Raw genomic sequence first — 72,089 nt, forward strand, 5'->3', positions numbered from 1 at the left:
CAAATGAGGGACAATGTGACTTAGAAGAAACTCGAAGTTAAAATGTCGTAGTCATTCCTGGTGCACTACATCTTGAACACCCTCCCGCATCAATATGGACCCTTCAAAATCTCATATAACACACATAAGGATAAATGGTCAATTAATGAACTCATGATCATGTGTGTTCAAGAGGAAAATAGACTGATGATGGAACATGATGAAAGTGCAATACTGGCAACACGTGGAAATGACAAATCTCAAGCCAATCAGAAAGATAAAGGCAAAATACACCCCAAGCTGGTCTCAAAAAAGATTCCAGGTGTTTCTTCTGTAAAAAGAAGGGACACATGATGAAGGAATGCACTAAATTTCAGAAATAGCTTACAGACAAATGTAATCCAACCCCACTTGTTTGTTATGAATCTAATATGGTTAATGTCAATATTAACACATGGTGGATTGATTCTGGATTAACAATCCACATTTCAAATTCTTTGCAGGGTTTGCAAAACCTAAGAAAGCCAGAGAGAAGTGAGTAAAACATATTATCAGGAAACAAGATGGGCTCGCATGTGGAAGCTATAGGAACTTGCTATCTAATTTTAACTAGTGGTTTTGTTTTAAAGTTGGAAAAGACCTTTTATGTTCCAAGTTTCTCTAGAAACTTGATTTCAGTTTCAAGACTTATACATTTTGAATATTCCTTTAATTTTTTAAATTCATCATTCAGTTTATTTTATAAATCTAATTGTGTTGGGAATGATACTTTGTCTGATGGTCTTTACTGCATTAATTTACAAAATAATGCCACTTATGATTCAATGCATGTTCACATTGGCACTAAAAGATGTGTTATTAATGATGATTCCTCTAAATTATGGCACCGAAGATTAGGTCATATCTCCGATAGATAAAATTAAAAGATTAGTAAATGAATAGGATACTTAATACTCTGAATTTTACTGATTTTGAGACTTGTGTGGACTGCATAAAGGGAAAGTAGACCAACAAGTCAAAGAAATGTGCCAATAGGAGTTCAGACATATTGGAGATCGTACATACTGATATATGTAGTCCAGACATGGACTCACATAGTCAGAAATACTTCATTTCTTTTATAGATGATTATTCACTATATATGTATCTCTACATGCTTCATAACAAGAACGAAACATTAAATACTTTTAAGATCTTTAAGGTTGAAGTAGAGAAACAATGCGGTAAGCAAATTAAGATCGTGAGATAAGATAGATGTGGAGAATATTATGGTAGATACACAGATGATGGACAAGCACTTGGGCCATTTGCAAAGTTTCTTCAAGAGCATGTGATTGTTGCCCAATACACCATGCTTGGTTCATCGGACCAAAATGGTGTAGCAGAAAGACGAAACTGAACATTATTGGACATGGTGCGGAGTATGCTTAGCAGCTCCAATCTTCTTAAATCCTTGTGGGCTGAAACACTTAAGACGACAATGTATATATTAAACCGAGTTTCAACCAAGGTTATTCCTAAAAAGCCATTTGAATTATGGAAAGGTTGGAAACCGAGTTTGTGACATATACGCATTTGGGGATGCCCGTCTGAGGTGAGAATTTATAATCCACAAGAGAAGAAACTAGACCCAATGACTATTAGTGGGTATTTCATTGGATATGCTGAAAGGTCTAAAGGTTATAGATTTTATTGTCCATCTTACAGTACTAAGATTGTGGAATCAAGAAATATAAAATTTCTTGAAAATGACTTTATCAGTGGGAGCGATCAAACCAGGAACATAGTTTCTGAGAATGATCATTCAGAATCTCAACCTTCCACCTCAAATGATAGATTGGTTATTGTTTACAGCACCCCTCAAGTACAAACTGGTGTTGAACAACCAATCATTGAAGTTCCACAAGCCGCTGACAACATTCCAGTAGATCAAGTAGTTCAAGAGTTGCAAAGAACTTTTGAACAATGAGTTGAACCACATACTTCTCAGGAAGATGATGGTACAATATTAAGAAGATCTATTAGAGCAAAGAGATCAACAATTCCTAATGATTATGTTGTGTATCTGCAAGAATCTGACTATAACATTGGATTCGAAAATGACCCCAAGTTCTTGTTACAAGCCATGAGTTGTAAAAAATCTGAATTATGGTACAATGCTATGAAGGAAGAGATGAATTCTATGAAGAGTAACAGAGTCTGAGATCTTGTTGAGTTGTCTAATGGTGTAAAAACCATTGGATGTAAATGAGTCTTTAAGACAAAGAAAGACTCATTGGGCAATATTGAGAAATACAAGCAAGACTCATTGCTAAGAGATTCACTTAGAAAGAAGGAATCAATTACATGGAGACTTTCTCTCCTGTACCTAAGAAAGATTCATTGCGCATTATTTTGACATTAGTAGCCCATTTTGACATAGAGTTGCAACAAATAGATGTGAAAATAGCATTTCTCAATAGAGATCTAGAGGATGAGGTTTACATGAAATAGCTTGAAGGATTCCCCTCTAGTGATGGTGATCAATTAGTTTGCAAGCTCAAGAAATCTATATACGATTTAAAACAAGCATCCCGCCAATGGTATTTGAAATTCCATAATGTAATTTCTTCATTCAGTTTTGTAGAAAACATTATGGATCAATGTATATACCAGAAGGTCAATAGGAGTAAAATCTGTTTTCTTGTTTTATATGTGGATGACATTTTGCTAGCAACCAATGATAAGGGTTTACTGCATGAGGTGAAACAATTCATCTCTAAAATTTTTTGATATGAAGGATATGGGTGAGGCATCTTTTGTCATTGGCATTAAGATCCATAGAGACAGATTTCGAGGTATCTTGGGTCTGTCTCAGGAAACCTATATTAATAAAGTTTTAGAGAGATTTCGGATAAAGGATTGTTCACCAAGTGTAGCCCCCATTGTGAAGGGTGATAGGTTCAATTTGAACCAATGCCCGAAGAATGACCTTGAAAGGGAACAAATGAAGAACATTACATATGCTTCTATTGTCGGAAGCCTAATGTATGCTCAGGTCTGTACAATACCTGATATTACATTTACTGTGGGAATGTTGGGACGATATCAAAGTGATCCAGGTTTAGACCACTAGAGAGCTGAAAAGAAAGTAATGAAGTACATTCGAGGAACCAAAGACTACATGCTTATGTATAGACGGATGAATAATATGGAAGTAATTGGCTACTCAGATTCTGACTTTGCTGGTTGTATTGATTCACGCAAATCAACATTAGGATACATTGTTTTGATGGCCAGTGGAGTTGTATCATGGAGGAGTGCCAAGCAGACTTTGACTGCCATTTCCACTATGGAAGCTGAGTTCGTCTCTTGTTTTGAGGTTACTTCACATGGTGTATGGCTTAAGAGTTTCATTTATGGGCTTAAAATTATGGATTCTATCTCTAGGCCATTGAGAATGTATTGCGATAATTCAGCTGCTATTTTTATGGCTAAAAACAACAAGAGTGGGAGTCGAAGTAAACACACATTAAGTATTTAGCCATAAGGGAAGGTGTTAAAGAAAAAAAAGTGGTCATTGAGCATGTCAGCACTGAGCTAATGATCACTGATCCTTTGACTAAGGGCATTCCACCGTTGAAATTCAATGATCATGTAGTGAATATGAGACTTGGTTCCATTATGTAATTTTTCATTGTATGAACAATGTTATTTTAATGAAATTCTTAATTATTCTGGTGTTTTTCTCATATTGATGTGCACTTTAATTTAATTTTGAGAAAATTCATTTGTGTTGGACCAAGAATAAACATAGGGTTTATTCATTAAGAAATTGTTGCCACATAAATTGTAATGTTTAAAAAATAAATACATAGTAATACATGGAAGGTAATACTCGTCACTAGAGGACTTATCGTCATGATTCATGTATTTATTACTTAAATACAAATTATCGATAAGTTTAAGATGAAACATTAGATTAGAAGTGTAAACCAAGTGGGAGAATGTTGATCGTTTCTCAAGGAGGCCGTTCGTAAGAACGAGTCTCTAGTTTTCCTTAAGTTTAGGAGCTCTTGAAGTGGTCCATTCTTATTATTCATCATGTTCGTAGAATGTTGGAATTGCCCCATGATAAACTGAACACATGGGACACGTAGCCACCAAAACTTTATGGAAGTTTCGGCTATAAATACTACGTTTGGTCCTCAGACTCATTCACTTAATCCCCTTCAGTCTTACACTATCTAAATAGAGTGGAGTAGAGTTTGGAAGTGCCAAACATCAATGAGAAAGCACAGCAAAACAGTGAGGAACATCAATAGCTAGAGGTACTGTTTCTTTGGCATTAAACTTGTCGATTCTGTTTTAAAGTATTTATTCCGCATTATAGAATCGCCATTTTAGCTAACAAGAGAGAGAGAGAGAGAGAGAGAGAGAGAGAGAGAGAGAGAGAGAGAGAGAGAGAGAGTTCGGTGTCGTTAACCTGACGACCACGACGGAAAAGGAGCACGCCTAGAGAGTAAGTCTTTGTGGGCTTATCGTGATGGTGCGCCGATGAGGAGGAATGGTCTGTCGACTATTTCTATGGCTCTCCAAAGGCGTCCAACTCCCCTATGGCGGTTGACAACAGAACGTGAATGGAGAGAGAGAGAGAGAGAGAGAGAGAGAGAGAGAGAGAGAGAGAGAGAGAGAGAGAGAGAGAGAGAGAGAGAGAGAGAGAGAGAGAAAGAGAGAGAGAGAGAGAGAGAGTTATGTCTGATGGGGCAGCAACGAGGTGTGCCTAGTCTGGGCAGTGGAGTCACCGTGGTGGTTACAACGTAGGTTAGCGGCATTTTCTGTGGATATTGGCTGGTTCACGGAAACCGTAGGCATGGTGGGTGGGTGTGTGTGTGGTGGTGGCTAGGCCTCGGTATGGTGTTCGTCGGCATCATCTCGGGGGCGTTGGTGGAAGTTCTCCTAACAGTTGTTGGTCCCTCATGGTGATGCAGCCTTTCGTGGTCGGAATGCTCTATTTTGACGATAAAAACTAGAGAACTTAATCGAGGGGTTCACGGTGGTCTATAGGCAGACCTTGTAGCGGCACGGGTCTTCACATCCATGGGGAGAGGCTGGCATGACGCTTTGTGAGGACCATGGGCTGTGGCCTTGGGTGGAGAAACCGTGGCTTTGTAATGAAGGCCTTGGGTAGTGGCTAGCGGCAGTAACACTAAGTTGAAAGTGATCAACATACATTGCATGATATATATCTATATTATTAACTGTAGAAATTTTAATTAATATAATTAGTTAATAGTAGAGGAGTTAGTTAGCTAGTTAGTTATTTTTTGTATTTCTTACTTTCCCGCCTCTATTCAAAGTGTGTATAAAAATAGAGTCTCGTGTATTAAGTTTAATACAACAATACAGTACTGAAACCTTTTTTTCTCTATGTTCTTAAGTTTTTCTTTTATTGTGGTATCAAATTAACCTTTAAATGGTGGATTCTTCCTCTCATTCCACCACTGCTTCTCCCGCTCCCGCTGTTCTCCACACAGAGAACATTTCCAGTGCTTATTTTCTTCACCACGGTGATAATCCCAGTTCCATTCTCGTTACACAGCCTCTTACAGGAGAAAATTATCATACCTGGAGTCGCTCAATGATGATGGCGTTAACAACTAAGAACAAGGTTGGATTTGTCAATGGTACTATTTCTCCACCCTCTGATTCTGCTGATCCTTTATTCACTGCTTGGAATCGTTGCAATAGCATGATTCTTTCTTGGATCTTGAACTCCATCTCCAAAGAAATTGCTTCTGGTATAATCTATGCCAGTTCTGCATTTGAGATGTGGCATGACTTGAAAGAAAGTTTCAGTAAACGTAATGGCCCACGTATTTTTCATCTACAACAAGCTATTTCTTCCCTATGTCAAGATAGCTTGTCTGTGAGTGTTTATTACACTCGTCTAAAGGCACTTTGGGATGAACTCCAGAACTAATATTGTCCATTTCTTAATTGTACTTGTGGTGCTTTAAGCACTTGATTTCATATCAACAACAACAATGTGTCCTTCAATTCTTGATGGGATTAAATGATAATTTCTCGCATGTCTGTGGCCAAATTCTATTGATTGATCCACTACTACCTATCAACAAAGTTTTTTCTCTTGTGGTGCAAGAAGAAGGTCAAAGAACAATAGGATCTTCAAATTTCTCTTTTGTTGGACCCACGGCTCTCCTAGCAAAGCCTGATCCACCGCGTTTTACTAAGCCATATGTAAAGAAGGACATGCCTCTTTGTTCTCACTATGGAATTCTTGGTCATGTTGTTGACAGATGCTATAAACTCCATGGCTATCCTCCTGGTTTTCGCACCAAACAGAAAGTTGCAGTTGCCAACCATGTCTTATCTTCCAATGTTGATCCAGCACCATATGAACCAATGTCTCAGTTGCCATTTACATCAGAACAATGTACTCAGCTCCTTGCTTTTCTTAACTCAAAATCAAATTCTGATTCACTTACTTCCACATCTCAAACTCCTCAAGTTGCTATTGTTATTTCTAATCCTTCTTCTTCTCAACATATGTCAGGTAACATTTCTAATATTCTATCAGTTTCAGTTCAGTTTTTTAATTCTAGTTACTGGATTCTTGATATCGGGGCTACAGATCATATTGTTTCATCCACTTCATATTTTACTTCCATGGTTTCAGTCACCAACACTTATGTTCATTTGCCATATGGTATGAATGTTTTGGTTTCACACAAGGGCACTATAAATCTCACTCAATCCCTTGTTCTTCATGATGTCCTTTGTGTCCCAAATTTCAACTTCAATCTTATTTCTGTGCGCAAGCTCACTTCTACACTTTCTTGTATATTTTTTTTTTCTCATCTAATTTCTACTATATCCAGGACCCCACTTGCTAGAAGACGATTGGCACAGCTAAGAAACAAGATGGCCTCTACATCTTACAACAAGTCATTGTAAGACCAAAATCTTTTTATAGAACATATGCTACAGCTTTTCCTGTAATAAATTCCTCTCTTCATTTGCCTATTATCAATAATAATGTTGAACTGTGATATTTTCGTTTAGGTCATCCTACTTTCCAGAATTTAACTTTTTTATAGATTGTTCAAATTGTACCAACTATCACTTCTACACGTAATACAAATCATCCTTGTATTTTATCATATATATATATATATATATATATATATATATATGCAGTGGCTATAGCGGGATAGTTTAAGGGGAGGCCGTGCATGCTAAGGGCTAACGTGTGGTAGTGGAGAGATTGTGATGTGGGGCTAGCTAAACTACCGTGAGTGGCTGGCAGCCGTGTAATAATAAAAAGATTAAAAACGAAGAGCTTATTAAAGACTTAAAACTTGACGATAGTAATATATTAATAATAAAATATTTTTGATACTATTTTAAAATATAATTAAATAAATAAAATTTATTATGCGGTCTAATTTGGATTTCACATTATAAAACCTCAATAAATAATAGCCTATAAATTAATTCGAAATGGCCTATTAAATATAATCTTGATCCAATAAGATTATCTATATCAAGACCTTAAAAATATTGGGCCGGATTGTTACATGTTTATACTTATAGGTGTAATAAAATTCATAAAGTATTAATGCCATTAATGGTCACATGGTCAAGAAAAAAACCAAAATTTATCATGCATGCATGCAAGTTTGGCCAAGCTAGCTAGTGATTAGGATTAGCATTTGTTTCTTTCCATTTGAATTAACTGCTCACACGCACGTCTAAATAAATAGACTTCTTCTATTCAACAATTTTACACTATATATCTATTGACATGATTTTTTTTTTTCCCCGAAAAGTATATAATAAACAGCTTGATTAATCTGATTGAATCGGCCAGACTGTGGGCCCAAATTATGTGCCACAATCAAAATCGCTAGACTATGGTAGATTTGAAAATGAAAAAGAGCCACACATGTACGTATATAATGGAGGGGCCCGGGTTGGTTGCATTCTACGTCCCATCATGTCCCCCGACTCATGCTGCATTTTGTGGTTCATTCCTTTGAATGGACTTGAGCATCAATAAAAACTGTGTGACAAAAGGATACTTTCAATAATTTTGTTGGGATTCGACGAATTTCTTTGATTTGAACGAGTGGTGTTAATTAGGGTCACCGATTAGTCTATTGAAGTTTTATATCGATTAGTGTAATTTTGTTTTTCAAATATTTTTTCAAATAAAAAAAAAATTCACAAACTTATTAAAAAATGTTTTCTCAATTATTAAGTAAAAAATATAAAAATAAAAAGAAAAATAAAAAACAAATCGATACAAAAATTCGGTAGATATTCTTAGTGGGAGTAGAGTTTTTCGATTTGAATAATACATCATTAATTTTTTATGTAGACGTCGGAAGAGTTTATATTGTACTATTGATCACAATATACAATATTATTTCAACATTTTTAAATGTGAATGAAACTAAAATAAAATACAGTTTTCATTATATGTTTTAATAGAAAAATGCTATAAAGAAGTTTTACACCATATATTTCTACCTAATTAATATGTATTTTGTCATTTTTATCATTCAATCTAAACACACACATATTTATGTATTAAGATAGATGGATAAAAATTTCAAATCACATGTTAGATTAGTTAGAAGTTTGTGGTGTAAGACTTCCGATCCAGATAAAATCTCTCTTTTTAATATACATATTCAATGATGTCATGTTTTTTTTTTTTTAATCTAAGTACACATTTATCAAATGCAATAGGTAATAAAATTATAAGATCCGGGACAGAATTCGAAATTACAAAGAAAAAATGATTTTAAACTTTAGACAAAAAAGTGAAACCCATCTAAAAAAAAAATTCAACTTTTGATAATATTTCGTTATGTTTTTCAAAAAATTGTACAAAATTTATACAAGTAGCCTTGTACCTATATCCATGATTGAGTAATGCTACATATAGTCGTGGAGTGTGCAAGTACTGTGTAGTTGATTTGAAAAAAAGGAGGATCTACTATTAAAAAATTAATTTTTTTTTCATGTGAATCCTATTTTTATTTATTTTTTTCAAAGTGATTACACAACACTTACACACTCACAACTACAACTATCATTTCTTCCTATGATTAGTTAGGAATAGTTTCCACGGGAAGAGTTGATTATGATCCTTCTAGCTCGTGCCAAAAACAAACACTAGCATGACTTTTGGCTACATGAATTCCATTTAGAAACCATTCAACCCAACGATCGATCGATATATCTTTAATGGAAATTAAGGGTTTATGTTAGCAATAAGATAGGGGTGGGCTCTGACTCCGACAGAGTCGAAGTGCCCACTTTCGACCTCCAACTCTGACTAGGGTCGGAGGTCAAAAGCTACTCCGATTCCAATTGGAGTCGAAGTTCGACTCCAATCAGAGTTCAGAGCTTGGAGCTCCGATTGGAGTGAAGTGGGCTTCCCAGCTACTGGGCCCTAATTGCCCTACTCAGATTGGGCCTGGGGCCGTGGGCCCAACATCCAAGGCCCAATCTGAAATTCAGCTTGGCCCATCCCTATTTAAAAATATTAAAAAATAATAATAATGTAAAAAAAATAATTAAAAGTTCTAAAATAGTGTAAAAAATAATTTAAAAATCTAAAATTTAAATACAATAACTAAATCAAACTACAAATCGCAAATGATAAATTAAATTTAAAACTACAAATCGCAATAAATTTAAATTTACAGTACCAAAATAAATTTAAATATGAAATAGCCACAATCCCCCGCATCAGTTTTGACAGTCCATGCATTTGCGTCGATGACTTAATATTGATTTTCAATTTTCCTGCAAAGGATTTTATTGATCAAATACACTATCTTTTATTTAGTTATTTAACTATAGACTTTTAAACCATCAGCCAAGTGATATATTATGAACTCACCTCCACCTTTAACTCTAATGATTTTTGCATGATGGTAATCATGGTATGGAGTTTCTCACCAATAAAGAGGTCATCCCACGGTACGTCCGTCTCAGTCATCCACAATTAGTCCGGGGTTCACAGCTAGGTTTATAAAATTATATAAATTATAAATTAAATAATGAAAACATTAAAACTATGTAAAAGATCATTTAAAATCATAAAATTACATGATTCAAGCCTATAGCTCTCGACATCAACGGTATCTACTCTAATGGGTGTTGAACTTAACCAGTTCTGTATGCAAACGAGGGCCTTGACAGTAGTCGGAGACAATGAACTTCGATAAGCATCCAAGACACGACCTCTGGTGCTAAATGTCAACTCAGAGGCAACCGTAGTGATAGGAATGACTAGTACATCCCTGAAAATTCGGGAAAGGACTGAAAACTTGCCAGAATTCACCTTCCACCAAGTTAATATAATATGGAATGTATCACTATGTGCCTCGACATTTTCCATAAAGTAACACTCAACCCCAGACTTACATGATACCTCAATGCACGATTTTGATGATACTGTCGTAGTAGTAATAAATTTGAACTTCGTGCATGTATGTCATTCCAGGAAAATGTCGAGTCGGTCGGACATGAGGCACTACCACTTTCGGTTGAAGACTTACCATTACTATTGTAATGGCTATACAAATCATCCATATCACATTTAAGTAATCTAATAAACTGATCAGCGTCCTCATCACCGAGGACATCTCTAATTCAATCTTCTACAATCGCCAACTTATATCGGGGGTCAAGGATCGCAGCTACAAATAATAATTTATTTATCTTCTCCACATCTCCCCGATATTTATTATATTTATATTTCATTCTCATAACCATTGCATTCAACAAATCCACATTGTCAGCATAACTCTCTTTCAAATTTTGGACCTACGTTTAGTTACACTTACCTGACCAAAACTCCCCTGTTGAGCAAAACGACATCACTCCTCTTGAAGTGATCATGTTTTTTTTTTAAACGTCCCCTGTTCAACAAATTGATCATGTCATTTTGATCATGTTTTATATTTCCTTCCCCTACAATAAGACCCGTTACTCAGAAGTTAAGAGCCGAGAGACGCGACGACGTACATGCATGTAATTAATTCTTCGCATAATGGACAGCAAAGAATTAGCTAGGCCGGCCGTTGGATAGGAACCCACTCCATAATGAAGACCTTGATGATCTACAGCTAGCATGTAACGTAACGTGCAGGATATCCTTGAAAATCATTTACATGCAACCAAAGTTAGGTAGTCCCCGCGTGCATGCAGGTGCGGTCCCAGAGTTAAGCCAAGCAAAGCCAGAGGCCGTCTGAGCCCACGAGCGATACCGCATATAAGTGCGAATTAATTAAGCTCCGGCGCAACCCCCTCCGGGATTCATGATCAACACGTTTTTTGTTGCCTGTTGGGCGTACCCATGGCGCATCCAGAGCTCACACTTTCGTACTCCACTTTTTGTTTACAGTTTACCTACGTACCATGGCCCCATGATTTGGTAATTGGCACTTTTTGAAAACAAAAATGTACGTTGTTTTGATTTCTATTCTCACGATCAATGAGAAATAAGGCTTCCAAATTAATATCCAGCCTAACCATCGATCACTTTGTTACATATTTCGTATACGAACATTCGGATCTTAATCATTGAGTGAAAATATACATGGAAAGTACCATGAAAATTAAGTTTTTGCGACTGAAAGTAAAGTGGTCATCATTTATTTGAAAAGAAAAACAGAAATGAAACCAAGTTAACGACGTAGAAGACAGTACGCGCGTAATATCCTTTAGTACTACTCCTCAGCAAGTACAATCTCTAGAACTTGGCAAACTGGACATCAGAAGCACATCTGCGTTTTGGAAGCACCGGACACTCAATGATTTCAGACCCTGAAGTGTCCACACACAGGTAAACTTGGTAAAGTTGGCTATGGCCTGCTGAATCCTTGTTGCACTCAATACCAGGGGCGTGTCCAACGGCCTTTGTAATGGCTTCTTCAATGCTGTCTAAGCTGTAAAATCCATCATCTGGTTCAATTTCAGCATTCTTCAGGATTTCTAGGAGGTTTACTTTCTCCTTCAGTTTGAGAGCTGCTTCAAAGTACTCTATCTGGTCGAGTTCAGACTCTGAACAGGTCCCATGTTTTTCCCATTCATGTGACCAGAACCTAAAGCCATTGCTACTCGGGCAGCTAAGTGATGGCCAATTCTTTTGCAAACTGCTCATGATTTCTGAGAGCTACAGTAGCCATTATGCGAAGAAAACGAACCAGACAAGAAAGTTGAACGTACGTTAGACAAATTAAGCAGCGCCATATAAACTTGAGCATGAGGATCATGTGCTGTAAGAGGCATGATAGGATTCAATTCCGGTTTAAAACATTTTTTACGGTTATATGTTTCATCCGTTTGGGTTCTTCAAATTGATTTATAAAAAACTGGAATGCGTGTTGGTATTAGCTATATATGCCCTTTGGGCAGGGATTTTGCATTTTACTATTTTTTCCTGTCTTGTTTCGTATTGTCTTGCCCAGTACTACTTTCGTGGAGCATTGAGCAAGAAATATCAAATCTAGATTTTTTTAATCTCAGTTATCGATCAATGGAAACCTTGCTACACTAGCCCCAAAAGAAAAAAAGAAAAAAAAAAAGATGAATGGAAAATCTCAAATGTTGGAGATTTGTTTGATTGAGACCTAGATCTGCATTTCTCAATTTTTGATGATCTAATTCCCTGGATGTGCGTGGTATTTAATGAAATTTGCGAGAACGTCTAAATAACAAGCTTTCAGCTACTTGTGTCTTCATGATACATAACCCTAAAACCTATTATAATCTGCCTCGTATTGAACAGCTTTTTGTTGTATTTAATTATTAGATTCAACTTCAACCGTTTAATCATTTGTAACATGAGGCTTATAAACATATACATATATATGCAACTACCTGAGATTTATCAAAGACGCTGTCTGGATCGCAGTTGGACGGATATGAGCCATCCTTGTAGTTAGGCCAAAGTCCATGGATGCCGAAATCTGCCGTAGGCTTTCCTGTCTTAGGATAGCAACAACTTTGCTTTGTGTCGCAGTATGCTCCTGGCCACTGTAATGATGGTTGAAACGAAAGAACAACTTAATCATCCGCAGAAAGAACCTTAAAGTTTACATATTAAATTGGAAATAAGACGCAACTAACCTGTTGAACGAAGTAAAAGAAATCAAACTCCTGTGAAACACAAACAACTGAGAGATATTGTACTATCAAAAGCTTGATCAAGATTGACCATTTGAGTTCCATATTGTCTCTAACTCAATCTTTTCTCTAGCTAGCTAGCTTTACAACAACTTTGCGGGGTTTTCTTTTTCTGAGAGAAAACAAGAATAACGAAAAAGAGCTTTGCGGGATTGATCAGCTTGGGTCGCTGAAGCTTTATATAAAGGCCAAGGGGCCGGGAAGGGTAGGTTATATACAAACAGAATATCCGGGACAGTATATGCTTAAGGGTTTACAGATCTCCATTAATTTATTTCTTCGGTCGTTTGCGTAAACATCGTCCCCACGTCTGTAGTTACTTAGCTTGCCTTTTTGAATTTCCTTTGATCTTATTTAAAAGCATTAATTGTTTTCCTTCATATTCAATGCTGCATGCATAAATAAATTACAGGGACGTACGATCGATGGGATCAGTACTAGTCCTCATCAGATCCAGGCAACCAAAAACTCGGTTGATCGATGATATCAGTACTAGTCCTCATAAATAATTATTTTTCGCTCACTAGAGTTGAAAAATATATATTCCTTGACGTTTTTCATTTCCTAGCTTCCAGTACCGGATAAGCTTAGTAATTTGTTTGGTAGCAAGTTAATTACTAATTTCCTAGCTTCCACTCTTTTAAATTTCTTCTTTTCCCATTTTCATATAAGAACTTTTCAAAGTTCCACCCGCCATTGGCCTTTCCAATATTTAGGATTATGCATCCCTTTCAAGACCTTAATGATAAACAAAATGTACGTAGGTCGACAGAGAATATATATATATATATATATATATATCTCTTTTATTAGTACTGATCATGATCAAAATTTATTACAATATTAAGCTAGTTATGATCCTTAATTCGAAAACGTTACGCGTACAGTTTTGAACAGTTCGTGTAATTATATAATAATAGTACTCTAGTTAGTAATTTAATTAGGATTTTCTTTGTTTTTAAAGTTATATATGAAATTATATATATCAGCTAGTATAGCTAACTAATTAAGTTCATGTACGTGTTCGATCGTGTAGTACTGATAATCTGCTTAAAATTCGATTATTTAAAGCTTGCAAAGCAGCTTGTCATCATCATCTATGGCCAGATTCCACACGAAATCTAGCTAATTTCCATTAGAATGCTTTTATTTGTCGGGACGTTCCAGAATGGGTTAAGTTTGCGTGCATTGTGGCCGGGGTGGCGTGCAAGTCAAATTTTCGTTAATCTGGCGGTACTGTACACGTTAAAGTTGTAGTGCTTGGAATGTATAGCCTTGGCTTGATCATGATCTCCTCCAATATTGCCTTCACCCAACATGCAATATTGCAGCATCTCTTCATGAAATATTGCATATATTAATTATTCTTTTAATTATACGTGCTTACGTATGAAAGGCTACTGACCTGCAATTAAGATTCGTTTTGGTGTCTCGAAGGAAACCTTGGTCTCGAAGATTGTAATTTACTCCCGAGACCTTAATTACCTCCCAATCTATTATACACAAAATTAAGAAATATTAATTGGAAAAACATGTGCAAAACCAGACACTTCCTGGAGTATAGCTAGGCGGTCTGTCTTTTTAGGCGTTTTGTGGTCCAACAATATCATGTTTTGGATAAGTATCATCGATCGTATTGTCAAAAAGCTTCTTTTATTGCAACGAAAAGTTAGAACTCTGTGAATACTGCTGGCTGCGCCCTACGATGAATATATATTGCAAACTTATCAATTCACGATGATCTCCTAGAAAGTAGACCATAAATTGGAGAAAATATTGGATATTTTCATCATGATACATGTACAAATATGTGTGTATATATATATAAGAATTATATGTATTGGTCACTATTCAATTTCACACGACTCTATATCTATAGTTTTTTTTTTTCAGAGGGCGTGGGATGTGGGGTAGTGAATAATAGTTGATGAGAAGAATTTTTCATATATATATATATTGTGAAATCACCACTTATCCCAAAAGATTAAACTGATGAAAAGAGATAGATTTTGTTATTTATTTTATATCTTAACATTTCTCCTCACTTGTGGGTTAGGCTTTCCGTCAATGAGTAGGCCCAATAAGTGAAATATTTAATTAAATGGGGTAGAGTATAGAATTATGGTTCTAATTCAAGACTTATGCTCTGATACTATGTGAAACTATCACTTTTTTGAAAAATTTAAGCTGATGGAAAGAGCTAGATTTTATTATTTATTTTATATTTTCATATATATAATATATATACATATATATATATATATATATATATATATACACACACATTGACCATCATGTTCGAATCTCTTAAATATTATGGCTCGATCTCAATCGATGAAAAACTCTCTAGTCATGTTCACATGCATGTTGATCTGGATTTATAATACGTGTATTTAATTGATTGACTAATTATTAAGTACGAAATTATAGTTATATATATATAATATATATAATATTCATGAACTATACATGACATGATCTCCATGCTTCTTTTGATCTGTTAATCGGTGGTGGTATTATTCTTTGATTGCTGCCCATGCACCACACGGAACATGAGAACCATTGCCTTCCTTAATTCATGATCAGTTTAATTTGTAAAGTTATTTCAAATGCGGAAAAACGTGAAGTTCTGAGTTAATCTGAACTGATGCATGCTTATCGAAAGCAACTATATATAATCTTTGCAGAAAAAAGATGCTGAGAATAGAAGAAATTGGTTTTCGCGATAGATCATATGCATGCAGATCTAAAAAGGAATCACTGTCTAAATTGTTTGAATTTTGTGGGTCCATATATATATATATATATATATTTATTGGAAGTAACGCCACATGCATGTTAAAGCAAATAGGAGGCATATAGATCATGATATGCATGATGATCATGCTCTTTAACAAACAAGTTGACTTGCACGCAATAGTAGTAGTACTAGTACTTATCTCCCACCTACCTACCAGCCTGGTGATCATGATCCATATCCTACACATTTACACAGGCGCAGATCATGATCTATATATCCATGTGATATATACAATTGCATGCCACAATATTAATTAGACTTGCGTTCGTATTGCACCTCTCATGATATCTATCTCTATTATATAAGAGCCTATCTCAAATGAACAGGAATGAACAGTGCATTTTCTTATTTTTCCGTGTGACATCCGTGTGGCACGTTTAAGTTTACAATTCCGTTTGACATCCGTAAACGTTTACTGCAAATTAGCTGTAATTTTTTTATTTTATTTTAGCTGCAAATTAGCAGTAAACGTTTGACATCCGTGTGACATCCGTGTCTAAATTAGCTGTCGATCACATCATATTATATAATATACCAGTACTGGTCCACCATAAGTAATTAATGGGGCAGGTTGCAGCTTTCTATATATGAATATTCTATACTAATCTCTAGCAAAGGGCACTACCAAACCAGTTTTGTTTATGAACAAATCATCAACGAATGGTGATGTTCTGCATTTACTGACATTTTATACTGATACAAGCATTTACTCACATGATGAACCCACCAAAACCACCGCAACCATTGTCCATTGAAATTTTAGTGCTTTTCATTTCCCCACCCTGACATCAACAAGTTTTGAGTACAGAATATCATTACTACTTTCTCTCTGTTTGGCCGTCTGCTAAGAAAAAGACTGTGCTTTGAATATAGATCATATCAAACAAAGAACAGACGGCACCAACATAAGGTTTCCTCAGATCTTTTTGCTTGTGTCAGCAGAAAGAAATTGCTTGTGTCAGTAGGTTGAATCATCACATGAATATAGATAATTATACCTATTTACATATTTAAATAATTAAAAATGATAATAAAAAAGAAAAAATCACCACAAAGAAAGAAACATCAAAAAAATATTATAAAACAATTGGTCAAAATCTTCTCCAAATTGAGCTTCCCTACAAAATAAAATAAAATAAAATATATGTCAAATAAAATATACTTGTCTCATACTTCATTTCATGACTTTTTCTCCCTATCTGATTTGGAAGATTTTCTTTTTAATACACGACAGTGATGCAGGCAGATCAGTTAAATATTTATGGTGCAGAATGTGGTGAGGTAGCTAAGAATGTCATTGGTTTTACAGCTTTTACTTACTTTACAGCAGTCTGATGGGTGATATGATGGGTGATATGGGTGATAGATAAGAGGTCTGGAAAGAGGACGCCTAGAAAGAGAAGGAACATACTTTAAAAGAGATGTGTTCATCTTTAGGAGAGTTCCTATTTTCATAGTGTTCTTTGTTTGGTTCCAGATATTGTTCCTCATTACAGGTAATTTTCTGAAAAATCTTGTATTTTTTACTTCTTCTCTAATACTCCATTTTTCCTTTTACGTACTGATCATCTTTTCAGCTTCTTTGTTGTCTCTTCTCTTATCCTCTATTTTTTTCCTTTTACTGATTTTTAATATTTACTGCTGATTTTTACTGATGATTTCTTACCAGCAGATTTCAAAAACTAGAATTTTCTAGTGTTTGATCATTGTAAGTGCATGATTGTTTAGTGTAATATTTTCTGTTACTTATTTAGAGTAAATATTTTTTTACTTTCATGTTTTTTGTTCATTGGTTACTGCCATGCTTAGTATTCTCTTTGGGTTACTGATTTGTTTTGTTTATTTTGTATTCATCTTTGGCTGTATTCAGTGTTCAACCTATTTTGTGTTTTTGACTTCTCATCTATTCTCATCTTTTCTATTTTTTTCTCTTGCTGGTTGTTAATGTTTACTACTAATTTTTTTACAGCTGCTTTCCCAGTTGTCTAAGTGTTCTTGGCTAGAGATTTCTCAAGCTAGAACTTTCTGGCGTTTCATCATTGTGAGTGCATGGTTATTTAGTGTGGTGTTTTCTAATGGTACATGCAGTGCTTTTTCTGTTTCCTATTTCCTATAAGCCTCAGCAGATGTTTAGATGGTGTGCATATATCACATAATCTATTTGCCATTCTACTCAATTGATAAAATAAATATTAGTAAATTGCACTCTCAATCTACATTAAAACCAAAGTGCTAACCTGAAACTGAAAACGAAAAAAAAACATTGAAAACTCATGCAACCGTCAAAACTCACTACCCATTTTTCATTTTTTTTTTGTTTACTGTGTCACCAGATTTGTAGAAGTTTTGAATTTTTTTTGCTAAATTTCGGTTGGTTTTTTTTTCCCCTTTATAGGTCTCAACACATATCTTCACAAAAAAAAAAATGAGGATATAAACAACCAACACATATCTTCACCAAAAAAAATGAGGATATAAACAACCAACACATATCTTCACCAAAAAAAATGACAATATTATATTGTAGCATTAAAACATCTATAACTTAGAAAATAAGTCCTGATCTCAAAAACGAATAAATTGAATGAGAAGGAATTTCTTTAGATGATGGAGGAAAGTTATAATAATAACTTTCTCTTATTTAAAGCTTATTATAGTAAAAATTGTGCTAAAAACATCCATCAACTTATGAAAACCTCCATCAACTTAGAACAAATAGAATATTCAATATTTTTTTTGTTTTTGTTTTGGTGTTACAATATATCACACAATAATCACAACATGCAAAAAAATAAAAAGATCATACACATCATCCAACTTCATATTCATACAAACCTCAGACCAAATAACCCAAAGCTCAAAGCAAACAACCCAAGGGTGTTTGCCCAAAAAAACAAATTGCTCAAAAGAAGAGAGAACACACAATGGATCTATTTAATCATAAATATGACAATTACAAAACCAAAAATAGCTATTACCCAGATGATCAACACAAAATAAGAAAAAATTCGATGAGATGAAAGAAAAAAACGACACTGCATGAAAAAAAAATTCTATTTTGTCACAAATCCAAAAATCACACAACCAAAAAAAAAACTTCAACTCAGTTGATATATTTATCCACAAATCTGTAAATCATGCAATCAAAAAAAGCTACAAGCCAATTGATAGAAAGGAAAAAAAAAACATCAAACAACCCAAATAACAAAGGGGATCTACTAAAAGTTCAATCATCCACTTAAATCACAGTTTGATCCTTGGGAAAATGGAACCTATGACATGGGTGGGGCTCATGGACACAAGTTCACCCATACCACTTGGGCTACCCACGGGTGGGTGTCACACAAACATAATTTGTTGCTTCATTTCATGGAAGAAATACTAAATGATCAAATAACAAACATCATACCCTCAAATTAATATGGAAAGCAAAACAAGCAACAACACCAACACTAAAAAATCACAGCTAATTTGATAACCACGCTCAGCATTTCTCTACATTTTAACAAACATCGTAAATCATAAGCACAAAAAGAATACTAGGTTCTTCGGAATGAAGAACACAACGTAGAGTTCTAAAACCACAATTACCTAGATCATTATCCAATAAATCATTTCATAGACAATCGACTCATAGGTGAGATTCAAGAATATACCTCATTGATAGCAAGCATTTGCCCATTGCTCTTCGTCACCTTCTTCAACTTCCTCAGACAATACCTAATCCAGACCAAACAAAATATATTAAACCAAAACTAAGCAAAGAAAGAATAAGAGACCCACATATCGATAACACAACAATAAAAAAACAACTTTGACCAAAACTACAATATTGTAACTTGGACCGAGAACACACTGCCATTAAAGTAGCTCTAAGAAACATAGGAAAAAGATGGAAACATGTTAACAACCATCCAATCTAATGACAACCAGAATTATATTTGTGAGTTTGAACCACAAAACTGAAGAAAATAACATTAAAAAATATTCAGAAATCAAATTATATTCTCTGCCAAGATCATCTTCCTATCATATGTAAAGAGAAAAACTACACGATAAACCAAACAAATCTGTTATAAGAAACTGGGTTCAACATCATCTAAAACTAATGCCCACGATCCAGATCTAAAATCTTATTAGGAGACTCTATGGTTATGGATTTTTCACTCTTTTCCCTTCTAGGTCTCCCAAATCCAGATTACTCCATTCAAACATTCACATCACAATAAACCCAAAATCAACGGAGAGAACAAAAACTCAGTTGCAAAAAACAAGCCAAGACCAGAAAAAACAACAGATCAGAAGAAGAAAAAAAAAAACTCAGATCAGAAGAAGAAAAAAAAAAAACTCCACCTTTCCCATGAAGAACAACCGTGTTCTTCGTTGGTTGACCTAGGCTGCAGTTTTCTTCATTTTCTTTGAGACCAAACACGGGAAACATCTGTAGAGAGAGAGAGAGCAGAAAGTGAGTGGGCATATTTTTCCATTCTCAATCTACATTAAAACCAAAGTACTAATCTAAAACTAGAAAAGAAAAAAAAAATTGAAAAACTCATGCTTTTACCCGTCAAAACTCACTACACGTTTTTCATTTTTTTTTTGTTTGCTGTGTCATCAGATTTATTGTTTTTTTATTTTTCCATGTTTCATGTTTACTTTGTTTTTTCTATTGTGGATCTGTATTTGAAGAGATGGTGTTTACTTTCAATCTACATTAAAACCAAAGTGCTAGAAAGGAAAAAAAAATAGAAAAACTGATGTTTTACCCGTCAAAACTCACTACCCATTTTTCATTTGGAGCCCCATAAATTCATAAAACTCAAGCACCTTAGATGGTCCAACCAACATCTCAGCAGCAAACAAAAACTCGATGTATATTTTCTACATTCTCACATCCGTTATATATTTTTTTACAAAACTCGATCTTAACAGTTCAAATCATCCAATTTTGTCGTGGGAATTAGTTCTAACGCAATCTAAACAACCACCAGTAAATCAACGAAAAAAGAAACAACAATATTCAACCAACAACCCAAACTCATCTATATGCTTATATTGATAAAGATACCATGACTTGAAGTGTCTTTTATTCACGGTTCTTAACCAATATTTTGATATTGAACATGCTTTTGACATTGGGAAATAATTTTTAATGCTATAGTAGTTCTTTGGCAACAATAGATAAATATAATGTTATTTATATTGAAACAACGAATAACCAAAAAATAAGGCAACACAAAAAATCTCTTCACATATTTGAGAAAAATAAAAGGCAAGATACAGCAAACAAAAATACAGAGAAAGAAAGAAGAATAAAGCTCAACAGATGTTTATATTTTTGAAGATATTGTCTCCAGATTTATTTATTTTTCTGTTTGATCTTTACTTTGTTTTTTCTATAGTGAATCTGTAGAGAAATTAATGGACGTAGTTCGGATCTATGGGTTTTTTTCCCGTTTGTGAATCTCCGCATATTTGAGATTTGAGATTTCAAAGTAATTTCAACAGCACTAGCCTAAACACAAAACCTAACAACACAAACACAACCACAAAAATCCTAAATTTCGGATTCAAAAATCCTAATTAAACAATTACATAATATCATCAAGCAAATTTGAGATTTCAAAGTAATTTTAAAAACACAAAAAAAAAACTTACAATGGGGAAACGAAGACAGAGGGTGAGGTGAGGCCTTGGTCCGTGCGTGGTATCACTTGTAGGCTGCGGCTAGGTTGTGAGCGACGGAGAGTGGGGCTGAGGGACCACAGAGTAAGGCTGAGGAAGAGAGACGAGGGACGAGAGAGTGAGGTAGAGACGAGATAGTGAAGCGGCAGAGACGGGAGAGTGAGGCGAGAGAGTTGAAGAAAAGCAGAGAGAGGCCATGGTGGTGGGTGAAACAGAGAGACACGGAAACGAGGGTGGGTTAGTTCGGGGAGATGGGTATGGCGGCGCAAGGTTTAGCAAGAAGAAGAAGAATAAGAGAGAACAGAGGAGAAGAAATGGGAGCGGGGGAGACGGTTTGTGCGGCGCGATACGATGGGCAAGACAAAAAAGCATGAAACCCTTAGGGTTTCATTTCAGCAGCGCCAAAACGGCTGCGTTTCCGAAGGGCTGGGCTTCCCTTTTCTCTTATACGGGCTGGGCCCGAAGTCACCCACACAAAACCCAACTAAAATAAATCACTATAAAACCACTTTAAAAATTCCAGACTCAAAGAAAAAGAATAGAGATAATATATAAAAATTCACACACACACTCCGGCCCAATAATAATAAAAATTCATCCAAACACTTCACATAACCTCCCAACAAAGAAAGCCCAATCCGAAAAATAATACACAATACAAAATACAAAACACTTTAATACAATAATAAAATAATATAATGAAAGCGATCATTAATAATAAAAAAATGAAATTAAAAAGCCAATAATAATATACAATATTATTAGAAAATTGAAGAAAATACCTTAACACAAAATGCACAACAACTTTTGCAATAGTAAAATAAAATAATGAAAACTATCATAATAATAAAATAAAAATTTAAAATTAAATAATAATATAAAATACTATTAGAAAATTAAAATTTATATCGCATATTATTGTAATCCAGAAGGCCCAATCTGAAAAATGAAAATAATATATAAGAAAACACATTAACACAAAATACACAATAGCTTTTGCAATAATAAAATAAAATAATAAAGGCAAAAAATTTGAAATTAAAGAGGCAATAATAATATAAAATATTATTAGAAAACTAAAGTTTATCTAATATATTAAGAAAACACCAGAATACACAATAACTTTTGTAATAGTAAAATAAAATAATAAAAATAATCATAATAATAATAATAATAATAATAATATGAAATTAAAGAGCCAATAATAATATAAAATATTATTAGAAAATGAAAGTTTATCTAATATATTATTGTGACGCAGGAGGCCGAATCTGAAAAATGAAAATAATATATAAAAAAACACATTAACACAAAATACACAACAACTTTTGTATTAGTAAAATAAAATAATGAAGACGATCACAATAATAATAAAAAAATGAAATTGAAGAGCCAATACACAAAATGAACAACAACTTTTGTAATAGTAAAATAAAATAATGAAAACTATCATAATAACAAAATAAAAAATTAAAATTAAATAATAATATAAAATACTATTAGAAAATTGGAATTTATATCGTATATTATTGTGATCCAGAAGTCCCAATCTGAAAAATGAAAATAATATATAAAAAAACACATTAACACAAAATACACAATAGCTTTTGCAATAATAAAATAAAATAATAAAGGCAAAAAATTTGAAATTAAATAGGCAATAATAATATAAAATTTTATTATAAAACTAAAGTTTATCTAATATATTAAGAAAACACCTCAATACAGAATACACAATAACTTTTGTAATCGTAAAATAAAATAATGAAAATTATAATAATAATAATAATAATAATATAAAATTAAAGAGCTAATAATAATATAAAATATTATTAGAAAATGAAAGTTTATCTAATATATTATTGTTACGCAGGAGGCCGAATCTGAAAAATGAAAATAATATATAAGAAAACGTCAGCTCGGTCAAGGTGACCATCTTTTCGATTACTCTCTTGATCATCTTTTAGAGATAGAGGCAATTCGATATCTATTTACCGGTGTTAAAACGGAAATTTATGAAAATAATAATTATATTTAAAGGTCTTCATATAACTTAAATGCATATTCATGTTTTGGTTAGGTATGAGTAAAATATTTTACATTAGATTAGAAAAACTACTGTTCAATTAGAAAGCATATCCGATACTTTTAGCTCGGATTGCAGGCCTACTACATATGTCATCTCAAAATCAACTAACGAAACGAACACAACTTAGTGAAAATATGAAAATAAAAAAATACAATAATACAACAAAAAAAATCATAACATTTTTGCTAATATTATAATTTTCTTTCTAATAATAGGTTTTACACATCCAAAAATTAAATGAAAAAAATTGCAAGAAAATGAAAAAATGCGAGTAAAACCTTTAGATCCAAATATAGATCAAAAAATGAATAATAAAAATACAAAAACAGCACTTCGAAGACCAATGAAAAAATATATCGCATCTAGATCCTAATTCATATGCAAAAATGAACAATGAAAATACAACAAAATGAAAATATATCACAAATCCAAATGGAAATGCCAAACGAATAAAGATACCAAAAAACCTTCAAATCCAGATCGAAATGCAAAAATGGACATGAAAAATACAACAAGATGGGAAAAAATGTCGAATAAATAGGAACCGAAACCACATAAATCTCGAATAAATAGGAACCTAAATGACATACACAAATGACACTTCAAAGACCAACGATGTTATGTGTGTGTGTGTGTGTGTGTGTGTGTGTTTGTGTGTATACAATGCAATCAAAACTTACAATGTCTTGTGTCTAAACAGGAATTATCCTCCTTATCAAGAGATCTAAATATATAAAAGACTCTCCACTGTTCATTTCAAGACCTGTAAGTGCCTTTATATATATATATATATATATTATTATATATGTCACTATCTTGGAGACGTTTATTTCGCATTAAGTACTTATTAATTATTCATTTAGTTTGGGTTGTGTGGAACAGTATTATCCAACGTTTAGAAGAATTGTTTGCTTCGTTAACATAATGAGAAGTGGTAAGATTGTGTTAATGAGTTATGTAGCATTTGTTTTCAAATAGTAATATTAGTTTTATAAAAGTTAAGCTTTGAAACTATTTTTTGAAGATCATGGAAAACAACCGGCGAAGAAAATCTCGTATAAAGATTTACCTGAAGAGAAAAAAGAAGAACTCCGTACAAAACAGAGAGAAAGATATGCTAAAAAAAAAGCATCTAGAAGCAATTCCATCCAATTAAAAGATTCAGCTTCATTTGGGGGTGATCAAATGACTATGTCAATTGATGAACCTTCAAATAATGATGTCCAACATATAAACATCATTCAGGATTTCACTGTTCTACAAAAAGTGTCAAAGAGACAACGAATTTTCCGCGTTGGTGTTGATATCGATGAATTGGTTTCGTCTCATGAAGTATGTGTTCCTCCTGGTGTTAATGTCTATATAGTTGATTCAGAGGCAACTTCATCATTAAACAATGTGGCGAATCGTTCTGATTGTCCGAGTGATTCTATGGATTTCCTGACACGTAAATCAGGAAACACAAACATAGATGAAACGACGGTCTCTAATCAGTTTTTGATTCAACAGGTTTTCTTGAAATTATTTTTTCATATTTCTTATTCAATCAGCCTTATATTCTTTTTTATTGAAATTTGAGAACATCCTATTCAAATAGGCTCCATGTGTTGTTCGGGAAGAGTCAAGTTTTGAAACAAGTATACCATCACCTCGTAGGGGTAAGAAACAAGTATAATTATATTATTCGTTCTTATTCCATTGTCAACTCTTGACACTCTTCCAGCAGTGTCCTTAGCCAGATCATTCAAACAATTCGATGGGTTTACGCCTATTGTCTTCTGTTCATTTTTAAACTCAATAGGTGGGGGACATCGTCGCTTTGTTGGACGTAGACAACTATTGCAAGTTGTGCCATCTGAAGCATATTCCTTGCCGTATGTGCCTTGTTGCAGATATTGTAAAGCAAAACGATTCTATCATGAAACAAACGGATTTTGCTGTGCAGATGGGACAATTTCTTTGGCCACAAATGATGTCCCTGATCAGCTTTATGATCTTTTTACCTCCGATGCAAATGAAGCCGCGCATTTTAAGACCTATGTTCGGACTTATAATAACAAGTTCGCGTTTACATCTTTTGGAGTTAAATTCGATAGAGATCTTTGCAGACGAAATAAAGGGATTTATACCTTCCGAACTCAGGGACAGATCTATCACTATATTGACGATTTAGTCCCTTTAAATGGTCGTCCTTCTTCTCTCCAATTGTATTTCTATGATACTAAGCACGAATTAGAAAATCTTATTTCTGATTCAGACAGAATGAACCCATCAATTATAGTTCAACTCATCGATATTCTTCGCATAAATCCATATTCTGTGTTTTTCCGATCTCTTGGTGATTTGCCAAATTTGGAAAATCAAGTAATCCATATAAGATCAGATGCTGGCCTAGATCAGCGTGTGTCCAATGCCCCGACATCTTCACAAGTTGCAGCAATATGGGTTGAAAATGAAGATGCAGATCAGTTGGGAGGACGGGACATTTGTGTCTTTAGTCATTCTGGTGGAAGTCATATAGTTCAGTATTATTTTGGCTGCTATGATCCACTTCAGTATCCGCTGTTATTTCCTTTTGGGGATACTGGTTGGCACCAAGGCATTAAAAGGATCAATAGAGGAAGCACAGTAATATGTAATGAAACAACCCGATCAATAGATCCTCACTAATCAATGTCAGCAGAAGAATTACTTACAAGAGAACAACGAGGTTAGAGTATAATCTTAATCTTTCCATTTTGTACTTAGAGCATTAGCATTGGTCTATACATATGCATATGCAAAATCGCCTCTTTTACATATCCACTTTGTCATTCAAGCAAAATTCTCACATTGGTTTATGCATATTTGACACAAAATAATAATTATTATTATTGTTTTGCTAAAATCAATTTTTTTTATATATATTTTGCAATTAGCATCCACTACATACATTTGACATTAATAATATAAATTCAATAATAAAAAATATACTTTTTTTTATATATTATATTAAAAATATAATAAAATGAAAAAAATATATATAATATATTATAATAATAAAATGAATGTGCAAGTGAAGATTTGTTATGTTGTTGAAAAATGGAGAAAATGAAATGATTGTGAGAGAGAGAGTGGGAGGAGAGATAAATAATGATTACAATAATATTTGTGGGGTGAATAGTGGTTATCCAAATTTGGATAAGCACTGTTCATAGGTAGCTAAATATTTGGATATGCATAAGCCAATGTGGAGGATTTTATGGTCATATTATGCAAATATGACTTTGCATATGCATATGCATAGACCAATGCTAATGCTCAGTTTGTACACGTCCAATTTTGTAATATTGCATTCCCCTTCAACTTTTGTAGCATTAAACAGAAAAATGAAGGATCCAATTGTTTCGTGTCGTGAGTATTATTGCTACAAATTACAAATCAGAGAAAATTTCAGATCAATTTTGTTGCTGTCTGGTCGTCTATTGCAACAATTCGTTGTTGATATGTATGTTAAGATCGAGACGTCAAGATTAGACTATTTTCGTAGCAAACAACAACATATTCGATCTGAGTTATATCAAGGTATTGTTGATACCATTACACTAGGGGAAACTAACGCTTCTAATGTTGGAAAACGGATTATTCTGCCTTCGTCATTTATTGGGGGTCCAAGAGACATGCGAAAAAGATATATGGAAGCAATGGCTTTAGTTCAGCGTTATGGTAAACCAGACATTTTTTTAACAATGACATGCAATCCAAATTGGCAAGAAATTTCAAATGAATTACGCCTACATGAGGAGAGTCAAAATCGGCCTGATTTAGTTGCTCGGGTCTTTCGTGCAAAATTAGAAGAATTAAAGGATCGATTATTCAAGCAACAGATATTTGGAAAAGTTTCAGCATATGTTTATGTTATTGAGCACCAAAAAAGAGGCCTTCCACATGCTCATTTTCTAATTATATTACAAAGAGATTGGAAACTCTATGCGCCTGAATCTTTTGATGACATTGTATCGGCAGAAATACCTGATAAAAATACGAATTTGCATTTGCATAACGCCGTTGTCAAGCATATGATACATGGACCATGTGGAGTGTTGAATCCAACAAATGTTTGCATGAAAAAAAATGGTTATTGCAAAAGCCATTATCCAAAAAATTTTGCATCAAGTACGACTGTTGGAAATGATTGCTTCCCAATATATAGGCGTTCTGACAATGGAATAACTGTCAAAGTGAGAGGTCATAATTTGGATAACCGTTGGGTCGTTCCATATAATCCGTATTTGCTTGCAACATTTGACTGTCACATTAACGTCGAGATTTGTTCTACTATAACAGCAGTCAAATATCTTTATAAGTACATTTACAAAGGGCATGATCGTGTTGCTTTCAATTTGGTTTCTGAACAAAATAATCAACAAATTGATGAAATCCAACAATTCCAATCAGCCCGATGGATTGCTCCGCCTGAAGCTATGTGGAGAATATATGGCTTTGTTGTTAATGAAATGTACCCAGCAGTGTATAGCTTACATTTACATCTTGAGGATCAACACCAAGTAACTTTTCGAGCAAATGAAGACTTAATCAATGTTCTCAACTCTGATCGGTCTGCAAAATCGATGTTAACAGAATTCTTTGCATTAAATCGAGTGGATGAGAATGCCAGGACATTGTTGTACAAAGAATTTCCAGAATTCTATGTTTGGAGCCAACAATACAAAGAGTGGACTTGTCGAAAAAAGAAAACTGTTATAGGTCGAATTATTACAGCAAATCCATTTGAAGGTGAGAGGTATTATCTGCGGATATTGCTAAATCATGTAAGAGGACCTTTGTCATTTGAAGATCTTAGGACAGTTGATGGTGTTGTGGCTCCAACTTTTCGTGAGGCAGCAACTATGCATGGTTTGCTACAGAGAGACAGTGGTTTAGAAGATTGTTTACATGAAGCATCTCTATATCAAATGCCGTCCAGTTTGAGACGGCTATTTGCAACTATATTGGTTTATTGTAATCCAACCAATCCGAGAGAGCTTTGGGAACGTTTTGAGCAAGATATGTCAATTGATTTTAGGTCAACTGAAGATTCTATGTTGACTGTAAGAATGCAAGTTTTGCGCTCAATCTCTTTTACACTTGAATCAATGGGGAAACACATTAATTCATTTCATCTTCTTGATGACGACATTTGTTTTGATGAAGACCAATTCGAATCTAGGGAAATCGATGATGAATTGGCTGTTGAAATTCCAGAAGAAGATACTGCTGCATCAGAAATCCTTAATAGTGAACAGCGACATGTCTATAATTCAGTTTTGGAAAATGTTTTTTCAAACAAAACTGCTACATTCTTTGTTGATGGCCCTGGTGGGACAGGGAAGACATTCCTGTACAAGGCACTTCTCGCTGCAGTAAGATCAAGAAAATTAGTGGCACTTGCAACTGCTTCATCTGGTGTTGCTGCATCTATCCTTCCTGGAGGTCGAACAGCACACTCGCGCTTTAAGATTCCATTAGATACTGATGAACATAGCATGTGTTGTGTCAGTAAACAAAGTGCCATTGCAAAGCTACTACGTGTAGCAAGGTTAATTATATGGGATGAGGCCCCTATGTCAAGAAAACAACACATCGAAGCTTTAGATAAAATGTTACGAGACATTAATGATTCAGAGTTAACATTCGGTGGAAAAGTTGTCGTTTTTTGTGGAGATTTTCGCCAGGTTTTACCTGTGGTTCGTAAAGGAACAAGACAAGAACATGTTGACGCCAGTTTGGTTTCTTCTTATTTGTGGCCTACATTGATCAAACTTCGTTTAACTGAAAATATGAGAGCAAGATTGGATCCAGTTTTTTCAGAATATGTGTTAGAATTAAGCAACGGAATGACACCAATCACAATTGACGAAACTGTAAAAATTCCTAATGGCATGCTTGTTCCCTATGAAGATGACTGTACTTCTTTGGATCATTTAATAGATGTTGTTTTCCAAGATATTCATGAATATTCAATAAATATTTCAGCTATGATGAATCGGGCCATATTAACACCAAAGAACAGTTATGTTGATGAAATAAATACATTACTGATTCATAGGTTTCCTGGTGAGCTTAGGCGATATTATAGCTTTGATGAAGCAATAGATGCATCTGAACAATCAGTTATGGAGGATTTTTTAAATACTCTAACCCCAAATGGACTTCCTCCTCATGAATTGTTACTAAAGATAAACTGTCCCATCATGTTGTATATGCTTGCATTAATCACGATCTCTATTTCTAATGAAGGATTGTCTCTTTCATCACGTCCGAAAAGTAAATTTATGATCAATCCTGTTCTTCCTGAGGCAACTTCATTGCAAGAGTGGTAATCGTCAGAAATAAGTCATTATTTGTTTCGTCCTACTTGAATATTAAAATCTTCATATTTTTATTTCTTATGTTGCATTTGTTTTTATGAATTTTAAGGGCGGTAATTAATGATTCATTACTTGAGAGTATTATTGCAAGATGCTTGACATACCCGTCTACATCGCTGTCTTCTGTTGGTATACGAGAAATAATCAAGAATTGTGATGTTGCTGAGTTGATCAAAAGTTTACAACCCATGGCGGTAAAATCCTATTATTCGTAACAAATTCAAATATTTATACAATCAATTCATCTAAAAAATTATTTTTGATGTAATGTAGAAAGCAAAATTTTGGATAAAGGCGAAGATAATAGTGGTTGACTTGCGCCAGATATTTTTTTACATATCATGTATTGGTTGTTATAAAGGAACTGGGTATGATTACAATGATAGCTTCCTTTGTTACCATTGCAAACACCAAAGTATTTCCCAACCACGGTATGTATCATTCAAATTTTTTGTTCTGTTTGATAATTTATGTGATAAATTTAATGTATAGCTTTTATTGATTCTAATTTAAAATGATATTTCCATCAATTTTATAGTTGTCGAGCATATGTTCAACTCGACGATGGTACAGGAAGACTATCTGCTGTTATGTTTGGTGAAGTTGTAGAGGAAGCATTCGGTTGTTCGGCAGTTGAGCTGATGAAGCATACTGGTGATGTATGTTTTCTTATTTTCTATTACCTTTATTGTTGTGAGTAAAAACGTCCGTCTTATAATTTTTGACATATTTACTACATTAATTTCCAGCATATATATTCTTTAAATTTTTATTAATCATGCAAGGTTATTAAAAATTTCTTTTGCAGGAACATTTGCCTTATATAGAAAATCTTGTAGCACAAGTTTCACAGAAAGAGTGGATGATTGAACTTTTAGTAGATCCCAATCGACTCAACCAACAACAGCACAAGAATTTCAATGTCATTTCTATTGATGCAGTACAAGAAGACACAAAATGATGGATCATAGTAAAAACATCAAAGGACTCATATTTTGAACTGATGTTTTTGTCGAGTTTGTTGCTAAAACTATCGATGTTATAAATATGTGTTGGACTATGTTATATTTTGAACTAATGTTTTTGTTCGGTTTGTATTAAACTTATCGCAAGTAACTTTGCTAAAACTATCAATGTTATAAATATGTGTTGGAGTATGTTATATTTTAAACTAATGTTTTTATCTTCTAATCTATGCAAGCATGTAATTATTATACTCTGCTTAACTATCATTACCCTTAAATATTTATTAGATTTCACATTTTTTCCTATATGTCTTAATTTATTGATTGAAATAAACTTTTTTTATAGAATATATATTATTTTTTTAAAATAATTATTTCACCCAACTAGGCAAACGTGCTTTGCACGTTATTTTGACCTAGTATATATATATATATATATATATATATATATATATATGTGTGTGTGTGTGTGTGTGTGTGTGTGTATGAATATCTTATATATACCAGCAGCTTGGAGATTAAGTTGGGTTTCTTAATTATTTGCCAGCTTATATTATATTATTTAAACAGCGCGCATGGGGAACATATGATCTCTAGATATAAAAGCCACAAAAATCACATCGGTATTGATATGATGTTCATGGGTGAGTAGAGAAACAGAAAATATATCAGTATTTTATAACTAATGATCTACTCATGGCTACTCCATGAGTGGAAGACCTAATTATTAATAATGTTAATAATAATATATTACCAGAAAATAATAGTACTGATGATAATAATAATTAATGATAATATTATATGTTGCATGCAGAGTAATGGGAAGTACGTGTACTTGCCGCGTATATATATCACCATGCACACGTCATCATGAATTATATATCAGTTGTAAGAAAAATAAATGAGAAATAATAATTACAGTCACGCCGCATAATCACTTTAAAAGAAGTGAATAAATACGAGATTCATATGAAAAAAATTAATTTTTTAATAATAGACTCTATTTTTTTTTCAATTTTTCAAAATAATTGCACGATACTTATATACTCTATTACTGTACGACGTTTATGCACTCTATAACTGCATGTAGTATTATCAAAATAAATTATTTACGATGAAAATGAGTATTTTTAATAAAAAATAGACTCATTTTAATTTAAGAAAATGATATTTTCAAAAAAAATAGCTAATGACAAATAAATATTTTTCTTAATATATATATATATGTTCTTTACCCTAATTAATCAGTTGGTTTGATCTCATGCAATGGACCAAGTTTGAGTTCTACAATAAAAAAAAAAGGGTACAATCAGCACTGACTGCAACATGAGTCATATATTAAGGAGACGAAAAATAACAATTAACATGTGTAAAGCCCGGGGGCACATTGAAAAATAACAATTAATATATTTACATGTGTATATATATATATACAATACAATTGAGTTTTTGTGACGATTTTGAAATTTTGACAATCCTAAAACTGTAACCAAAAATCATTTTTGTGACGGTTTCAAAAAACCGTCACTAAAGGCATACGAGAAATTGTTATACGTTTGAATTATAATACTATTTCGTTCGTACGTCACTCAGAGATGTCGTTTTGGAATGATTACATTCAAATGTATAAACTGTTACATTCAAACAGCTCATGTATGTTCAAACATTAAGCTCACTTACGTGCGAACGTGTAAGTTATTCGTTCAAACGTTCGAACAAGAAATGTTTAAAAATTAAAAATTGAATATTAAATTAAAAAAGATTGATAATTGAAATATAAAAACACTAGATATATTAAATGATATTATTCATTACATAAAGTATAGAAAAATAAATATATTAAAATATAAATATAAAATATGATAAAAGTGTAAAACAATCCGAACGTGTTGTTTACAAATGTATAAAACTTCTCAGTTAATATGTTAACATTTTTGTTTAGGATATCTAAACGATGGCCAACTTTGGTGACACTCTGTTGTACATACTCGATCTGTTGGTCGATGTGAGCAGTAATATTTGAGATCATCGCATCAACCCAAGCAGGGCGTGCATTCCCTGCAGGTATATCCATTGGTTGCTGACTAGTACTCCCACTATGAGGAGCAATACCAGCCCCAAACTGGGTCGGAGGAATAAGATCTGGTGTAAGATTAGGCTCAAGCCGAGCACGCCCCTTTCGTTGTCTAATGCTCCGACGATGTGAGGTCATGTTTAGGGGATTCATCTGCTTAGCCAACCACTCCGCTTGGGGTGGCACTCTCCAGCCTAGTAATAGCCAAGTAATGGTCAAAAGAGATTATGATTGCCTCGTAATGAATCCTCTCAAATATCAACAATGGAAAGTCGATGGGCTCTCCACGTACCACTCGTATGAGGAACTGTGCTCGAGTCCGATTGAAGGTATACATATATATAAAGGGGAACAAATTAAATCTGCTTCTGAAATACATTCGAACATATAACTTAACGTTTGAACATAAAAAAATAACATTTGAACGTTGGGAGTAAAAAAAACAGCGAAACGTTATATTCAAACGTTTCATGTAAATAAGTTCGAATGTATTTAACTTAATGTTCGAACCTATGCAGGTATATGCTCGAACATTAGAACTAAAATGTCCCATGACCTTATATTCGAACGTTTATGTTTATGTTCAAATGTTTGATGTATTACTTCGAATGTAAATATAAATGTTCAAACTATAGAAATGTTACATTCGAACGTTAAGATTCAAACGGCTAGGAAAACGTTACATTTGAATTCTTTATTGTATAAACTTCGAACATAACAGTACATTCGAATGTAGACTAACATATGTTTGGAGTACAGATGATCATTCGAATGTTGACTATGGGACTTTCGAACGTTTAAACCCAGAAATGGCTGAGTTGATCTTGTAATGGCTACCGTAAAAATGAGGTATACGCTGAATGTAAACTATCTACGGTGGCCATTTGGCCATTGGCCTCTCAAATTTGTTTTGATTCATACCGAAACCCCCTATATATATGTTAAAAAAAACAAAAAATGGAAAGTCTTTAATATATATAGTAATATATATATATATATATTATTTTAATATAATAATATATCGTAATACAATATATAGTAATATATTGTATTACAATTAAAAAGACATGCATTATTATTACAATCTAGTACACAAAACTCTAGCTTACAAACTCCTAAACAAATTAATTGAAATCAAATTACTCTTCCTAATAAATGGCAATTAGAGAATATTACTCCATTACCTAAGATAGAAAATAATTCTAAAGATGCTCTTGAATATATAGATAAAAAAACAGACGGAGTAGTCCAAATTGCTTTTCAATCTTTTAAAATATCTTTGTCACATAAATTTTACTCCAACACATTCTAGTTATCATACACCCAGATATGTTCTTACATCCATTTCTCGGAATAGATCTCAAAATTTTGACACCAGATCCTAGAATCTATACACACATATTTGGAAAATTATTTTCGAAAATATTATTGATATACAAGTATATACTGTTAATCATCCTGATAAGACATCCACCTCTCATAATCCTGAAAATGAACATTCTTCTCCAACATATTCACAAGTAGTTGTAGATGAGTCCCAAATATACACATTGAATAAAGAATAATTTAAAATTAATAAAGAATATCTCAAACAAGATTATATGAAAAAAGAAAATAGTAAAAAAAGATTAGTATTTTTCTCGAGTTTTACAAAAATAGAAAGATATTATATTCAAAAAAATATTATGAGTATCTAGAAAGATAACAAATTAATATACCTTTTTTTATATGGTTTGAAATCTATAAATCAAACCAATTATCAACCATAAACAGGATTACAAATCAATGGATTAAAGAAGAAAATAACCAAATAGTTTATGAGAAATACCTCCATTTTGAAGCCATCAAGTTCAATCAAAGAAATACTCAAATATTGATTTCACCAATAAAAAAAAAATATAATAATACATTAGAAAGAAAAATCACTGATAATATAATTCAACAAATCAATTATACCAATTTATATCTAAAAACCATGAGTAAACAATTAGAAAGAATTGAAACCCAAATATATCATATTAATCCTACTATTAAAGAAGCAAACGAAACCCCTTTATTTGTTTCTCATGAAATCTTATCTCATTTAAAAACTATATTTTTCTAAAAACAAAAATGATTTATTAAAACAAATCTCTAATAAATTAGAAAAATTAAATATTACTAATACCGCATCTACCTCAAAACAACCTCATATTAATGTCTTAATTAAAACAGACTCACATGTATTATCTAATTCTGAAATTAGTAATATGGAAAACCAATTTAAAATTTTAGATTTACAAATAAATAAAATTAGAAGAGATTATGTTAATAGTTTTTCAGCTAGAGATTCTAAACATCATGTTTCTATTACTCGTAATTGGTATCCGAGGCCTACTCCACCGGATATGCAATTTGAGGAAAGAGAACATATAGTAAGATCTGATTTTGTACCATATGTATTATATGAATGGAATATAGATGGATTATCTGATTATGAAATATTAAATCATTTCCAATAAATGATTATGGTTGCTAACATTTATAAAAGTAATAGAAACAGTGATCACCAAATATCATTTATTATTATTACAGGTTTTACTGGCCAATTAAAATGTTAGTGAGATCATAATCTTTCACATGAACAAAGAATAAAAATATTAACTGCATATAAACATGATGAAAATATGCAAATAATTAAAATAGAAGATAGTTTACCATTAGAAGATGTTGTAAATACTTTAATATATCTATTAATCAAACACTTCGTTGGTGATCCTGTTTAATTCAAAGAAAGAACCAATGATTTGTTAATTAATTTAAGATGTCCTCAATTATCTAATTTTCATTGGAATAAAGATGTATTTCTAACTAAAGTTATGATAAAAAATGATTGTCAACAACAATATTGGAAGGAAAAGTTCATAGTCGGACCTTCATATTACTTTGTCTAAAAGGTACAAGAATCATTAATAAAATCATATGGTACTATTGATTTTATTAATCTCACATATGATGATATAATAACTAATATTAATAGAAATGGTTTAATTATGTGTAATGATATAAGATTAAAAAGCAGAGGTATAAAGAAAATAAATTTGCTAAAAATTAATTAGGTACCTTTTGTGAATAATTTGGTTATACTCTATTATTAACTCCTTCAAGAAGACACAAAAAATGGAAAAAGAATTTATAAGAATTATTCTAATAAAAAATGAAAATATAAAAAACCTTATAAAAAGATAAAAAATAAACTGATATATAATAAACCAATAAAAAATCCAAAAAAGTCTAATAAAAAATAAATAAATTGTTTGATATAAATGTGGAAAAGTTGAACATTATAAATCAAATTGAAAGTCAAACAACAGATTAATGAATTAGATATATCTGAAACATTAAAAGAAAAATTATTAAACATTTTTATAATGCATTCAAGTGAAGAGGAGGAAAGTTCTTCAGAAGAAAAAAAAATCTATCAATTAAAAGAATCAAACTTTTCTGAGCAATCTTCTGATAGTGAATCTGAAGAAAATGAGGTACATGTATGAAATTGTTTTGATAAAAATAATTGTATTTTTAATAAAATCATTAATGTACTTTCAAAATAATAAGATATTGTATTAGAATTAATAGACAAAAATAATGATCCACATGAAAGAAAAGATTGCTTAGAAAAACTAAAAGATACTTTTAATACTCAAACCACTTCAGCAACCTTTTCCGCACCTTATAATTTCTCAGAGATAGTAGGAGGATTTAAAACAAACAAATAATAAATTACAATGCAAGATCTACAACAAGAAATTAATGAAATAAAACAAGATGTTAGAAATTTGAAAACATCTAATGTTAAACTATAAGTTTCAAATGAACAATTACTATAAGAGAATATATTATTAAAAATAGATCAAGACATAAATAATTCTCATAGTATCCTTGATATGATAAATTGTCAGAAATGGTATACTGAAGTAAAAGTCTCTATTAATCAAGAATTTTCTTTTACTACAATTGTCCTATTAGACATAAGAGCATATTTAAATTGTATATAAGATGGATTAATACTTTTTAAATATTTTGAAAAAACAAAAGAGATATTATCCCAAGCTAATGGAACAAGATTAAACATAAATTATAAATTATCTAATACAAATATTTGTAATAATGGAATTTGTTTTAAAATAACATTTATTTTAGTAAAAAATATTAACACCAAAGTAATATTAGGAAATCCATTCCTTGCCTTGCTTTATCCTTTTTCTGTAACAGGAGAATGAATTTCTAATAAAATACTTGGATAATAAATTCAATTTAAATTCTTATTTTCTCCTGTATCAAAAGAAATTAACTCCTTAAAGGAAGTTTCATTAACTAGAAAAATTGATTTTTAACAAAGAATATGAGATTTTGAAGGCTGAGATAGTAATAGAGAATTAAAAATTTGAGAAGGGGAAAAGGAAGAAGGTGAAACAGTTTTGGAGTATGTTGGTGATTTTGGAGAAGTTAATAATGAAAATGAATTGTAAGGTGATCTAATATTTTGAGGTAATGTACGTCCCAAATACCGTATATGATCTTGGAGTTGCAGAAGGGCAATGTGAAGAAGATGGAGGAGATGGTGGCAGAGCATAAGAAGATTTAGACTTTACTTTTGATTTTGAGGATGACATGATTTTCATTGTAAGAATTCTCATGATAGAAAATATGGAAGAAAATTAGATTCTCCTTTAATATGTTCAATATCAAAATATACATAATATAGCTTGTCATCTAGCAAATATTTGTTTAGCAACAAGATTTTTCACATCTTTAATCAAAACTTCTTTGACTGATTTACAATATATTATAACTAAAAACTTTTGAATCAACAAAACATCTTGAAATTTAGAAATACATAATACAATAGCTGAAATTTCATTTTAAATAGTACTATAATTCTTTTGGACAGGATTCTAACATCCTGAATAGAATCGAACAATCTATTTCGAATCAGTTGATAATTTTTGTTTCATAATTCCTCCATAACCAAGATCAGATGCATTTGTTTCAACAATTTTAAAAGTACGAGAAGTTGAGAGTCCTAAGCATGGTAATTTCTTAACGTGATCAGCTTTAATTTGTTTTATAATATTTGTATGTTTTTATGTCCATAAAGGTGGATTCTTTTTTAATTTTTTAAATAATGGCTTACATAATGTCATGAGAAATTGATAAAAATCTGCAATATAATTGAGACTTCCCAAACCAAAAATCTTTGTAGTTGTTGCTTATATTTTATTTCATCCAAAAATTTATCAACAAATTATATTACTCTACTAATTGGTGTAATAGTTAATTGATAGATATCATGTCCAAGGAATCTAATTTTGTTTTGAAATAATTTTATTTTTTGTGATAAAAAAAAAATCCATTTTGTTTAATAATTTGAACAAAAATATTTAAACGTTTCCAATGTTGCTCAATAGATGAGAAAAATATTAATACATCATCTATATAAATTAAAAAAAAATAAGTGAAATGAGTAAATATTTCATTCATAATATTTTGAAATTCACTAGGAGCATTTTTTAACCTAAATGACATAACATTTCATTCATAATGTCCAAATGGAACTGTGAATGTTGATTTATTACTGTCTTTTTTCAGCAACTTATATTTGTCAAAATCCACTCTTCATATCAAATTTTGAAAACACTGTAGCGTTATAAAATTGAGATAATAAGTCTTTTTTATTAGGAATTAGGTATCTAATCCATTGTAATACTTTATTTAACGGTTTATAATTGATAACTAGCTGAGGGATTCCTATTTCTAATTTTGCTTGTTTTTGAACGTAAAAGGCAACACAACTCCATGATGATTTACTTTCCCTAATGAGCAATGCTACACACAGTCCCCATTTGGGGACTGTAGTGCTAGCCTAGGTAATTTTATTTTTAAAATTTTTTGAAATTACAAAAATATCACTCATAAAATGATGTTTTTTCTCATTTAATAAATGGCCTGCACATACAGTCCCCAAGTAGAGACTGCAAATAGAATTTCTCTTTCCTAACTAATCTTTTTGTTAAGAAATGATTAATTTCTTTTTTACAGAATTCTAATAATTCATTGTTCATTTGAATTGATCTAGCTTTAATTGGAATAATATTTTCAGAAAAATTTTTTTCGTAAGGTAATTCAACTATATGTTGTTTTCTATTTCTAAAAGTATTAGACAGGTTAGAGTATACTTCTTTTTCAATTATAGCTTTAAATGATCAATTTTTTGAGTTAGTAACGGATCTTTTAATTGTTCTTCAATTCTTTTATATTTGAATTCTTGTTTTAAGAAACTTATCTGTTTTTTTTTTTTTTTCATTTTATCCTATTTTTTGTTAAAAAAATAATTTCTCTGGTTAATGAAACTTCCTTTAATGAGTTAATTCCTTTTGATACATGAGGAAATAAGAATTAAAATTGAATTTCTTATCTAAGTATTTTAGTAAAAATTTCTTCTTCTGTTACAGAGAATGGGTAAAGTAAGGCAAGAAATAGATTTTTTGACTTATATTTATTTAATCTATTGCTTGGGCTTGGTTATTCATTGTATAGATCTTGGTAATTAGGTGATGTCTTTTCTGGATGCTTGGGCTTTATTGGTTTATATATATATATATATATATAAAGTAATTCCCAAGTGTCAGGATGTAGCCACGAATTTTCCTCCGCCATAAGTGAGGGATATTTCAATAAATTTGGACGAGTCAGGCTTGAACATGTCACTCTGCCTTTTCTAAAAAAAAAACAAGAAGAAGAAGCAATGAATGAATTTCCTAATATTACTTTAGTGTTAATATTTTTTACTAAAATAAATGTTGTTTTAAAACAAATCCAATTATTACAAATATGTGCATTAGATAATTTATAATTTATGTTGAATTTTATTCCATTAGCTTAGGATAATGTCTCTTTTGTTTTTTCAAAATATTTAGAAGGTATTAATCCATTTTGTATACATTTTAAATCTACTCCTGTGTCTAATTGGGCAATTATAGTAAAAGAAAATTCTTGATTAATAGACACTGTTACTTTAGTATACAATTTTTGAAAATTTATATTGTCAAGGATTTTGATAAAATTATCTGTTTCATCTTAATAACTATTGTCGAGCATTCTTCTCGTTCTTTATTAGGGTATTGATATTTTTATCTATTTTTAAGAATATAATTTTTTGTAATAATTTTTCATTTGAAACTTCTAATTTAAGATTAGATGTTTTTTGATTTTTGACTTCTTGTTTTATTTCATTACTCTCTTGTTGTAAGTCTTGTAGGGTGACTTTGTTTCTCAGTTTTAAATTTACTTACTATTTTTGAAAAATTATAAGGTTCTGGTACTGAAGTAGTATAATCTGTAAAAGTATCGTTTAATTTTACTAAATAATCTTTTCTTTCTTGTGGATCATTAATTTTATCAACTAATTCTAAGATAATATCCTCTTGTTTTGAAATAACATTAATGGTTTTCTTGCAAATGCAATTGTTTTTATCTAAACAATTACAAACATGGGCCTCATCTTCGTCTGATTCATTATCAGAAGATTGTTCTGAAAGGCTTAATTAATTTAATTGATAAATTTATTCTGAAAAACTTTCTTCCTCTTCACTTGACAGTACTAAAGATATTTAATAATTCTTTTTAATGTTTCAAGTATGTCTAATTTATAATTTGTTGTTTGACTCTACAATTTGACTTGTAATGTCTAATTTTTCCACCTTTATATCAAAAAATTTATTTTTTCTTTTTATTATAATTTTTTTGTATTTTTTTTATAGGTTTATTATATATTTGTTTATTTGTTATCTTTTTATAGGGTGCTTTATATTTTTGCTTATGCTTGCTAGAATAATTCTTATAGATTATTTTTTTTCTTTTTTTATGTCTTCTAGGAGGAGACAATAATAGAGTATAACCAAATTATTTACAAAAGGTATCCAGTTCTTTCTTTTCTTTCTCCATGTTTTTTTTAATCTTGAATCATTACAGATAATTAAATCAATTCTATTAGTAGTAGTTATAATACTACCATAAGTAAGATTAATAAAATCAATTGTACCATCTGATTTTACTAATGATTTTCGTACCTTTTAGGCAGAGTAATAGGGAAGTCCAGTTATGAACTTTTCATTACAGTATGGTTGCTGATAGTCATTTCTGATCATAAATTTAGCTAGAAATACATATTTAAACCAACGAAAATCAGATAACTTAGGGCATCTTAAATTAATTAATAAGTCATTGGTTCTTTCTTTAAACTGAATATGATCACCAACAAAATGCTTAGTTAATATGACTATTAAAGTATTAACAACATCTTCTAATGGATGATCGTCTTTTGTTTTTATTATTTGCATTTTTTCATCATGTTGATATTGAGATAATATTTTACTTCTTTGTTTACTTGAAAGATAATAATCCCACAAACCTTTTAATTGGCTAGTGAAACTTGTAACAATAATGTGAGCTACTTGATGATCTGTTTTTCCATTACATTTATAGACATTAGCAATCATAATAATTTCTTGACAATGATTTAGTATTTCATATTCAGAAAATTCATTTATGTTCTATTCATATAATACATCTGGTGAAAAATAAGATCTTACTATATGTTCTCTTGCTTCAAATTGCATATCCGGTGGGGTTGGCATTGGATACCAATTATAAGTAATAGAGATGTGTCTTTTAGAATCCTTAGCTGAATACTCATTAACATAGTCTTCTCTAATCTTGTTTATTTGTAAATCCAAATTATTAAACTAATTTTTGATATTGTTAATTTCAGAGTCAGATATAATAGGTGAGTTTTTTACTTAATACAAATAAAGGGGTTTCCTTACTTATATATATATATATGTATGTATTAATACTATAAATATATATATATATACATACACTATAACAACTATATAGATTATTATATTGAATGGTAGAATCAAACTTATTCCAAATCTAGTTTATTTTAATTGTTATTCTAATTATTTTCTTTCATTATTCGATGCTAATATCTTACATGTTTTAATATTAAATATTAAAACAAAAGGTTATCAAATGATGAAAGAATCATATCCTTTAACAGTAGTATATAAGATCTATTATAAACTTATGAAAACAACATTAGAATTACAATCTCTTATTACCAGTCTCAAATGATATACATTATTATTACAATCTAGTACACAAAACTCTAGTATACAAATTCCTAAACAAATCAATTGGAATCAAATTACTCTCCCTAATAAATTACAGTTAGAGAACATTACTCCATTACCTAAGGTAGAAAATAATTCTAAAGATGATCTTGAATATATAGATAAAAAAAGGACGGAACTGTCCAAATAGCTTTTCAACCTTTTAGAAGATCTCTATCACATTATTCTTCTTCAGCACATTCTAGTTATCAAACACCCATATCTGTTCTTACATCAATATCTCGAAATGGTTCTCAAAATTTTGACACCAGATCTCAGAGTCTAGACACACAGATTCAAAAAATTATTCTCAGAAATATTATTAATACACCAATATATACTGTTAACATATTCACAAGTAGTCCGGGATGATGCCCAAATATATACCCTGAATAAAGAAGAATTTAAAATTAACAAAAAATATCTTAAACAAGATTACATGAAAGAAGAAAATAGTCACAAAATATTAGTATTTTTCTTAACTTTTACAAAAAGTTTACAAAAAAAATAAAGAAATTATATTCAAGAAAAATATTATGAGTATTTAGAGAAAATACAGATTAATATACCTTTTTTTAACATAGTTTGAGGTATATAAATCAAATCAATTGTCTACCATAAACAGGATTACTAACCAGTGGATTAAAGAAGAGAATAATCAAATTATTTATGAAGAATACCCCTATTTTGAAGCCATCAAGTTCAATCAGAGAAATACTCAAATATTGGTTTCATCGATTAAAAAACACAATAATAAAATAGAAGGCAAAAACACTAATAAAAATATTGATAATATAATCCAACAAAACAATTACACCAATTTATATGTAAAACTCGTGAGTAAAAAGTTAGAAAGAATTGAAACCCAAATATCTCCTATTAAAGAATTATAAGAAATCCCTTTATTTGTTCTCCATGAAATCTCATCTCATTTAAAAACTATTTTTTCTAGAAACAAAAATGATTTATTGGAACAAATTAATAATAAATTAGAAAATTTAACTATTAGTAATACTGCATCTACCTCAAAACAACCACATATTAATATATTAAACATGATAGACTCACATGTATTATCTGATTATGAAATTAGCAATATTGAAAACCAATTTAAAAATTTAGATTTACAAATAAATAAGATTAGAGGAAATCATGTTAATATTTTTTGGCTAAAGATTATAAACATCATGTTTATGTTACTCGCAGTTGGTATCCGAGACCTACTCTACCGGATATGCAATTTGAAGAAAGAGAACATATAGTAAAATCTACTTTCACTGCAGATGTATTATATGAATGAAATATAGATGTATTATCTGAGTATGAAATATTAAACCATTTCCAAGAAATGATTATGGTTGCTAACATCTATAAAAGTAATAGAAATTAACTGATCACTAAGTAGCACATATTATTGTTACTGGGTTTACTGGCCAATTAAAAGGCAGGTGAGATCACTATCTTTCACATGAATAAAGGACACAAATATTAACTGTATATAAATATGATGAAAACATGCAAGTGAATAAAACAGAAAATAGTTTACTGTTAGAAGATGCTGTAAATACTTTAATATATGTATTAACTAAACACTTTGTTGGTGATCCTGCTCAAGTAAAAAAAAGAACTAATGATTTATTGATTAATTTAAAATGTCTTCAATTATCTGATTTTCGTTGGTGTGAAGATGTGTTTCTAATTAAAGTTATGAACAGAAATGAATGCCAGCAGCCATATTGAAAGGAAAAATTTATAGCCGGACTTCCATATTATTTCGTCCAAAAGGTATTAGAATCATTAGTAAAATCATATGGTATTATTGACTTTCATAATCTCACATATGGTGACATAATAACTATTATTAATAGAAATGGTTTAACTATGTGTAATGATTTAATATTAAAAAAAGCAAATGGAGGAAGAAAAGAAATTTGCTAAAAAAGAATTAGGTACATTTTGTGAGCAGTTTGATTATACCTCATTATTAGCCCCTTAAAGAAGACACAAAAAGAGAAAAAGAATTTATAAGAATTATTCTAACAAAAAAAGAAAATGCAAAAACTCTATAAAAGGACAAAAGATAAACAAATAAATAATAAACCAACAAGAAATCCTAAAAAGACTAATAAAAATAAAAAAAAATTGTTTGTTATAAACGCGAAAATATTTACATTATAAATCGAATTGTAAAGTCAAACAATAAATTATTAAACTACATATATCTGAAACATTAAAAGAAATTTATTAGACATTTTTATAATACATTCAAGTGAAGAGGAATAAAACTCTTCATAAGAGGAATAAATATATCAATTAAAAGAATCAAGTTTTTCAAAGAAATCTTCTGATAGTGAATCTAAAGAAGATGAAGTCCAGGTCTGCAATTATTTCGATAAGAATAATTGTATTTATAATAAAATCATTAATATACTTTCAAAGCAAGAATATATTATATTAGAATTAATAGACAAAATCAATGATCTTCAAGAAAGAAAATATTACTTAGAAAAACTAAAAGATATTCTTAATTGTCAAAACACTTCAGTAACATCTTTAACACCTTACAAATTTTTAGAAATAGTTATAAAAGACGAAACTGATAATTTCATTAATATTTCTGATAAGATAAATTTTCAAAAATGGTATACTGAAGTAACAGTCTCAATTAATGAAGAATTTTCTTTCACCACAATTGCCTTATTAGATACATGAGTAGATTTAAATTATATACAAGAGAGATTAATACTTTCTAAATATTTTGAAAAAACAAAAGAAACATTATCCCAAGCCAATGGAACAAAATTAAATATAAATTATAAATTATCTAATGCACATATTTGTAATAATGGAATTTATTTTAAAATAACATTTATTTTGGTAAAAAATATTAATACCAAAGTAATATTAGGAAACCCCTTCCTTGTCTTACTTTACCATTTCTCTGTAACAAAAGAAGAAATCTCTACTAAAATACTTGGACAAAAAATTCAATTTAAATTCCTATTTCCCCTGTATCAAAATAAATTAACTCTTTAAAAGAAGTTTCATTAACCAGAGCGACTTCAAGACTTCACACAATTACTTAATTCTCGAGAACAAATCCACATGTAAATGCATGCACTGGATTGAAAATGGATAGTAATATTTAAATTAAGTCAATTTAAATTAATGAACTCTATGATACCCAAGAGAAATCAGTTATTGGTGTCTATCAATATTTCAATTAGAGTACTACTATATGAAGTCCACTGTAGCGGTGCACTCAGTACGTGGATGCATTTTCTATTTTTTTTTTAAAAAAAATAAAAAATAAAAACATGCGTTTTGATTGAAGATGTATTTGAAAATTTGTTTCTGCCCATTCGAATTCATGCAGCGAAACCCCTGCTCCATCGCGACCCGCGTCTCCTTCCACAACGTAGCACCTCCCGGCTACGCCGTCTCTCTCATCAGTGCCACCGAGCGGCACTCCTCCGTCTGCCCAGCGCCTCCACTGTCCCGCGAACTCATTGAACGGAGCAAAGAATATTTGAAAAAAGCGAAACCCCATTCCTCGCCACGAACCCGTGTCCGTCGGCTTCCTCTTGCCAGCGCCACCTCGCGATGGTTTCCTCTTCCCAGCGCCACCTCGAGACGCTCGTACGTCTGCCCAGCGCCGCCGCTCCCTGCGAGCTGATCAAACGGACCAAACCAACAACGGGACCAAGTGCTCTGTTTTGCCAAATGGTTTGGTAGGTAAATATTGTACTACCATTTTCCCGTCCATACATGCTATGTACATCATGATTTTTGTGTTTTCTGAGATGGTTATACTTAGGGCATGGAGAAATTTCTAGAAAATGATATTAGAAGATGATATTTGCTATTATTCTCATTTTCTCATAGTGAGCTATTACAATCTGTATTTACATGTGAAAACATTGAGGAAAAGACGTCATGGTTGTCTCCTAATGTTATCATGATCTGTGGTTGTCATTAACAAATAGGCTAAATTTTAATTTTCAGATTTAATATTTATGCTAATGTGTCAAAGCTTGATTAGAAGGTCTCCCTCATACAAATTGATGATTGAGCTTATTTAATTTTGGTTGCTTTAAAAGTTGTTTATTAGTGATCATAGTTAATCATTCCAATGAATTGTCCTGTCCGAAACATATATTTTTTTAAGAGTATAATTAATTAGAAGAAAATGTGGCAAAATAGAAGACAGTTTCATGTCAACAAAAGAACAAAATCTCTTAAACTTCATGTGTAGTGAAGACCAATTCGATTAAACACTATGAGAACAAAGCAAACTTTTGACTTCTTAAATAATAAGTCTCAAAATATGGCTATAGCATAGATAGGATGCTGTCAAAGTAATTGTGTTTTCAATATTCATAAAAAAAAAACTAAATGTGTCCAATAAGTGTCTTGCAATAGTTTCATGAAAACACTATTAGAAACTATTCTGAGCACTGAGATTAGAATATATTTTAACTCATTTTTTTTGTTCTTGATAAGTAAAAAGACATGAAAATAGACTGACTAAATACTTGCTACATGATTCGATGGATTCCATGATTTGGAAAGATCTGTTTCTGCTCACTGAGAGTTATTTGTTTCTATTTTTTCCGTTCAAACAATAATTATACATTTGTATTTCATTTATGTAGAAAGTGCTTATATTTTCAGATTTTGCATTACGTATGAGAGTTTAATCTTTATTTTTCTTCTTTTGCCATCTTGGAAGACTGGATAGAAATTATCGGAAGACATTCTTAGCCTTATTGTGATGGGGGAAAACGAAGATGGAATGCATCATTTTGATATAAATATGCCCTACAATTCCCCGAGTACTCCAGTAGACTATAGCCCATTTTCTGATTCATTTGAGGTATATTTATTTGAATTTTTATATTTCAGAAGTTAACATGTTAATTTTTTTAGAGTCATCCAATTTTCCCTAACAACGTGCCTGTTGCAGCAGATGCCACCTTATATGTCCTACCCTCCGCCGAGTAATCCAGATGACTTGAGGCAAGAAGTGCCCCCGACGTCAACTGTGCCAACTATTGTAGAATTTGAACAAAATCTTGGAAGTACATCACGGATGACTGCTGAAAGTTTTCTTGACGCCGATGGTTGTACAATTTTGTTTGCCTTGATTATAATCATTGTAATTTTGTTTTGATGCTAATCCATATGTTTCCATTTTTAGAAATGGTCTTCGACATAAATGAAGATTTAGAGGGTACCACTGTTGTCTAGGATGATGAGGTACGAGTTGAAGCACCAAGATGTGGGATGGAATTTGACAGTATGAAAGATCTTACAGCCTACTATAAGCAGTATGCGAAGCAAGAGGGTTTTGGTGTACGGACACAAAGGACTAGGAAAGATGATGAAGGGAGGCCTGTGTACGTGACTGTTGGTTGTGCCCGTGGTGGAAAGTACCATCCTACGAACAATAATATCTCGAAGCCAAGACCAACAACTAGAACGGATTGTAAAGTGAGAGTAAATGCGACATTGAGCAAGAATGATAAATGGGTTTTCACCACTGTCGAAAATGTGCACAACCATATAACTGTGAGCCCCAAGAAGACAAGATTCTTGCGATCTCACAAATATCTAGATGAATACAGTCAAAGGATCCTCGACCTGAATGATCGAGCCGGTATACGAATGAACAAGAATTTTTATTCTCTTGTCGTTGATGCGGGGGGTTTTGAGAATCTCCAGCTTCAAGAGAAAGATTGTCGGAATTTCATTGACAAGGCTCGACATTTAAGGTTGGGTAAAGGTGGTAGCGAAGCACATAATCAGTATTTCCAAAGAATGAGAGATTGGAATGATGGGTTCGTTTCTAACATTGACTTGGATGATGAGGGAAGGTTACGGAATGTATTTTGGGCTGATGCTCGGAGTCGAGCGGCGTATGAGTATTTCGGAGACGTTGTAACATTTGATATAATGTACCTAACAAATAGGTACGGGATTCCTTTTGCTCTATTCGTTGATGTTAATCATCATGGTCAGTCCATATTATTAAGAGCGGGATTGCTTTCAAACGAGGACACTGAAACTTTTGTGTAGTTGTTCCGAATGTGGTTGGATTGTATGAATGGTTGGGCGCCCGAAGCCATGATAACTGACCAAGATCGGGCAATGAAGAGTGCTATTGCCATTGTATTCCCCGAAACTCGTCACAGATATTTTTTATGGCATATAATGTGCAAACTTCCAGAGAAGTTAGGATCTCATGCGCAATTCAATGCGAGGTTAAAGACTGATCTTCAGACTGCATTATATGACTCACAGAACAGCGGTGAATTTGAGGAGAGCTGGGGTCAAGTACTTGCGAAGTATGATCTACTCGGCAATAAATGACTTTAATCCTTATATTAGGAAAGGTCTTTTTGGGTTCCAGCTTACTTGAAAAGTGTATTCTAGGCTGGAATGAGCACAACACAAAGGTCGGAAAGCTTGAATGTATTTTTCGATGGGTATGTCCATTCTGGTACCACGTTGAAGGAATTCGTCGACCAATTTGATAATGCTCTTAGAAAGCAGGTGGAGGTAAAGACAATGGCTTATTTCAATTCTAGCAACCAAACTATTCCCTACGTGTCCCATTTTAATATTGAGAAGCAGTTTCAAAGGTTATATACAAATGCAAAGTTCAAAGATATCCAAAGAGAGTTGCTGGGCCTAATGTGTTGTAATTGTTCCTTGGTAAGCACAGAAGGGTGCATTTTAAAATACGATGTGTTGGATGAAATATCTACTGATGACCACAGCAAAACACTCCATTTTTGTGTTTACTATAACGAAGAGGAGGTGGAGGTCAAATGCACGTGTGCACTGTTTCAGATGAGGGGGATTCTATGTAGGCATGCACTTAGAGTTTGCCAGTTGAAAAAGATTAATGTGCTGCTAGATGTATATGTGTTGGATCGTTGGAGAAAGGACTTAAAGAGGAGATACACATTACTCAGAAGTAGTTACGATGACCAGTGGGACAGAGCAGACGCACGGAATTATGAGTGGGTGCTTAAAAGATGTTCGAAATTAGCGACCAAAATATCCTTAGATAATGAAAAAGTCAGTGCTTTCTTGCATGTTGTTGATGAGTTTGAGACAAAATGTGAAGGTTCAACACTAGAGTCGGCATATGAACAAACGAAGGCCAAAGAAAATGTCATCTTGGATAAAGGGTAAGAAGATATTAAGCCCCAATGTGGTTCGAGGGAAAGGGAGACCCCCAAGTAAGAGGAAGGTTCCACCAGTGGAAAAGTTGGCAACAAAGAGAAAGAAACCGGTATTAATCTGGAACCCAAGTAAGAGGAAGGTTCCACATGTAAGAGGAAGGTTCCACATGTAAGGAAGCCATGAGCAAAGTACATAGAAGTAACAACTTGGGATAATTTTGACTTTTGGTTTATATCAGTGCTTTGGGTTGCCGGAAAAGATATCATAATGTGGTGGCATCGTGACGATGCAACATGTAGAGAACATATTTTGTGGATATGACATATATAGTCTGTTTTTATCATCAAAAGTTATATTCTGTTGTGTGAATGAAAAGTAGTTATATATATTATATGCTTTTCATGATCCTTGTCCATTTCGGGGAATTTGATGAACTAAATTCACACGAGAACCAGTTTTTGGAACTAATTTCTAAAGTACAATATTCATGAAGACTTTAAAGTGACAATACTACTAGTGGGTAGTTGATATTTTCTTAAGCATTTGAAGGTGGAGTTTGGTTTATAGCAAGACCAGAGGAAGCATGAGCTGGTCGTTGCACATTGGAGGCATTTTAGTACTATTTTTGGTACGTCAAATTTTGTGATCGGTCGCACACGAAAATTAAAGTATCTATATATCTATATAAATATGCACCATCTGGACCCATATAAATATGCCCCATTTGAAAATCAACTTTTGTGAACATGGTTTCCACTTTCAACCATTCCTGCACAAGCTGTTTCTACTCAAAAAATACATAATTCATACAACGTGCTTTTTACATTACATTTATCCGAACCAAGCAAACAATATTACAAAGGTGATAATCCAGTACAAATACAATAACTTTCGCTTTTCTTTTTTCAGATTCTTCGCTATCTCTCTCACTTTTTCTTCCTTTTTTCGAATGGCATACTTGTGTTGTAATACATCATCCCATGTCTTCCAGGCCTTATTCTCTTTTAATAACATGTTCTCCACTAACAACTGAAAAATATCCACCCATAAGAAGAATTCACACCTCGCATCTCCCTACACACAGTACAAACTCCCAAATTAATATGACAAAAAGTACAACCCGCAACAGCAAATCGATTAGTTTAATATGACAAATATTAAGTTGTTTTACCGTATTATACTTGGGACAGGCAAAAAATCTCATTCCAGGATTTTTCTTAGTATAGGACGTCTTTAGTAGCGTTTTCAAACCACACCAACAAGTTGGTGACTCCATCACAAAATCATTATCTAAAGATGATGATTGAGAAGATGCCATGGTGATTCTGTTAAAGGAAAGACAACTTCAAATACAAGAGTCTGTCTCATTTACAAAATTGAATACATAGTAATATTGCCTAGTGAATGTTTGATTAACTAAGACCATCATCAAATTTAAACATAACTTGATTTCAAGTAACCCAACACTAGCAGCTCATTATCATGTTTATGACAATAACCACACACTTCCATTAAAGGATACAATACTTATAAAGTTAAAATAATTAATGATGTAGTTAGTCATGGTAAATGTATATTTAAGTACACATTAGTGTTCCCAAATTGATAAAGATGCCAAAAAGAATACAGATTTGGATATTCAAGTTGCAGGGATCAGTTTTCAGTTTGGAAAGTCTAGTTAATTGCAACATGATTGGTCGTTTATTATTATTTATTTGTATGGTTCTATATACAAGTACAAGTAGAGAAGAACAAGTAGTGATGTAAGCCTCCAGCCACAAGCGAAAATTAATTTTGAGTAATGGAGAAAAAAGAAAGTTTTAGGAAAAGAACAATCACAAGACAAGAAAAGAAAGATGAGCCTAAATAGACATGCATTTAAAATGTGCCACTTAATAAATTTGGTTAAAGAGACAAAATTTAAGAAGAAGAGTTTTACTCATATCTCATTTCTAGGTTGCTTTCACTGCAATAGCAGAAAATTTGGCATTGCTAGTCAAACCAGGGGGTTTAACTAATAATTTTTTTTTGATCAGTAAGGGGGTTTAACTAATAATAGAAAGCCATAGTCTAATTTTCTATTAACTAGTGTCAATAAAGTACAACCACATGCATGGTCTATTTCAAAGTAATCAAACCCAACCTAGGTAAGTGAAGAGAACATGCATTTTATTCTAATGAGAGTTGGAAATATTGGGTGCATTCTATCCTGGCTAGTTTTAGTTTATTAATGAAGGTGGAAATAACTGATTTTGGTTCCTAATTTCAAACAAAATCAGCTTCACAGTGGGAAAGGCCCACCATCAACTTCTGTAATAGCCTAGGTTTAATTTCCTGGTTTTGCTTTGAATGGTTGTAATAGTCTAGATTATTTTTCTGTAACTGGAAAAAATTTACAGTTTTTGCATCAAGATCTCATAGTTTGAAAGAAAAAAATATATATATAAGAAGAAGAAGAAGAAGAATAAGAAGAAGGTTTAAATGAAGGATGTATAGGTTAGGTTAGGTGAGTTGAAGTACCATGAATGTTTCAAGGTACTTCAACTTTTGTATGCACTGTTGTCTTCCTCACCGCCACAAGTGAGAAAAAAAAACTAAGCATGGGGGGATCCATCGTTTCTGCCATGACAAAGAGAACCAAAATAATGTCATCCACACAGTTTTGAACAAACCCAACTACAGTCCCATGGTGATGCACCATCTATCGCCTACGTTTGTGATTCAAAGCAATATATGTCCAGTATGGCACATATATCTATATACATGACCAAAATCAAGATATACAACATACCCAAGAGGTTACATAGCACCACCATTCCAGTAAAATCTGGTTCGTTTTACCTTTAGCTATTTCCACCTTCAATAATAAACTAAAACTATCAGGATAGAATGCAACCTCCAATCTCTACCTAATACTAGCTATGCATCATCTAGAAACAACCCCATTAATTTCTAGAAAAATACCATTAACTTACAGCTCATATAACTAAACCCTAGAGGAAAAAAGATGCTGTAAACACAGAGAAAAAAAAATAAATGTATGACTAAACCCTAGAATCACAGAGGAAAAAAACGTAATACATGAAAAAGCTTCAAGAAGATTATTTAGAAGAAACTATACATTATCCCTCCCGCAGATCTGAGGGCTTCGCGTCGGTGGATTGAGGGCTTTAATCTGAGTGTGTTGAACACAGAGAGAGAAGAAGAAGAAGAAGAAGAAGAAGAAGAAGAAATCTTAGAGAAGAAGAAGAAGAAACCTTAGAGAATAAGAAAAAATCTTAGAGGAGAAGAAGAAGAAGAAGATATCACCTGCGAGGAGCTCGGGCCTTCGGGGGAGGAACTCAAAATCGCAGGCCCTAAATTGTAGTGCAGGGCCTCCCTTAGGGCAGAGGAGTCTAGGGGGGGTGGGGGGGAGAATAAGGAAAGAGAATGGATGAGAGACTAAACAGGGAGGGAGGAAACGCGGCAGGTTGGGGGAGAGGAATGAATCAAAACGACAAAAGGGCAAATTCAAAATGAAACCGAGTTCGTGCGTTTGGGGGGGCTCGAGAAATTGGATGACACGTCATGTATGTAAATGAGTGTAGCAAACAGTGGCTACCAAGTGGAGTTTTCCTTTTGGTTATATCAGATCACTTTGGATACACTGGAATTCCAATAGAACTCACTCAGTCTTTCCCTCGATCATAAAAAAACAAAGAGTATGACTGGCACTTGAACTACGTTTTCTTTGTTATTTTTTGAAATTCTATCACTAATTAAAACATAACAAAAATAGTGTTTTATCAAGGACAAATTTCCTCAAATTCTTCAATATCCTATCATCGATCTGCACTAATTAAAAGTATAAATTATCAAATGTTGAGTTTGAAGGGAACAAGGGATCTCAGATAGAATAATTGAGTCAGTGTCTACTAATATGAATTCATAAAAATGTTGAATTTTTTAATGTTTTGTGGAACATAATGCTAATCTGGTAAAAGAAAGGTATCAAGTAATTTTTGGGGGTCAAACAGGTGTTAAATTTCATATTCAATGGAGAAGACTGGGTGCTAGAGAGATTTGATGATAATAGAAGATGTAGAAGGCTGAGACAGTAATGGATGATTAATAATTTGAGAATGAGAAGATGGAGAAGATGGAGAAAAGGAAACAGTTTTGGAGTAAGTTGGTAATTTTGGATAAGCTAATGATGATAATGAATTGTAAGATGGTCTAATATTTTGTGGTAATGACCCCAGTACCGTATATGGTCTTGGAGTTACAGAAGGACAAAGTGAAGGACAGGGAGGAGACGTGGTCGTGCGTAAGAAGATTTAGACTTTACTTTTGATTTTGAGATTGACATGATTTTCCCTATAATAATTCTCATGATAAAAAATCAGAAAGACAATTAGATTATCCTTTAATATGTTCAATATCAAAATAAAAAATACTTAATATTGCTTGCCATCTTGTAAATATTTGTTTAGCAGTCAAGTTTTTTACATCTTTAATCAAAACTTCATTGACTGATTTACAATCTATTCAAAGTAAAAACTTTTGGTTCAACAAATCATCTTGAAATTTAGAAATACATAGTACAAAAACTAAAATTTCTTTTTTAATAGTACTATAATTCATTTAGGCTGGATTCCAACGTCTTGAATGGAATCAAACAATCTATTCCGAATTAGTTGATAATTTTTGTTTCATAATTCCTCTATAACCAAGATCAGAGATATCTATTTCAAAAATTTTTAAAATATGAGGAGATGAGAGTCCTAAGCATGGTAATTTCTTAACATGAACTCTAATTTGTTTTATAATATTTGTATGTTTTTCTGTCCACGGAGGTGGATTCTTTTTTAAGCTTTTAAATAATGGTTTACATAATGGCCTGAGAGATTGATAAAAATCTGCAATATAATTGAGACTTCCTAAAAATCTTTGTAGTTGTTGCTTGTCTTTCATTTCATTTGGAAATTTATTAGCAAATTCTATTACGCTCTGCCAATTGGTGCAATAGTTCATTGATAAATTTAATGTCTAATAAATCTAATTTTGTCTTGAAATAATTTTATTTTTGGTGATGAAACGACTAATCCATTTTGTTTAATAATTTGGACAAAAATATTTAAATGTTTTTAATGTTGTTCAATAGATGAAAAAATATCAATACATCATCTATATAAACTATCGAAAAATGAGTGAAATGGGTAAATATTTTATTCATAATATTTTGAAATTCATTAGGAGTATTTTTTAACCCAAAGGGCAAAACATTTCATTCTTAATGTCCAAATGGCAGTGTGATGCTATTTTATAACGGTCTTTTTCAGCAATTTAGATTTGCCAAAATCTACTTTTCATGTCAAATTTTGAAAATATTGTAACACTATATAATCGAGATAATAAATATTTTTTATTAGGAATTGAGTATCTAATCTATTGTAATGCCTTATTTAAAGGTTTGTAATTTATGACTAGACAAGAAACTCCTCTTTCTAATTCTACCTATTTTTGAACATAAAAGACAGCACAACCCCATGATGACTTACTTTTTCTAATTAATCATCTTGTTAATAAATTATTAATTTCTTTTTTATAAAATTCTAATAATTCATTATTAATTTGAATCAGTCTAGCCTTAATTGAAATATTTTTCTCTGAAAATTCTTTTTCATAGGGTAATTCAATTATATGTTGTTTTCTATTCTAAAAAACATTGGGCAGATTAGTGCATATTTCATTTTCAATTATAGTTTTAAAATTAACAATTTTTTGGGTTAATAATGGGTCTTTTAATTGTTCTTGAATTCTTTTATATTTTAATTCTTGTTTTAAGAAACTTATTTGTTTTTCCTTTCTTCTAATTCTATTTTTTGTTAGAAAACAATCTGCGTCTCTAATTATTGATTTTCATAAACTTACCATTAAATAGGTTCTTACTTAGGAACAATGGGGGAAAATCCCTTTTTAACAAGAAATTTTTCTCATTCTTATGATCCGTTGTATTATGATTATTATGATTACCAGCAGACATGAACAAAATTTTGACAAATTACAAGATATCAACACACTCCCAAAATGGTTCTCACTATGGTGGGACTATTATGAGCCCGAACCTCTTCTCCTTTCTCTCCTCCTTCAGGAAAGTCTTTAGATTTTTACTTCACAAGATGATTATTCACTAGCATTTAGCCATTATTCACCACTTATTTTGTTCTTCCTCAAGACAAAATTAAATTGGATTATGAAATGAGAATACGTTATCAAACCTCATTCATCTCTAAAAAACATTATATTCCTAGCCCAACAAGTCTTTGTTAAATGGTGGGGAAAATACAATTATGATCATGTCTTAAAAATATTTTTAAAAATGACCAAAACTCGAGAAGTTTCAATCCAACTGAGCAAATTTTAGGCACAATTAGCATCTATTACCAAGAAGATTTGAAAAAATTAGCCGAAACAATGTCACAAGTTTCAGATAGCGATGATGAAGAAGAAGCACAACATCCAGCCAGATCATCTCCATTACAGTAACCTGAATTATCACCGGTTCATTAGACCTCTCCTTCTCAACAGGCCTCTCTTTCTCAGGGTAACTCAACCGCTTATCATTTTCAAGATTACTCATCCTATCATTTGATGGATTCCAGATCGAACTGGTTATACCGCCTATTCGATACTAGTCTATATACTAGATTAATATACCATATACATTACTATACTATGTAATTATATTATATATACTATATAGATATAGATTACTATACTATATAATCATATACTATATACTATATATATTACTAAGCTATATAATTATGTTACATATACTGTATAACTATAATATATAAACCACATTCGAACATTAAATATACATTCGAACGTGGTAGGATTTACGTTGGAATGTTAAAATGAATGTTAGAATATTTTTAAAAACAATTGGTGGGACCTTTCCCGCGTTAATTCTATGGCATATACGAGGACCTAATTTCAACTACGTTCGCATATCAACGTTGTTATGTTCGATTGAAACGCCTGTACGTTCGAATGTGAAATAGTTAAGTTCGAACATTTCTGAAAAAAATTGGCGGGACATTTCCTGCGTTAATTATATAGCAGATACAGGGACCTAATTTCATATACGTTCGCATGTCAATAGGTGTACGTTCGAACATTATGTATGTAAACAGACTTGGCTTGACACTTAGCAGGATTGAAAGATTTTACAAAATATTTGAGCGTTTACTGTAAACGTTTGAATGTTATGGCAATTTGATGTGACGAATTTACATCTAAAAAGTCACTGCGAAAAGGCCACTTACTAAACAGAACGTCGTCATTTTGTTTAGTTTAACCTATTGCAGCGATAAAAGTCACTGCAATAGGTGTAAAATTTTGAAAAAGAAAAAATTTAACGCCCAAACAAGTCTAGAGCGTGTTTAAAACGAGGGTTTGATGCATTTTCCTCTATTTGTGTTGTAGAGTGACTGAGTGAGAGAAGTTGCAGTGTTGTGAGAGACTTGTGAGAGAGAGAGTGCTTGTGAGTGATAGTGATAAGGAATGGCATTTGAGAATATTAGAGGGAGAAAGAGAGGTTGAGACCAAAGATAAAGGGAGAAATGTAATTGTAGTGTTTCTTATTGTGTTTATTGTTGTGTTTATTTTGATTTGTTTATTTTAAGGAATATTTGTTATGTTTATTCTTGAACTAATTAATATTTTATTTATTTTGAAAGAATATTTGTTGGAGCTTGTTGATGGTTGTGAGATAAAAAGTTTGTGATTTTAACTAGATATATTTCTAAACTTGATTATGTGATTATATTTTGATTATATTGTGGTTTTTATAATTATATTGTGATTTGTTGGATTATATTGTGATTATATTGTGATTTATGAGATTATATTGTGTTTATGTTGTGATTTACTTTGTGATTATATTGTGATTTATGAAATTTGTGGGATTATATTGTGATAAGTGGGACTATATTGTGATTTGTTAGAAGATATATTGTGTTTATGTTGTGATTTACTTGATTTATTTTTTAATTATATTGTAATTTGTGTGATTTGTGGGATTAGATTGTGATTTGTGGGAAGATATATTGTGTTTGTATTGTGATTTGCGGGATTATATTGTAATTTGTGGGAATGTATATTGTGTTTATGTTGTTATTTACTTTGTGATTATATTATGATTTGTGGGATTTGTGGGATTATATTGTGATTTGTGGGAAGGTATTTTGTGTTTATATTGTGATTTACTTTGTGATTATATTGTGACTTGTTGGATTTGTAGGATTATATTGCTTGTATGTTGTATTATATTGTGATTTGTGAAATTATATTGTGATTTAGAAACGTGTTTTCAGGATTGCCAAATAGACAATGAGGAAAGAATACGCATTGAAGTTGAAGAACAAGTACAGAGAGAGATGCTTTTCCAGATGGAACGAGTTATGTCACTGTAGCAATATCAAGTTGGACAAATAAAGAAGAAGAAATAAACTCTATCATTGTTCAAAACTTTTATTTTCTAATTTTGCAACTCTTTAAAACATTTTCATGAGGTGATGCTATTTGTTGTGTAATATGATACAAATTGTATGCTTTTTAATTTTATGAAATTATTAGTTCTAATCAATACGATTGAATGTGAAGAAAGAACATTCGAATATGGCTTTACGTTCTAATTAATGTTAGAACATAATTACCCAGATGTGTGAAAAATACGTTTGAACGTATACACTCCACAAATGTTTAAACTTATTCTATTATGATCGAACAAATATTTATTAATGTTCGAATGATTAAAAAAGATACGTTCGAACGTACTAATTAACCATTCGAACGAACATTAAATCTTTGACGTTTGAACAATTGCCCAATAACGTGCGAATGCAAAACTCAAACATCACAGCACAAATGTTCGAACGTATCTAACGTAAAAATCAAACGTGTGAATGAAAAATATCGAATGTTAGATATTTATCGTTCGAATGCTAATCGGTTGGATAAACGTTCTAACATTATTCTATACGTTCGAACGTTTCTTTTTGTGTTAGAATTCGACTGTCACAAATTCTCTTCATGTTCAGACGTTGCATCTCATGGAAGAATTCCAACTATCACAAAAAAAAAAAAAAAATCTTTTAGTTATGGTTGTAAAGCAAAATTGTCACAAAATAATTTCTACGATGCCTTTTTGATGACAGTTGCAGTGTTGATCTCAAACCGTCACCAAAAAGTCTCTGTGATGGTTTTCTTATTTTTTATGAAGGTTTCGTCCATCACGGAAGGAAAGAAAGAAAAATACACACAAAATGAGTTTGACAAAATTTATTATTGTTTTCATGAATTTATCAAATAACAATATTAAATGTATAAAAACTTATTTTATATGTGTACTTTCTTCACTTCAAATCCTATAATTTAGCCAATAATTCTAGAAAATCCAAACAACACATAACATACAGTACATGCACTATATATCCTCGGATTCGAGAGACAAGGGACGGGGCCATACGATATTATACTTCAAAATCATTATTATTTCCTTCTATTTTTTTTTTCCCGAATAGAGCAATTTTTATATTTCTTTAACTTGTGGGAGTTTGAAAGAAGAAAATAATGTCTTTAATATGTATCATGCATGCATACACATGATCGATCTCGTATATATATGCATATATATATATGTGTATATATATCCTTGATCATAATTTATTGAAATTATAAAGATACTATATAATCTAATTCAAAGGATAAACTTTACTTCCGTGAATCCACATATTTCTTTCATGACTTTATTATTGTTTGATATTGACACTGGCTAATTAGTTAAACTTAAAAATAAAAATAATATATCCAATCAAATTATTAATTTTATCCAAGATTATTTGTAGTTATATATTTGTAACTTTTCCTAATATATTTAATGTGGGCTTTTTTTATTTATAAGTAGTACTTATTGGTCCCTCTCTTGATCACTCGAGTAAAGTTTGTGAGACTTATCAATATATTAACATAGAAACAAATTAGGAAGGCAATAATATATGAGATATATAGAAGATCGAGTCGCTCCATCAAGTCCCTCTCTTTTTTAAAGGTTTTGTTTTTTTATTGTATAATAGATCTACTAGAATTAATAATAATATTATTGCAGAAAATATTTTTTTTATTTAATAAAATTATTTATTGATCTTGCACATTGTACATGCAGATCATTTGCAACTAATTAATTCAATAATTCCTATATATAAAAACTCCGGCCTATCACTTATTCGGTCTATTTTTAATTTACATAATATCTCATCAATATCTTTTGATACATGTTCTACTTAATTTATTTTAGTAATTAATTTATCAAAAATCATTACATGAACGTCTAAACAAAACATTAATTAATTAACTATTGACAATTAAAATAGTATGATTGGATGCAAATTATTTACTTGCGTAGATCTTAGAGTACTGTTCATCATATATATAATATACTCACCACATAAGAGATTAATCTCTCGATCGGATCGACCTCTATGTCGGGAAAAAAATAAATAGCTCTCTAAGGCCTTGATTGGAAAGAAGTGTTTAATTTCATCTAATTTCATTTCATCATTACAATTTTTTCAAATTTTCACATAAAATATAATCAACAATTCAATATTTTCAAATTCTAAAATAATAATAATATTAAAAAATAATACTCTAACAACATTTATTCAACTTTTAACTTTTATTTTAACTCATCTCATCTCAACTCACTATCCAAACCGCACTCTCGACAATAAATATATTATTGGATTGTTTTTTTTTTCCAAATTATGAGGCTCTCATTTGATTCGCACAACAGTACCTTATAGGGGTGAAAACTGGCACAGTTGATTCGGTTTTAGGCTGAAACCGAAATCGAAACCGAATGACCGTGTATTTTGGAGAAGAAAAACCGACCTAAACTGACCGTGTGAAGGGGTCTTAGAACCTGCCAGAATGGTTCTGGCCGGTTCACGGTTAGTTTCTTGATTTTGGCCGGTTTGGACTAGTCTTTTTGGCCTTTGTTTTTACCTAATTCAACATCTTTTTGGGCTCTATTCATTATTCAAAGTCATTAACATTTTGGACTTCTTTTGCTAAGTTTTTAAATATTCAATTTCATTTTAATTTTAAGGTCATTTATACTATTACTAACTAGTAACTACTAAATATATACTACTTATATACTAATTACTAGATAACTAAAAATAAATAAATAAACTCCACTAGATTTTTAATAATATTACAAACCAAAACAAATTGTCTTTAAGCAAGTAAACAACAATTGTTTTTGAATAGAATTGTGCTAAATCATCAATATCCAAGATTCCAAATAAATTCTCAAGTAGTCTTCAGTCTTCAATAGTTGTGACGCCTAATTGTGCTTCTAACTCTTTATAGAAACATTAATAAGATTAAAATATCAAATATTAATAAATTTAGATAATGAAAAAGAAATTAAATTAATTTATAAAATTAAATGAATATAGAATGAGAAAAACACTACTAGATTCTACTATAAATCTCTCTACATTATCTATGGACTCTCGAATATCAATTCGCGTTGATGGATGTCACAACTAATTCTGAGTACAAATAAGTGTCTCAACATTTCTCGGAGTTAACGAAGTCCGAAAAGGATCAAATGCATGACTTCCCGTACTAAATGTTGACTCTGATGTAACTGTGGAAACATACATGGCTAATAAGTCTCGTACAATCCTTACAAGTATAGGATAGTTGGACTCATTAATTCTCCACTAGACCAATAAGTCAAAAGATGGGTTGAGTGCCTCACAACCATTTGATAAATACTGGTCCACCTCTATTTTGGCAACTGTAGATCCAGAAGCAGAAGATGCTAGCAACCACTCATAAAACAAATGTGACTCATGATTGTCTTCACCATTTTTTGTGGGTGCAGATGTCGGAGGGAAACATGTTATCGGCTAGTCGAGGTAGAACCGAACGTAGCATTATACTCCGCGTACAAGTTTGCTAATAAATGTATAGTACTCTACACCAACTCTTCAGCCCAAGTCTCAGTAAGTGGAAAGTAAGAAGTTTTAACTTACTATGTAGATCAAGCATAACTGCAATCAACAACAAGAAGTTCATCTTATCCAATGAACTCCAATACTTATCATATTTCATTCTCATTCTTATGATTATGTTCATCAAATAACTATTGTCACTCTCACTCAACCTAACTAACTTTTTTTGGAGCATACAAATCTTCAAAAAATTGGTGTTTGGTGTGACATACAAAGACCCAGAAAATTGACAAGTGGCATCATAAAACATATTAAAAAATTTCATAAAAACCCGCACTGTCCCCCACTCCTCAAATCTAGGAGACCTCATGTGTCATCATTAATGTAAGAGAAAAATTGTAGTCCTCACTCTCCATCCGCCTGAAAGTCTTCTCAAATTTATCAGCCGTCTCCAACATCATGTAAGTTGAATTCCATCGGGTTTGCACATTAAGGGACTATTTTTTTTACAATCAATTTTTTCTTTCTTTGCACATCTCTTAAACTTGTCTAATCTTGCAGAGGAGGGGCGCACATATCTAGTCGCATTTCTAACCAATGTGATGGTTTTATTACACTCTTTCAGACCCTCATTCACGACAAGTTTCAAAATATGAGCACAACATTTCATGTGAATATACTTTCCCTCCAACACATTCCCAGTAAAAAAATGCCTCAAATATGAAATTGCAGTATCATTTGAGTTAACATTATCAACAGTAACAATAAATATATTATCAATGCTCCAATCAAGGAGGCACAATTCAATATATCTCCAAATAGTATCCCCTCGATGATTAGAGATTAAACAAAAATTAATGATTTTTTTTACAATTTTCAATCACTATCAATGAAATGTGCAATTAGGCACATATAATTAAAATTTTGTACCGATGTCTATTTATTGGTAGTTAATGAAATCATCATTCCCCCATCTTTAAACAACTTTTTAAGTTTGGATTTTTCTAATGCAAACAATCGCATATAATCTCTTGCAACCGTGACACGACATGGTATCTTAAATTGAGGTTCAAGCAACCAAACCATCTTCCTAAGTCCTTGCCCTTCAACAATTCTAAATAGAAATTCATCGATGATTACCATCTCTGCAATTGCCAGCTTCACAGCCTCTTTACTACTACTATTAGGGGCACTTGGGGGTCTTGGTGTTTGGGTCTCTCCCAAATTAATTGTTTGTTCATTTGAATCAAGATCAATTGGACTTGACGAATAATTCATTGAACATGTGAAAAATTAAATACATAATTAATTATAAAATAGTGAAACACAACAAATTAAAACAAACAAAGAACAAACATCAACACAATTTGTCAATTACACAATAGCTAGTTTGCAACATGGCAAACATCACAAGTTTAAGACTTTAATCTAGATTTTAGTTCGCTCACAACCTCACAATTTATTTCAAGAATCAAAATAATTTTACAACCCAATTGTCAACACTATTAAATCAGTGCTTAAGTTAATAATTTGATGATTTATCTAACAAGAACACCCACAGTGGGTCTCGAATTACTGTTCACACTTCAAGTTCACAGTCCAATTTTTTTATCCAAAATTTTCTATCCTTGTGCATACACAAAAAATAATATGTAACATAAATTGATAATTGATATGATGATAAATTAAACAGCTCAAAATGACAAAATTGAATACATTAAAAGTTAAAAAAAATGATTTTGCCTCAAGAACGGCATGTGAATTGCGAAGTGAGTCAAGAACTCAAGTGAGAACAAAATCCCACCTCAAGAAAATCACAGGCATGTGGCGGTGATTATGGGCGTGGGGGGGTTTTTTTAACACACGGACTCGACGATTGAGGGGCGGAGGTAGTGGAACGACGACGGGCTTAGGGGGACAGACTCGACGGAGTCACAGTTGACGTGCGTTGCACCGTCGCTGGAAGGGAGAGGGATAGTTGTCGTTGCGATGGAGTCTGAGTAGAAGAGGGAAGTCAAAGTCAAGAAGAAGAGGCACTACAACACAATTGCTTTTTAGTGACGGTTGGGAAATTGTGACAGTCCCTAGACCGTCACTAAAAGGCATTTTCTGTGACAGTTTTTGGAAACTGTCACTAAAGATAGAATGAGATTTTTTTACATTCGAACGTATGGGAAATATGCATTCGAACGTCACATATACGTTCGAACGTTATGTCTGTTTACGTTGGAACGTAAAATGTTTTGGCGCAACCGTTCGAATGTTATTAATTTTACGTTCGAACGTAAAATGTTTTCCGCCAACATGCGAACGTTAATTACTAACGTTCGAACGTTCATTGTAAATTTAAATTAAATGACTTTAATTTAAAAATTATGTATTTTTATTGTGCATAATTTGTGAACAAGTCTAAAAAATTGAATTGTATATATTTATATATACACACTTTGTAATATATAAATATATATTATTGATTTATATATATTTGAAATGCAGTGATTTAGTATTAAAGTTGAAAACTATAACATCAAAGAAGATTAAAAATTGAAATGAAAAAACGATAAAAATATTCCATAATATTTTTCGTTACAAATATTAAAAATAAAATACAAAAATTGATAGAACGTAGTAAACAACAGTCAGATGATAACGTTATCCGCAAAAGTCGAACTCCGTACTTCCTCAGTCAAGGTATCAACCTTGTCGTTGAGGATAGTTACACGATGGGTGAGTTCGGCAACAGACGCCGATATAGCCTCGAGCGATCGATCGATCTTATGATCAATATGCGCAGTCAGCTGTGAGATGACCGCATCAACCCAAGCAGGCCGCACATCTCCTGCAGATGTACTCGGCGTATGCTGACTACTACTCCCGACATGACCTGGCTCAGGCTGCGTCGGAGGAACTAGATCCTCTACAGGGGGTGGCTGACGTCCCCTCGCCTGTCCAATGCTACGCCGATGCGTGGTCATGTCGAGGGGGCTCATCTGATCTTTGACCCGCTCCTCTGGCTGGGTCGGCACTCCCCGTGCAAGTAATAGTCGGCTGATGAGGACACCATATGGGAGATTATCCGTGGAGACGATGCTCGCCTCGTAACGGATCCTCTCAAAAATGTGCAGTGGCAAATCTATAGGATCTCCACGTGCCACTCGTATCAAAAATTGTGCCCGAAGCCGACTAAATGTGGTTTTATGAGCCACAGGATCAACATTTGTTGCAACAATAAGGTGCAACATGCGGAAGAAATGCAGCAGATGGTTCTGGTTGAAGGCGTTCTTCCGCTCGATCTGCATGCGATCCCTCCCGGTGAGGATGTAGAAATCTCGTCTCGGTCATCATCCCGAGCCTCGACGCCAGTATCCTCAGCCTCTGACTGGCCTGCATCATCGGCTGATGCTGGCTCACATCCCCGGCCAGTAGATGATGCAGAAGTGCCTACATCCTCACGGGGTGTTGAGTGTGTAAATGTCTGAGCACCTCGATGAATCCCGAGGTGCTCGCCGATGACATCTGCCGATACCTCAATGGAAACACCGCGTACAGTCACGGTGTGAGAGGATGCATCCGGAGGCATGTCACACATCCCCATATAGAATTCTTGAACCATTGAGGGGTATACCTTCCCCCTCAATGTGCAGATATTTCCCCAGCCTCTACTGAGGAAAACATCTCTTAGGTTCGTCTGCTGCCAACAGAGTTCGTCGAACTCATTAATTAAGACCTCTCTCTCTACCATAACAGTACGAGCTCCGATACGGGCAGTGTCCGACGTGGCTCCTTCCCTCCCTCGTTTTCGTGTATGCAGTGGAAGAGCCATATCCTGAAAATAGAAAAGGAAAAAAAAATTATTTAGAATAATGCATTTTTTTGTATTAATTTTAAGATGCTCTGGATTAACGTTCGAACGTTCTATCTTTAACGTTCGAACGTTAAAGATAAAAACGTTCGGACGTTAACTTATACGTTCGCACGTAAAATAATGTAAATAAATTTACGTTCAAACGTAAAACAAATACGTTTGAATGTACAGATGTACGTTCGAACATAAGCAGTAAACAAATACGTTCGAATTTAAGTTCGAACGTATTTGTTTTACGTGTGAACGTAAATATGAACGTCCGAACGTCGAAGCATGAATAATGTAGAAAATCACTACGTTCGGATGTTATAATTAAACGTCCGACCGTATGTGATTTACGTGCGAAAGTAAATATTAACGTTCGAACGTATGTCGTTTAATAATATTCACGTCCGAATGTAAGACGATTAACGTTCGAACGTGGAAGCCGTAACGGCTCGGTAATTTAAACGTCGTACGTTCGAATGTCTTGGTGAAACGTTCGAACGTTTCGACGCAGAATGGCTGAGTCGACTCAGCCATTATTGAAATCTCGAAAATTTCTCTACAAGGGTCTAAATGCCGAAATGTCACCATGTAAATGAAGTATACACTTCAAGAAACATTTCTACGGTGACTATTCGGCCAATGACTGGTCGTGGTGGCCGGAAAATGAAGTTGAAAATCCGGTAATATTTATCCGGTTTTAAACCAAACTCAATCCAAATGTCAATCTAAATCTCAATAAAATACATGTTATTTGCATAAAAGATGAATGCCTACCTTTTAGTGACGGTTGTGGCGGAGTTGACGGCGGCGGTGGCGGCAAATAACGGAGAAGACGATGGATACGGGCAGGGAAATGCGTTTCGACGTTCGGTTTTGGCCTTATATACATAGAACGTTCGAACGTACTTATTATTACGTTCGAACGTTTGTCAATATAATATATTATATTATAAATGTTTAAGTTATATATTAGGATGTTATATAATATTATTGACAATTAGATTATTGGTTTTTTTGTGAGTGCTTCTTATATTTATAAAGTTTAGCAATATATAAAATCCGCTCCGACTCCGACTCCGACTTGTCGGAGCGGAGTCGGAGCGGAGTCGGATTTTTTTATTATTTTTTTTTTATCTTTTTTAACTTCATATTTGACCCACTTTTTTTTAAAAAAAAATTTGTGAGCTTTTAAATTTCAATTTTCTCAACATTACCTGTGGGAATTAATTAAACTTTTGATTATAACAAGAAATACAACTAAATAAAACAAGTAACATAATAACATGCATTCAAAAATTAAAAAGAAAGTCCTATTGCAATAGAAACGACGCCGTATTGTATAGTAGTATACTAACTAATATAAATCTATTTTATATATTATATATATATGAAAATTTATAAAAAAAATGAATGATATATATTATTATATATGAATATTAAAAAAAAAGCACCGAAATATTAATAATAAACTAATATACTTGATATATATATATATATATAAAATCTCTAATCTCTTATACTTGATATATATATTATATAAATATTAGTTATACTAATAATTATATTAGTATTAGTTATTATTAATACTATATATTATAGTATTATACTAATAGTGATATTAATACTATATCACTATTATAGTGATTAGTATAACTATATTAGTATTAGTTATAGTGATTTAGTATAACTATATAATATATTAGTATAAGTTATAATACTATAAGTTATAACTGTAGTCTATATTAGTATTAGTATTAGTTATAGCGATTAGCATAACTATATATTAATATTTGCTATAGTGATTTTAATTTAGTATAACTATATAATAGTATTAGTATAAATATTATTATATTACACTAGCTATATCACTGATAGTATTAGTATACTAATGTCTAATACTAATATATCACTATAGTTAATAGTATCACATAGTAATATAGTATTAGTAATTAATACTATAGTGCTTTATATAGTAATTTATATATAGGCTTAAAGTGGTTTACTAATAGTATTAGTATTAGGCCATAAATCTAATTATTATACTAATGTATATTAGAATTACTAATATATTTATCAAAATGAATATGTTGAGAATTTATTAGGTCAAAAAATATAATTAATACAAGATATTGTTATATAAAATTGATATGAATAATACTTTAGTTATTATACATTAGTATTATATGTTATTATAAATTTATAGATTAGTGTTTATCCATTAGTATATGTATTACAATATTACATGTTGATGTTATTATGCATCTTAGTGTTTATAGTATATTATATATACATTAGTATTACATGCTATTATATTTATACATTAGTAATTTAGAACAACATGGTAGTAATATTGTAAATTTTTAGTAGTATGATATTTACATATAGTCATATACTAAACTATTATTAGTAAATTTAGTCTTAATATTATAGTATAAATATATTATTTAACTAGTATAAATATAAGTAATTTAGAAAAAAACATATTTTGTGCATAATATATAAATTATATTATGCACAAAATACTATACAATGTAGTATATATATTATATTATAAGTTAAGTATAATAGGAATATTACGTTCGAACGTTTGAAGTTAACGTTCGAACGTTAAAGTAAGAGGCGGGAATTTTCCCGCTCGATGTTTAATATCTGTGTGATTATTTAGACGTAAGGACGTTTATACTATACGTTCGAACATCAAATCCGTCAACGTTCGAACGTTAGTCAAATTAGTGCGGGAGATTTCCCGCTCAAATATGGTAACACTTTCATGAAATGTACGTTCGGACGTTTAAGTAGTATGTTCGAACGTTTATCTATAAATCTACAAACGTTCGAACGAGAAATTGTGATACATTCGAACATATATGAGGAAAGTGCGGGAACTTTCCCGCTAGATTTCATGTTATATCATAAGAAGGGTACGTTCGAACGTGTATTTTAAACGTCCGAACGTTCTGGGCGGGAATAATTTTAGAATTAACGTTCGGACGTTTAAAGTTAACGTTCGAACGTTTAAACTAATAATTTTAGAACTTAATCAGTACGCGCACGGGAGGATGCCCATTATTTCTTTTCTCCCGTGCGCGCAACAGAAAGAGAAAGAGAGAGAGAGAGAGAGAGAGATTTCGACGAGAGAGAGAGAGAGAGAGAGTTAGAGAGAGAGAGAGAGTTAGAGTGAGAGAGAGTTGAGTTAGAGAGTGAGAGAGATGTGAGTTTTGGTAAGATAATATTTTTATTTCTTGTCTTTATTTAAATTTTATGATATTTATAGAATGTGTTTTTGTTATAGAATATTTCTAATAAGTTTGTGTTGTATTTTTTTGAAGGATTGCTTGTTTTGGGAAGAAGATTTTGATTTGTAAGAGGATATTGTGAGTGCTAGGTATATTTCTAAACTTTATCAATATGTTGTTGTGATTTGATGCTTACTCTTTATCATATTGTGATTATTGTTTGTATAGTTTGTAAATAGTTTGTGAGTTATTCTAAATATGTTGTGATATAAATTTGAAATATTGTGTTTATTATTAAAAATATATTGTCATTAGGCTTTGTTTCCCTACATGTTTATTGCTTACTCAAGTTTAGAAATATGTTAATACATGTGGCATGTTATTTTGTGAATATATTGTGAGTTATCACTTTTATATGTTGTGATATGGATTTGATATATTGTGATAATAGTATTTAAGTATGATAATTAAATATTTATAATAATAATTAATATATAAGTAATAACAAGCATAAAAGTAACTCTTTAAGAATTATAATAATTAAAATTATTGTATAACCATTGAAATTTAAGTATGATAATTAAATATTTATAATAATAATTAATATATAAGTAATAACAAGCATAAAAGTAACTCTTTAAGAATTATAATAATTAAAATTATTGTATAACATTTTGCTCTCTATATCTTCGTGGTGTTGAGACACGATTTAGTCGTCAAGAGCGAAATGCTGATCTTGCTACTCCGCCTCCTCGTGAGCTATCAGTGTTTTCCCAGAATGTACGACCCTTGGGTGCACAAACAGGTTACGATTTAATTGATGGAGAGTTGGGTAAGGTTCGGTGGTATGTGCTAAATAACTGCCGAGAGATTGATGATTATCTTAGGTATGTCATTTAATTTATTTGAATAATTATAGTTTTCTTTAAATTAATTAGAATTGTTGTGCTCAAAATATACTTCTTTTGCAATATGTTATAACAGTGACCACATGGACAAACTTAGAACGGAAGGCGTAGAAAATATAGAGGCAAGACACGAGGAAGAATTTCCCGGATGGTTTGAAGAACGTGTATGAACTAAAATTATATATATGTTATATTGTGAAATTTTTAACTCTGGATAATAAAATAATAAATATATACTATTTCAATTTTTAGATTTTGGAACAACGTGCTCGTGATCCCGGATCAATTTCTTCTGAATTGTATGCATTGGCCCGTGGTCCCTCAAATAGAGCACTTCGATATACTGCATGCACGGTTCGAGGTTATAGATTCCATACTTTGGACCGTGAACGTAATAGAAAGACTCAAAACTGTGGTGTGTTGGTCGAGGGGAGTCATGGAACAGATGATATTGACTATTATGGTGTCATACGTGATATTATCGGATTGAAATATCTGGGTGGGTCTGTAACATATGTCTTCAAATGTGATTGGTGGGATCTAGGCGGTGGTCGGGTTTCGATACATAGGGATAATCACTTTACGAGTGTCAATACTGCATCTAAATGGTACGAAGATGATCCATTCGTATTGGCTTGTCAAGCTACCCAAGTCTATTACTTGATTGATCCAATGAAAAGTGCTGATGAAGATAGTGGGAGATAACTTGGCGAGTTGTACAAAAATTTGTTCCTCGAAATATATATGAAGCAGGAACGAGTGCAGATTACGAGAATAGTGGAGATGAAGATGACAATCCGATTGTTGAGGCATACCAGGAAGATGGAGAGGGTATTAACTTGTTTGTTGACCTCGGTGCACTCGAGTTGCTCCCCTTGTGTAGAGATGATGTCCCACCCGTACATCTCGACCCGTCTGTATTAAATGATCATTCAATTCAAGTCAGTTTGGAGGAAGATGAAGAAGACGAGTCAGAAGATGAATACGAATCAGAATCCGGGCATGAGGTGGATAATGATGATGAAGATGTTATTGATGGAGATTCTGAAACAACTATGGAAAATTCATCTGAAGAGTAAAAGTACTAAATATTTTATTTATATAGGTGACTATAAAATATCTTAAATTTTCATAATTTCTTCTAATTAATTTTCTTTGATATAATTAATTATTTTAAAGAATGCCGCCAAAACGACAACGAAGAAATGTGCCTCCGCCAAGTCCAAGTCCTGAATCCATTGAGGACTCCCCACTCGAGGAATCCGTTCCTGAAGATCAAGCTAACACAGAAGAGAACAACAGCCAGTCGACACCTACCAGTAAGGAATAATTATATATATAGTTAATAATTTTTTCTCAATAACTATATAATTATAATTATAGTATATCTATTATTATCATGTAGTTGATGCATCTGCACGTCGCGGTCGTGGCTATACACGTGGAATCTCTCTTGAAAAAAATAGAAGGCACGGTAAACTGAAGGTCACAATTCCTGATAATTCCACTGGAGGAGTGGATGATAGTGCAGCAGCGCTTTCCTCCTATATTGGCACAGTAGTTCGAGCTTATGCTCCATTTTATGTGCGCTCATGGCGAGATGTTCCGAATGAGATTAAGGAGCACATTCGAAGTCGTGTGCTGGTGAGTTTACTTTTCAGTACATTTTTTTCACTTAGATTAATATATTATATTTTTTACCTGATTCCCTTGTTAGGATGAATTCGACCTCGACTTTGGCCGTAGCGAGGATTTGAGAACCGTGAATGAGTTGATGGCTACACTATTCCGACGTCACAAAGGACGATGTCATGACCACTTCAAGAAGTTTGAGACGTTGGAAGAGGCTGCGCAGTCTCCTTTTCAGCAGATGAAGTTAGATGATTGGAGAAAGTGTTGTGATCTTTTCGCATCTCCAGATTATCAGGTATTTTACATTTATATCTTTAAATTATTTACATTCATATTCGTTTTATACATTATATGTATACATATTACAATTAACATTTTTAATATATTTTGTAGCACTTGAGTTCTACAAATGCACAGAATAGATCCGTTCTGACTGTCCACCATCGTGCCGGTTCAAGGTCATTCCACCGCCTTGCTGAAAAAATGGTAATTAAAAAATTATAGAATTTATTTATTTTCCTGATATTCTTTCTGATAAGTACTAACATTATCTTTTTAAAATTGCTAATATTGTCGCTTTGTTAGAAACGTGATGATCCTGAAAACTTTTCCCTCGTTCATGTCTATGCTGCTGCTCCCACTAATGAGCATAGTGAGTGGATGGATCCTGTCGCTGCAGATAATTATGTAAGCAGTGTTAATTTTGTTAAATAAATTTTTTATAGAACATTTTAATAGTTTATTTCTTATTTCTATTTCTTTTAATACGTTCCTAATTATTTACGATCATTACCTTTTAAATTGCAGAACAAAATGT

At 32.1% G+C, this 72,089-nt stretch overlaps 3 protein-coding genes across 3 annotated transcripts; 2 read left to right on the forward strand and 1 right to left on the reverse strand.

The window, feature by feature from the left end:
• Nucleotides 1-11,454: 11,454 nt before the first annotated feature.
• Nucleotides 11,455-13,427, reverse strand: LOC108988762 (ribonuclease 3-like). Its single transcript, XM_018962110.2, has 3 exons — nucleotides 13,135-13,427; nucleotides 12,886-13,041; nucleotides 11,455-12,178 (listed from the first exon to the last, which is right to left on the reverse strand). The coding sequence occupies exons 1-3, from the start codon at nucleotides 13,234-13,236 to the stop codon at nucleotides 11,756-11,758; spliced, it is 681 nt and encodes a 226-aa protein (XP_018817655.1). The 5' UTR covers nucleotides 13,237-13,427; the 3' UTR covers nucleotides 11,455-11,755.
• An 11,529-nt stretch (nucleotides 13,428-24,956) lies between these two features.
• On the forward strand, nucleotides 24,957-31,136 carry LOC109004666. Its single transcript, XM_035684310.1, has 6 exons — nucleotides 24,957-25,274; nucleotides 25,363-25,423; nucleotides 25,567-26,352; nucleotides 27,120-30,123; nucleotides 30,714-30,834; nucleotides 30,984-31,136. The coding sequence occupies exons 1-6, from the start codon at nucleotides 24,957-24,959 to the stop codon at nucleotides 31,134-31,136; spliced, it is 4,443 nt and encodes a 1,480-aa protein (XP_035540203.1).
• Nucleotides 31,137-48,558: 17,422 nt separating this feature from the next.
• Nucleotides 48,559-49,635, forward strand: LOC109021389 (protein FAR1-RELATED SEQUENCE 1-like). The gene is made up of 2 exons (XM_019004011.2): nucleotides 48,559-48,768; nucleotides 48,868-49,635. The coding sequence occupies exons 1-2, from the start codon at nucleotides 48,559-48,561 to the stop codon at nucleotides 49,633-49,635; spliced, it is 978 nt and encodes a 325-aa protein (XP_018859556.2).
• The last annotated feature ends 22,454 nt before the right edge of the window (nucleotides 49,636-72,089 follow it).

Source organism: Juglans regia, chromosome 13 (assembly GCF_001411555.2).
Source record: "Juglans regia cultivar Chandler chromosome 13, Walnut 2.0, whole genome shotgun sequence".
NCBI lineage: Eukaryota > Viridiplantae > Streptophyta > Magnoliopsida > Fagales > Juglandaceae > Juglans > Juglans regia.

What these genes read in the sequence shown, in the direction of transcription:
- LOC108988762 (XM_018962110.2), bottom strand. Translation starts at nt 13,236, where the DNA reads ATGGAACTCAAATGGTCAATCTTGATCAAGCTTTTGATAGTACAATAT. An exon ending in TCTTTTACTTCGTTCAACAG is followed by an intron (nt 13,042 to 13,134) that starts GTTAGTTGCGTC and finishes CCATCATTACAG; the next exon opens with TGGCCAGGAGCATACTGCGA. An exon ending in GCGTCTTTGATAAATCTCAG is followed by an intron (nt 12,179 to 12,885) that starts GTAGTTGCATAT and finishes TGGCTACTGTAG; the next exon opens with CTCTCAGAAATCATGAGCAG.
- LOC109004666 (XM_035684310.1), top strand. Translation starts at nt 24,957, where the DNA reads ATGTCAATTGATGAACCTTCAAATAATGATGTCCAACATATAAACATC. An exon ending in TATACCATCACCTCGTAGGG is followed by an intron (nt 25,424 to 25,566) that starts GTAAGAAACAAG and finishes TAAACTCAATAG; the next exon opens with GTGGGGGACATCGTCGCTTT. An exon ending in ATTTCCTTTTGGGGATACTG is followed by an intron (nt 26,353 to 27,119) that starts GTTGGCACCAAG and finishes CAACTTTTGTAG; the next exon opens with CATTAAACAGAAAAATGAAG.
- LOC109021389 (XM_019004011.2), top strand. Translation starts at nt 48,559, where the DNA reads ATGATAACTGACCAAGATCGGGCAATGAAGAGTGCTATTGCCATTGTA. An exon ending in TTGAGGAGAGCTGGGGTCAA is followed by an intron (nt 48,769 to 48,867) that starts GTACTTGCGAAG and finishes AGTGTATTCTAG; the next exon opens with GCTGGAATGAGCACAACACA.